The sequence below is a fragment of the Ciconia boyciana genome, chromosome 1, assembly GCF_034638445.1.
Source record: "Ciconia boyciana chromosome 1, ASM3463844v1, whole genome shotgun sequence".
NCBI classification, from domain to species: Eukaryota; Metazoa; Chordata; class Aves; order Ciconiiformes; family Ciconiidae; genus Ciconia; species Ciconia boyciana.
In genome coordinates, this window is record NC_132934.1 from 175072627 (window position 1) to 175134711 (window position 62085).

Consider the following 62085-nt stretch of genomic DNA (forward strand, 5'->3'; position numbering starts at 1 on the left):
CTACACCGTACAAAGATAAGTGGTAGGGGAAATGTTCTATTTGTATTCGATTAGTACATAAATATTACAGTTTCCATGGTGTTGATATTTGTCAAACTACTTTCTAAGGAGAAGTTCAAATACTGAATAGTTAAATGACTAAGAATGTCATTTGAATGTTAGTTACTTCAAAAACTTAGTATGTAACAATATCCACCCAAAGCATTTACAAATTCCAAACCACCACAATTATTTTTGAAATTACAAACCCTCCCATGAAATATGTATAAACAGAACTCTCCCTAGTGAGTCCTTGAAAATCTGGCCCTTTGGCCCCAGTCTTTGGTTCCTTGGTTAGTTAATTAATAGGCTTTTCCCAGAAAATAAATTTCATACAAATCCGAACAATGGACAAATTCATGGAAAACGTGAACAGTTCATAGGCAAATCATGAACAGAAGAAACAGTTGGAGTTCTTCAAACAACTTGATAGATCACAAGACCTCTTATTTTGCTTAGTACCAGAAACAGTGAGGTCCTAGTACATCTGAGAAGCAGTGTGGTAATAAACCTGTAGATCGTTAATGTAATTCTAGAGAGGAAATGACAGTCAAGTATTGCAATCATTTACTCTCTCTCTATTCCTGGCATTCCTGTTAAATTTAACCTGTTTTTCCTAATTTCCCATATTACAGAAACTGCAGTTTCTTGAAATACATTACTGTACAAGTGGTCTCCGCAATGGCTATTCTCTAATTACCACATGGAGGACTAAAGAAATCATTCTAGAGGGAGTGAGGAACATGTTTAAGCATCTTTAAAGATCCCATTGCACCACATCTATATTTTTAGACACCTAAGTACTTATGGAAAGCTGGCTCTTTGCAGATGCATAATTTCAAGCCCACTGATAGCTCGTCGCAGTCAGAGGATACCATTCACACACTTGAAGTTACGCATGTTCCTGAGTGCTTTGCAGACTAAGGGTCTACTTTATCTGTCAAATGGAAGTACAAACAGCTGGAAACTCTTTATTAAGCAGCCGGAAGGGAGGGAAATAAAATGAGAATTTAATAAATCATAAAAATGTTCCAATGACTGGTTTTGCATGAAAAATTCAGGCAAACTCCAAACATTTTTGGATGGAGGTCTCAAAGGCTCATCAATGTATTCTGAGTAATAAAAACCCACCCTTGCGCTCACATATTTCATTTACCCACTTGCTGGCTTCATCCTGCACTTTTGAATAAGACAAACTCTCATTAAAACTAATGGCAGTTTTGCCTGAACATGCACCTGCAGGATAGGGCTTCAATTGCTGAAACTCACATTTACTCCCTGAAACTACCAGCAGATCAGCATGTTGATAAGCACTGAATACATTACCGCAGGAGAACATACAAAGCTGCGTTTGAACAGGTGACATTTCCTTTTCAAGGCAGACCTGTTCAAAAGTTTAGCATTAATCATTTCCAAGCAGGCATAACAGAATTATCTACGATATCTGTCAACTTTCTGCTTCTTATAAAGGTAAACTTCTTCAACCTGTAGAAAGCAATGTTAAAAACAATAAAATAGGGCCACTGATTAACTAGGCAGTGCAATTTAACAGCAGCATCAGAGCTTGCTCCATCAACAGTTGCTACCTGTCAGCAATATATATGTGTATATATGTATACATATTTATATACTGCTTGAAGTAAGAGACAATATTTGGTTTGGTTACCTGAGGCTCAGTTCTGCAGAGCACTACGGTCACAACTGACTTTTCACAGATGAGTGAACACACTGAACACACCGGACTGGACTAGCCATCGATATCCATGTATGCTACGAGAGGGTGCAATGGATGCACCTGCATCCTATTTTGAAGGGCCTCCACGGGCTTTGTTTCAAGTGTTTGAACCTCTACAACCCACTGTTTGCAACAAACGAAAGGGAAAAGCACTTGCACGCTTCTAACAGTACCTGTAGCACTCCAGAAGCATCTGCTAGCACCCACAGGGTTGCACATGCGGCTGGGAAAGAGGATTGTCCCTGACCGCCCCAGTTCCTGTTTGCCGGTGGGCTATGTGGTACATAGCTGGATTATGAACTGGGAGGGAGTCCCTTGGACTCTGCAAAGTGGATTTCAGCCACAGCTGGGGCTGCGCTTGCAGATTTTATCATTTGTGCAGCCCAGCTGCGCTTACACTAATGAATGACACTTGCATGGGACCATTCTCCAGCATCAAAACTGGCCAACTCACAGTGTACCATGCCATTAATATTAAACTGTCTTACTCCCCAAAACAGAGTGGGTGGCCACACTCACATGGTCACTTGGGAACAGTCCCTGGCCTCTGCTGAGTCCCTAGTTCTGCCAGGGAATTGTTTTGGGGAGTGCTTGATGGCCCAGGCCAAAAAGCATGTCAGCGACCGCTCTGACAACTTAAGTTCCAGTGCCCCGGCACCATTTAATTTACTAGTGGAGAGGCGGACTCAGTGCATGTGGTCTTGGGAGCAGCCTCAGGGAGCATCTCAGAATTAATGTAGAAATATCACCTGAGGCTACTGATGGGACAAGTAACTCCTTGATCTGAGCAAGATTATCAACATCTCGCCTCTAATTAACACCACTGTCCAAGCTAGCAATACACTGATACAGTAATATTTAGCATTGTTGTAGCTTGCTCCATTTGGATTAATAAGTGTGTATTTAACTAGACAGTATACATTAACTATTATTAACAGCACATTAATTGTTAACTACACATTTCCTAGACACTCTATTGGATAATTGCTTCTCTGTTAATACATTAATCAATACGCCTACAGATGAAACTATTTGAAAAAAACCTCATCTGTATATCAGAAATACATTTATTAAATTACTACTCTGTAAAGATACTGATTAAAGAATTCTGAGCATTTAAATTCCTTTCCTACTGGGATATTTTTACTAATCTGGCTGTGAAAATAGCACTCTACTTGTATGATCACCAAACAGCTACCACATTCCTATAACCTCAGATCTTATCATCATCTCTACAACCTTTGCAGCACCAATTATCAAAGTTTACTCATCAAGAAGCTTCCATTCCACAATAGAAATTAATTTCAGTGCCAGAGTAATACCTAAATAAGGCTTCCTGATAACCCCGAATCTGGGAGTTTTTATTTGGAATTAGACTCTTAGGTTTCTAACTCTATTCTTCTTCAACAGGAGGTTAAGCAAAACTGAGTGTGTATCCAGATGCTACTGCCATAGGCACTAGCTTGAAAGCCCGAGCTAGACCATGGATGGAGAAAGTCTTGTGCTTGTTGGTGCAGTGCTGAACGTGCTGAACTCTCTGCGATGATGAGTAACTTGGGCCAGGACTGGGAGAAGCCTGCAACGTGGGGCTTAACCAGCATGTGAGCACCTACATCCAAGCCTGCTTTCCTGAAACTTCCCAGTACCACCGCAGGCACCTCACTTCCACTAATTCTTGCCTTTTTGACTCAGGAAGTTACACACACACCTAGAGTCGTGCCCCAGGCATATTTCCACCGTGACAGAGCTGAGAAGCTTGGCCCCCGCTCAAGCCTCAGCCTCACTAGGATCCACAACCTGAGGAACTTTTGTCCATTGGTCTTTCCTAAGGCATCCTACACACTATCTGGATCCGCCTGCCTTCATACAACAGGGTGGCTCATACCACTTTTTGCAAAACATAGCCAAAGGAAGAGCTGCCAGCAACCGCTTTGTATACAACAATTTAGCGGCTAGGGCATTCGTGAAGGATGGGTGATATGGAGCCTATGGTAGTTCCCATCTGGAGAGGTTCAGCTACCCATCTTCCAAGTCCCCAGGGAGTGCTACAGTCACCGCTGTGTTGAAGTTGCCAGGCTGCGGAAAAAACAAACACAGGGACCTAGAGAGAAAGAAAGCAAGAAAGGGTATGACTCTGCATCCATCGCCAAGGGGAAGAGTCCTAGGTGTTGGTCCTTGTTCCAAGAGTTGTTTGTGTATTTTATCTAATGATTATTTCATGTAAACAGTCCTTGCATGAGGGACGGGAATCTCTGGGGCTGATCCAAAGCCCATTGAAGTCAATGGAAATCAAAGCCAACTGAAGTCAATAGAAAGTTTTCCACAGATTTCAGTAGGCTTTGGATCACTTCGGGAATACTTCTTGGGTGGTAAAGGCTCCATGCCAATGCACTGAAGGCATGCACCGATTGCATACTAACACACACGTTGTTGTGGCTTATTGCTATATTGGAACCAGCCTTTGAAAACTATCATAATATCCTGAGGCAAACTAGAGAGTCAATTATTCAAAATGTTGGTCTTGAATGTTTAAAGGCCCGGTCATGGGCTCCTTAGGCTAAGTTCCCACTGCCTGCAATGAGAATTCTCTCTGAGGAGGACAGGCAGACTCAAGCTCTGAAACTCACATTTGCAGGGTATTTTGATATCCTTGGCACAGCCACGACTGCAGTTTGATGCAGAGCTAGCCAACCTGACTTGAAACTATGTAATGTGGGTAGCGAACACAATTTAGCTGTATTAGCATAGCACTTCATATGGGTTAATTAGCCCTGCCAAGAGGCAGAGTTCATTAGCCTGAGGAGAAAGCTGCACGAAGATGGACTACTTCCGACTCATTTAGAGGTAGCTTTGCAAAGCAGTGCTTTGTGCCATGTAGACATGCTAACTATCCTATTCCAAACATTACACAACTTCTGATTCTGCAGCAGCTATGGCAGTAATTATGGCAGTAATTGTGCAGTAACTGTGGACCCATCTGCTCTCTCCATGGAAGGGTCTGTCATGCAGTTTGGTATTTCAGTTACCAGAGTGCACGCACTGAGGCTTTACTCTGATCAGGCAAATCAGTACCAGGTTAAAGTTTGACATGCAAAATTTTAGCAAAGAGGCTTTCATTGCTTTCTTCTTCCAGAAAAAAAAAAAAAAATCACAGTCGGTTCTTTAAGTGATTTCAGCAGTCCAAGGCTTAGATTCCTGGAAACAATTTCCAGCGCAAACCAGCACAATCTCATCACCATACCTTGACCATTCCTCATTCCTGCCTGCAGTGACCATTTCTCTAAGGTTTGATGGGTAGCCTGTTCACACCCAAGGATTCCAGTTCAGATTTCTTTTTCTAAAGACACACCTTCCATTAAAACTGTTTTCCTGGCAACTCTGCAAGTCTAATTTGCCCAATGCAATTTTAAGCTTTGTATATTAATTTGCCTGGTGTTCTAGTTAACATACAAGCCACTTCAGTATCTTGACTGCAATAACACCTAAAACTTTACTTCAGGAATAAATTCAGATACAATGAATGATTCTGCCATCCACTTTATGCTCTATTTATACTTTGGTGTCTTCATGAATATTGTGCTGGATCTGTCCATGTCCTTGGCTTAGGATCTCCTCATGGCAAGTGTCATGGTCTCAGTCCTAGAAGACGTGCAATCTGTGAGAGACCTAAATGAGAACTGAAGTTGCTCAACTGATCCCACAGGATTTTACCCAGAACTGGAGATAAGATCTTTGCCCACAGAGCTGAAGAGATAAATTAAACACAAGCAGACAGGTAGACCAGACACCTGCTGTGTTTCTCAAGTGAGTCGCCACATTGTGGGTATTCATATTACCAGCTGGTGAGGTGCAAGAAAAAGGAGGAGCAGGGTTTGATTTGGTGTGATCCATCTTGGTTCTAGGAGCATCTTTATGGCAATCAATTTCATACTAATTGCCTGTCCTAGGCACGTGACACCACACATCTGTACCCAGTAGGCAATGCAAAGTGTATTGCTGTACAGTTGCCCCAGACTGCTTTGAGGTTGCTGGCAGAATCATGGGCTTGTGCAGAATGCAAACTGCTGGAGGACGTAGGGAAGGTGTGCTTTCCCACTTTTGGAGGTACCCTGCACCCCCACTGCCAGTGGGGTACTCTCACATGTGTGCTGCATGACTCCAATTATAGACACAAGGCAGATTTGAACCTCAACAATAACTTCTCCAGAGCACTAAGTAGCTAAAGTAGATAGACCCACAGAGTGCAGCAAGTGCCTCCTCACGAAGACCACCAGAAGCTACCAAGGAGGCAACTGCAAGGAGTCACTAAGACTCTTGCAGGTTCTGGCTGTAAATGTAATTTCATGTCACGGTAACAAAAGAGTCATCCAGTGCTACAGTGAGATCCTAATGTAAAGTCAGTTCTTGACTACTCCTGCTGAAAGTTATGTTTCAAAATCCACTCAGCCAGTTGCGCTTAGAAAAATAACCTCTCAAAACAACAGTGATGTTCAGACTTAGAGAGGTAGTAAAGAATGTAGCTGTCCCCATAATGTAGATGTAGCTCTGTACTCAGGAGGGAACTATGCATTAGTTTTTGTGGAAAATGGGGATATTTAGAACTGTGAAAGCAAACAAGGGCTTCAACTAGCATTTACAGCGCTTGGAATTTTTCTCATTTAAAACTTTACATGAGTCCTCAATGGGCGAACATACTGTGTGCTTGTTGTACATTCATATGCCCAATAGGCTGAATAGCTTCAAAGAAATTTACTCTGCTGCTTGCTAAAAAGCCTTTTTAACATTATACGCCTTCAGAAATGTTATGGTACCTGCTGCCAAGAGTCTGTATTTTTAAAATTCCCTACTTCGGCCTGAGTTCTGAACCCATTAAACTCAGTAAGAGTTTTGACATTGACTTAAAAGAGTGAAAGATCAAACAATTATCTGACAGACTGTAACAAGACTCAGAAATAATTAGGGAGTTTTGAAGCCTATCCATACAGGGGATTTTTCTTTGCTTTAAAATAAGAAATGTATTCACAAATGTATTTTGGAAATATTAGTTTAAATTTAGAAATGGGAAGATTTATCATTAAGGCAGATGTTTGACTCAAGTTTTTGGTCTTGTTTCATATATTTTGCATATTTTCGACATCTCTTCTTATCTAAATAAGACTAGGGGAAGCCAGGATGACAGTTAGGTTGGAACTAATGTAATGTTTTATGTTTTCGTTAGTCAGGGATGACATCCCACAGAAGTACACTTTAATTATCCTTTTCAAATACTTTCTTCTTGCCCCCAAAAAATCATCCTGATTCACAGAAGACATCATGAGAACATCGTTTCACTGAACTGTGGGCTGCAGTAAGACTTTTGGTATCTCTGCAGTTACAGCTTGAGAGCTCTTCAGTGAACCAGCAATTGCAAATTGTTTCCAAAATTGAATTTATCAAATGAAAAATAGGTGGATGCATACAGGGGTCCCAAGTCACTGATTTTTGCTGAGACATATTGTCAAAACACAGTGTTTATTAATAGTGCAACCTGCAGCTGTATACAATAAAGCAACCATTTTTGCTGTTCTCAGGCCATCAGAAAATTTGTGGAAAAGAGCAGCCACAACTGGGCCGAAACCGTTATTCTAGAAAAGGCCAATCTGTTATTAGATTCCACTGCTGATATGCCTCCCATACTCTCATCAGTCTCCCAGAGCTCAGCAGTTGCTGGTCCCAGTTGTGGATATGTCCATGTCACAGCCTCCTGAGCAACCAGATGCCTAGGCACAGTCCTTCCCAGATCACACAGATGTGGGAGACTGGGTGTCTCTGTCCCTCAGGAACAGTATCACCAGGAAGTACGGAAACACGTGTTAGCGAGAGAACCTTGTGTCTGTGCAGGTATACACACATGCGCACTTTACTCTTAAATGAGAGGATGTTAGCATCTCTTTAAAAAAAGCAAGAAACTCCTGGGCACTCCTTGAGCATCTCCTTTATTCCTCAAGTGGGCTAAAACTCTTTAAAGTGTCAGTAGCTCTCCCAATGACACAGAATGCCTGAGCTTTTCTAAAATGTGCTGTTATTCTTGTCAAATCTACACATAAGTCCTATATTTATTGTGTTTAATTTTAGTACCTAGATGAAAGCACAAGCCCCTTTCCTACCACTATGTGCAGCCACGAAACCTAGAATAAATAATAAGATAGTAGGAAAATGTTGGATTGTGTTTCATGGTTTGTAAAAGACAAACTGACATGTCTTATTATTGTAACAGGACAGCGAAATTTATATTTTGTAGAGATTTTCGGGGGCCCACCACCATAGTACCACATTGCTGTATAAGATATCTACTCATAGTGCTTAAAAGTGAAATTAAAACATGGAATTGGTCGAGGTGTCACATTTCACATATTTATTTCTGGAAAAGGTTCAGACACATCTGCATCAAGCACATAGTTATAAAAGACTACACATGTCAGTTTTCCAATGTTTGAAGTCATAGGAAAACTTGGTGTTCAACAGGCCCCCAAAATTTGTGCCCTGTGTATGTACTGCTTAGCAGAATAATTTAAATAAACTGCATTTATCTTTTGATGAATTCACTGATCAGTTTTTTCTTTCAGTTTTGACTGGGAATCATAGTCGGATGGCTAACCTTGATGACACCTCTGCCATGACTGCCCAAAGGCATCTGATAGAAGGACCCAAGCAAACCTGACCCTATGCAAACCTTGAACAGGAAGCAATTTGGAAATCCAGATGACAGAGAAACAACCCAAGTATTCATGGATAAGCCCACAAGAAATGAATTTTTGTCATGACTGAGTTGGCAAAGTAAGAAGAAAACCAGGAAGTCTAAATAAAGTAATAATATCGGAGTTTTTTAATTTGATTCCAGCTGGGTTTCACGTTCATAGAAATTGCTCCAAGTCAGATGAATTCATTACCTGATAACCCTAATTATTTCCCTTCATGTAAGGAAAGGGGACAGTAAGAAGATGCAACTTTGGGTCCCATAGAGAATTCGGACAATGTAGCAGGGAAGCAGAAGATGAGGACTTTGAGAATTCTTTCCCTCCCCAGTAAATCAGTGCTACTGTTTAGGAGTGAGAACTTGAGCTGCGTGCACCGGTGAGTCAGGTGGAGGGAAACAAGGGGATGAGACTCAATCTGCTGTGCAGGCCTTTGGGGAGTGAGAACCATTGCAAGCTGAATGGGTCCCTACTATAAGTAACTAGGTTTTAGTGAAACCAATAAATGGAAAGACTTTCTTCAGGTGCCGTCCACATTCCACAAAACCATCAAATTAATGGTTCAGTTTCAGCTCGTTAAAAAAAAAAAAAAAGCCTCGGGTTTAGCTCAGTTCCCTGCATAGATAGTTGTAGATAATTCCTGGCTTTTTTTTTTTTCAATATTCAGTGTAATCCCAGGCAGTTCATTCAAAACTTTGTATATCCACTCATCTATAACAAATGGAATATACAGAAAGCTATTCAGCTCATAGCAAGGATGATCTGTCTACCATGTAGGAAGAACTACCACATAGCTCTCTGGACCCCACTAACTGTGTTGACTAAAACTCCACTGACCATGCTGGTTGCTCAGACACTTGGTTTCCATGTTGTGCCTGCAGTGACACCTAAGTTTAGGTGTCTACAACCTGGAGCTGAATCCCACCCCTTCAAACTTTCATTTAGGGCTCAGTTCAGTTGCCTGGACTCCAGTCTCCAGGGATTGCCAGGGTGCTGTGAAATATCTCACATGGTCTCCAAAACATCCCAGCACTCCTGTGCCCTATCAGCCAGCCCCATGTGATTGCCCTGGCTGCTCTGAGGTGTCCAAGGGCACCACACATCTAGGGCTCATCGAACGATCCTAGACACCTACGCTCAGGCACCTGACTCAAGCCCTTAGTTTGCATAGGCACAGCCTACATCAACAAGGCCCTCATCTTAGCTGGAGGAGATATCTGAAGGGCGGAGTATCCAGCCAGATTGCATAGTCTCATTTGTTAACTGTATTGTCTCAGCTTTGTGGCCCTTGCTCAGACAATTATTTCAAGACCACTCATTTTTTTCCATCAAAATCCCTCAAAAAATGTCAGTTAAATTGTAGTTTGACTTCTTAAATTGTCTGAGGAGGGGGTCATCTCACTTTTTCAACTAGTGGTGCAGAAGAAGTTTGCCATGCACCTGCCTTTTGCGTCCCCAGCGGTGTGGGTCTGGGCTCCACGGCGTCCCTCCGCAGGCTCCCACGCTTGGGTCTCCGATGGGGAACTCATCAATCTGGGTGGAAACAGTAGGAAGGGGATTTCTCTCTTCTTCTTGCTCCGTGACTTCTTAGATTGAATTGCAACCTTGTGAAGGCAATGGGATGAGAGGGAGGAATGAACAAAAGCAGCAGATGATATCCAACACATGGTTCAGACACTGAAGCATCCTGTCTTAAGTCGCAGGCATTTATTTCCCCTGAGTTGCCAGTGGCCCTTTAAGTAACCCAATCTGTTCCCACTGCTGTTGAGATGGCTACTTTAAAACAAAAGGCTTTGTCTGATATAATCCTTCCAGTTTAAAATAGAGACAAGTTCAACGAGTTCTATAATTTGCTTCTTTAATCCATTTCCTTACAACCAGCATTTATGGGAAAGCTTTAAACTTTTAAACTTGCAACTCACACGTTTTCAAACACCACGGATGCTTGGCTGCTGCACTGCAATAAGAACTGTTACTCTGCAGCCATTGCTGGCACCGCAAACAACCCCTTACTGCAAACCCAAAACCAAATAAAAACATTTTTATTAAGTCACAATAATGCAATATTTCACATTATGCCATTCAAAATCTTACAAGTAGTCAAGGACCTGAAGTTTATTTACTTGAGGGGAAGACATTTTTTAGAATTCTATTACTGGGGACCTGTGTGGCTTTATATGAATACTGATAAGTTTACACAGCATGTTTTCCAAAGGTCTCATTATTTAAAGCCAATAGTTTATATTTATGTGTGTCCTCAGTGGCATATTTGTAATTTCCCACTTAATTACTTACAAGTCTTATGAAGTTTATGAAACAAAAAACAAGTGTAGAGTGACAGACTTGGGTTTAAATCAAACATACATATACACACTCCCACAAATGAGATCTAAGCAATAACTTGGAAAATTCATCTAAAAATCTGTTTTGATCCCTTTGAATGAACACATTTGCACTAACCGCTGTGTTCACACACAATAGACACACCTTTTTTTTTTTTTTCCAGCTATCAGAGTAATAAGCAAGTGGAACAATCTACTAAGGGATCAAGAGGATTCTCCACCTGAGACCCCTAAACAAAAACCGGATGGCTCTTTGAAAAGACACGTCCCAGCTAAACTGCCTGCAATGCTGGAGATTTTTTCATCTCTTTGTTATATTCTGTTTTCTTTAATCAACTCCTGAGGAAGCTACTGTTGCTGTATTCCTATGTTGTGTTCAAATTAAAAGAGATGAGTCAAAATAGATCAAAGTGACTGATAGATAAGTAGTCACAGCATCTCATTTAGCACATCTCTTTTCCTTAAACAAAATCGATTCAGATCTAGTGTGGTAAATAAAGTGAGTTCCACACAGTCTGCTGTTCTGGAAAGGGGTTTTTTTTCAAGATGACGCCATGGTATTTGAAGTCCTGCCTGTTCCTCCTAGACATCAGTGAATCTCATCCTTTCCGTGGTCTTTAAGCAAATTTTCCTCTAGAATGCTCCTTTGTAGTTCCTTCTCTCCTGACTGGTTTTTCCTTTTGAATACTGAAATACACCAAATAGCCAACACCCTTGCTGTGTTTAACAGAGGGATGGCTGCTGGGAGGTTTGACAGAGGGATAGCTGCTTAGACATACAGAAGTTGTGAGCGCTCATTGCTTTGCAGAATCAGGCCAAACTTTGTATGCTACTTTGTGATGAACTGGGCACTCTCCTCTTCAGGAGAAAAGGCTGACATGAATTAACCATGTAAGATCCCAGAGAGTTGTCAAGTGCTGTCTGTCACTCCTTTCGTGATTGAATGAACAAGGTCAGAAGAAGTAACCAACCAAGAGAGCAAACGTGCTGTGGTTTCTTGCCAACACAGGGATTTCCATCAGCAATTTAATTCCAGTTGGAGCATTGGTACTGTGAGGAGAGGATGCGGAAGCAGGGCTTGTTCAGCCTGGAGAAGAGACGGCTGCTGAGTCACCCAACAGCAGACCCTGGTACCTACAGGGAGGCCAGCAAGGAGATGGAGCCAGGTCCTTCACAGTGGTGTGTGGCAGGAAGACAAGAGGTGGTGGCCTTAAGTTGAAAAAATGGGAAGTTCAGAGTGGCTATAAGGAAAAAAAAAATCACTGTGAAGATAACCACCCCTTGGAAGTTTTCAAGTCTCGACCAGATAAAGCCCTAACAACTTGGTCTGAGTTTGTGTCTCACCCTGCCTTGGGCAGGAGGTAGGATGAGAGACCTCCCAAGGTCTCTTCCCGCCTAAGTGATTCTGTGATTCTGTATCTTTTAAGAGCACATGTTTCCAGGTTGTATGAGCATATGAGTACAGTATATAAGCTACAGACATATTTACCTTTGTCTGAAATCACTGCATTGATTATCACAGTGCATAGAGGAAGACCTTGTATTTTTGTACAGGCAACGTGAGGACAGAAGAAAGCTATATTCACATCATCTACTTTTACTATTTTAGACGTGTAGCACAGGTGCAATTTAAAATACCTAAAGTGAGGGGCTTGTGATCTTTATATAATCTTGGCAAAGATAGGTGCCTCCAGAAGGTGATCAGAGCATCTATTTTGGATTCATAAAGCTAGGGTCGATGTCTCCTCAGTCTTCAGATTGTGGATGTCATTGATTTGGATGTATATATGGATATAGATACAGTTCTCTTACTCCTTTCACACAACTAGTAGCTATATATGAACACTGTTATTTTGATCAGCAACTGGTGCTGAGATGTAATATGTTCCTGTTGGCTGTTATATTTTCAGCTGTATCGGAGAGATGTGAGTAATATGTTTATTTTGTATGTCAGTAATTTGTAGTTTGCATTCCACAGTACTTTCTGAACATTATTAGATTTCCTTTTTTATCCTGGATGCTTTGTAGAGTGGCCTATTGAGAATTTAACTTCAGGATGAAGATACTTTTTAAAATAAAAAAAAAAGCTTTACATGCACAGATAGCCTTAGAAAGTAACTGGTATGTGCATACGTTTGTTTAACCCCCTAATGTAAATACATACATTCTGAAATGTATTTTAGTCCTCTAAGAAGCTAAGAGCAGCTCTCAAGATCACATGACAAGCAAAACATTTGTTAATCAGAAAAATTACAGCCTATTCATACTTACTGTTTGATTATTTCCACTCTGACCTCAAAGATCCCATTGTTGATTGAACTAGTTATAGTAACTTCTATTTATTTTTACAACTAGCTATTATGAGTGCAAACTATCCTTATCTCCAAGTGATTGATAGGCACATTAAGAAGCTGTTCAACAGGTTGCTAGGTTTGAAGAAATGCTTAAATCATGATTAGTTATTCCTTATCAGTCAAGAGTGGGAGCTAAGCTCAGATAAATACATGGTGACGAAAATTAAATTTTCAGCATCAAGTGCTCTCTCACTGTTTTCTGTTTGCTATCGTTAAGCAGAGGTGCTACAGCTTCCTTTCAGTTTTATTTAAGGAGTATTTGGGCTTTCTTAGCAAACTCACTTGTCATGTTAGTGTGCTTAGGAGAGCTAAAAATCATGTTCAATGATAACTTTCATCAGGGCCTCTATGTAGCTTTAGTGAATGGAGAACTGTGAGTTACACAAATACATATTCATACTTTCTTCAGTTAAAAATTTGAAACAAATAACTTTCATGGGTGAACATTTTTAAGTGTGGAGATGTTAGACTCATTAAAATTTTTCACATGGGGATTTATAGCTTTATTTGTGCTATTCAGAATAGCATTTTTACCAGCTCAGGCCAGCTGTGCAACCTGAGGACAAAAAACCAGAAAGGAAGCTATAGGAGGTATAGCTCCCTGTGGTTTTACCAATATAATGAAGCCTGCTATATTAATAGTCTGCAGATAACTCACACATTTTGGGTACATTTCTACCTTTATTCTCCAACCCTGGTTACTCTGGGTAACATACAGTGTGATTTGATACAATTTGTGAAGTCAGTATATGGGAAGAAGCACAACTTAAATGACCAGAAAATAAAAAGGAACTCAGCTCATAAGTTCTTGTTTTTGGAAAAGGGAGCTGGAAAATTCAAAGTCAGCTGTCTCAAAGGAGGGCTGTTTTAACATATTTGTCAAAATGCACTCTACTCAGTTTCTGCTCCTTGAACTATATTTGTAAATAAAGTCACAAAGCATGAACAGACAACCATGTTGCAGGAGATTTTCTGCATGCAACGTTTGCCAAAGAAGAATATTTCCTTCTCCAGTTTTAAGCCACAAACCTTTGACACAATTAAAGGGCAGATGAGAGCAGGGACAGAGAACTAAAGTGAAGATATCAATCTAAAAGCTAAAAATGTTTCTGTTTTTTCTATCAACATCCTACAAAGGCTGAAAGGGCTGAGCTTTCACTCCAGTTTACACTCAGAGTACGTGAAAGGGGGAAGGGAAAGATAGTTTTCAGATGGCTCTGAAGCTATGAGATGATCGATCAAGCCCTCAAATGCTTTCTATTTAAAAAAACAAAACAAAACAAAAAACCAAGAGACACAAAACCTGAAGGTAACATGTTTGCATCCAAGGTGATGAGGGCCTTGGGTAGGACTCTGTGAAGCAGCTCAGCAGCGAAACCTTCACGGGACACACGCACACTGGCCATGCCTCTCTGCTTTACCTGCAGGGCTCAGGGCACACAGAGCAGGTAATACAATGAACACCAAGCCTGGCTGAGAAAGGACACAGTAGCAAATTCTTCTGTACTCAGTACCTTGCAGTTACAGCACTTGCTCAAGGTTTGAGAGATTGCTTCCATCCCCTTGTGTGCCCAGGGATGCCCAAGGTATGCAGATGGGCTGTCTGAACGTTCCCTCAGAAATGGTCCCATGTTGAACAGAATAAATAAATATTCATTAAGCCAGGGAGAGAACGATAAACAGAAACCAAAGAAAACATGGTGCTACTGCAAGCCAGGGCTGCCAGGCAGGAGAAAGAGAGGTGAATTCCCCAAAAGGTCCTGCATCAGCAAATCTGTCATAAAAAAGCAGTGACAAACTCGTTAGAGGTTATGATCACCTCCAGTTATCACAGAACCACAGTTTCCAAGGTTCCCAGATTTCCCCATGAAGACATTTAGCAACGGTACGTAGGAACCCTTGCTGTGAGTCAAGCACTGTTCACTAAGTCACCAGAGACATGCTGCACTGCAAAACTAGCATCTACACTGAGGTCAGAGATGTCTCTGTGCGTGGCTGGCCTGTGAGGCTCATGTGATGCCAGCAGTTTGGTAGGCAGCCCCCCATCGCCGACTTTCCAGCCCAAATGGCTGGGTGTCCATATACAGGTGGCTGACTGTTACCCGCAGTCTGCACCCAGGCTGGCACTCACATCTCCAGCTCCTCAGCAAGATGCTTCAACCATTCTGCCATTTAACCAGAAAAAAACAAATTATGTTAACAGACTTCCAGATTATCATCTTCTTAGTGTTGTGTGTTTATCTTATGCTTCTTGTTTACAAATGTCAAGCACATGTGGGATTGCAGGATCAAGGCAACGCTGGATTCTCCCACTGTGACCTCAGTTTGCAATTGCTTCCAGCGGTAGCACAGGGTGAATTAAAGCTCTCTGTCACACGATCTGTGCACTTTCCATCCCTCCATGTGGCAGAAGAAAAATATTCTGACCCCCAGCTCATAAAAACTTTTTCTATGCTGTCAGTCTGCCCACCTTAGAGATGTACTACCTTAAAGGAAGGAAGCTTCATAGGGAAATCACGGATGTAAAATCTGCCTTAAGGAAATAAGTGGGTGGCAGCATGTAATTAATAGAAGAAACCCTCCAGAAAATACTTGCTACAGACAGAACCAGTCTTTGCAGGAGACAGCCGTGACAAAATCCAAACCGTAATCTAATTTTTGTGGTATGCACATCTGAAAATAAATAAACAAAAGCAGTCTTAAGAATACCTCTCCCATTCAAGTCAGACTAGAACCTGATACAGCCATGGAACAAAGAGACTGAATTGCTTGGTTTTGATATGACAGATCTAGCTGAAAGTCCCAGCTCTTCTTGGCCATACTAGCCAAAGGAGTATGAAGGATTTGGGGTTGTTAGGTTTAGGCTGACTTGGATGTGGTATGTGACCTGGGCTGTCTCATAGTGTTTTGTGTCAGTCAGCTGGTAGACTTCAATAGCTCCGTCAACTTTCGTACACATATCAAAGGAGCCAAGGAACCACCAAGAGAATATGAAGTGTAAGAAGCCTGAATGCAAGGAGCTAGGGGAGAGATGCACGAGGAAAAGGGAAAATACAGAACTGGGAACGACAGCAGTTCACAAAGCGAATGAGGCAGCAGTTGACCCTCAGCAAACATCAGCCGTTTGGCAGGTCCCTGAGAAGGGTGTACGTACGGAGCCCCTCTGAGCTCCTGGGTCTGGGTGCACGCTCGAGCCACATCCCGACTCCAGAAAGAGGTAAACACGGGTGCCCCCAGTTCTCGGCTGCTCAGGCAGCCCCAGCGGCACCCCAGCAGAGCTCCATGTGAGTAACCACAGCCCAGGACTGTAACTGCCCAGCAGGCAGAGTTCAAGGGCTGAGGATCGGACACCGGTGACCTTACTGAACGCACAGCTAGTGATCCTGAGGGCTCTGCCCTTGAGCCGTCCCTTAAAGGCCATGACCAGGTGAGATCAACATTTAAAGAACTCTTTTAAATATGTCCTAGAGATATGGGAAGCTGAGTGCTTCTCAGGAGCACCCCGGCGCACAGAGTGATCCTATGCTGAGAGGACACCTTTGTGTCCTAGGTTCATGAAAATACACAGCACCAGACAGTCATGTCTTTGAGTGGAGCCTGAACATGGCTAGTAATAATATAGGCAGTGGTGGTTCTTGGATTAATAGCAGCCGTGGTGCAGCCACAGATCCAGTGGGCAGCTCAGAAATAAGCCTGTCTGGAACAGAGCCTGGTGGTGAGAACACAAGGGCTGCCTTCTCCAGCTTCTTCCAGGAGGACACAGTGTAAGGCCGGTGGCCGAAGACGGCTGGTGCTCGGGTCTCTCCCTGCAACAGCAGAAGATCAGAGCGCAGAACGGTACAAGTCCCACAGAGCACTGCCCTTTTGAAATCTCTGGGCACTGCTTTATCCACCCTGTTCTTTGCCTTCTGTCTTCTTCTCTCACCCATTTAGAGCCCTTGAGAGCACAGATGTAGGCATTTCCTGGCTGAGGTAGGATTGCTTATAATCTAACAAAATGTAACAATATGGCCTGAAATTTTACAGGTGGCTATCTATCTCCTGCCAGGTTTTCTTTTTATTCCCCTGCTATTTCTGAAATTATTTTTGGCCATTTTGGCATGTAAAGCAATTCTTGATCTTTCCTGTTGGACAGCCCTGGATTCCTATGTTTTCTAGCCAGTCCTCAGAAGTCCAGCAATAATGGCCAACATAGTTCTGTGCCTTTCCCTGCCCTTATGAAAATCTACCCAAATTCAGGAAATTGAAATATTTGAAAATTTGAGGTCTGCACCTGCTCAGAGATTTGTCTGAGCAGGTGTTTTAGCCTGCTCAGGCTAAAATCCTGCAGAGTCACTGAACATGCTTACATTTCTCACAAGTTCCTACATGTGACCTGTGCTGCACAAACATGGTCCTAGGCACAGCATGCAAGTCTGGGCAGCTATCTGCTTCTAGATCACCTGTGCAGGTCTCTGGTCTCACTCCATATGTAAAACCAAGTTCTTTGCTCACACTCTGGTCTACACTATGTCCTATGTACTACTATGTACACTATGTACACTATGTCTACATCAGACCTTTAATGACCAGGCTATAGGATCCTTTTCAGACCAGAGGTGGAAGCATGACCCCTGTAGACCCAAGCACTGAGTGTGCCCACAAAGCAACTGAGCTAAAGGAAAGCAGAGTTTCTTTGTGAGTTAGTGGCTGGTAGCAATGGTTAGGAGTGGAAAGGGATCACGTACAAGAACCAAGAGCAAGAAACTTGTCTCTCTGGCATCCTCTGGGAGATCGTTGCTGGAACCAAGGCAGCGGGAAGAGGAATCAGAGAAGTGGTTTGAAGGGTGAGATGATAAAAGTCAGATCAGAGGGTCAGAATGGGATCCACTGGGAGAAGTTTTGTGAGATGGTCCCAAGGCAGGGAACAGAAACCTGGGCTGGCTGGGTGTGGAGTCGGGAAGTGATGCCTGAGTATGGAAAATTGGACTGGGACTAGCTGAGAAACAGTGGCTGCATCTGTAATTACTTGCTCTGCAGCATATCTTAGGGCCTTCATTTCCTGGTCATCTGAATTGTTGGGCCTGTTGGGACACGCTGCAGCTCCCATCCAGCACACATGTCCAGGTTTCCATCCCAGCATGGAGTCGGGGCATGACTAAGAACACATTCAGACATGGGAACTGGGAAGCACTCTTGGGTCCAATGGTGTAAACACAGACAGCAATTCTAGATAAGGAGCTTGAGAAAGAGGAAGACAGCAACTACATGACCATGGTTTGCTAATGGATACGAGCAGTTTGGGGGTGAGGGAAGACTGGGCAGGATATGAAAGACAATGAGATTAAGTGTTGGAGCTGGAGGACTCTTGAAGCAAAACCTTGGGAATGGGAAGCAGGCCTGGGGGGAGCGTGGGGGCAGAGTGGACATGGTGCCGCAGCACAGAAAGACTATGGGCTGGGCATTGGGGCAGACCGCCTGACAAGGCCAAGAGTTTGGAGTTGTGTGACCAGGCTGGGTCATAGCAAGTCCTGGCAGAGGGCTGGGACCAGCTATGCAGGGAATCAGACATCAGGCGAGAGGATGGATGCAACTGGTGCCTACTTCTGACGTTATCCACTGCCTGTTTAATCCTGTTGTTTAATTTTTGCCCAACTTCTGACACACAATTGGACATTATGATGCACCCTGTCCAGTAAAAAGATACTTGACATGTGTGATGACCTGCCTGGTTGTGGTACTTGCAAGTAGAACTTTCTTGCTAAATTAATGTATGCTTTTGCATCCATCTTAATTATGATTATTTGGGCCAGGGAGCCTGTTTTATTGCTAGTCCTAACTTGAAATACTGAATACGGATTCTCTCACTTCTTTGTTACATATCAAAAACACAGGTCAAGTCTTTACAGATTTCTCTGTTTGTCTGAAGGCAGTCCCTTGCACCTTTCTTAGATTGCTTTCCTGCTGCTCACACTATACTTTATAACACTTATCTTTATTATAACACTTTAAGGTTCATTCTCCTGACCACTTAAACCAAAATTCTACTAGTCGTAAGAGCTTCTTTTAACACTGATAATAGAAACTGGAAATAGACTTTTCCAGAAACATTATGTTGAAAGCCTCAGCTCCTATTTGTGGGATCACATCCTTACCTATGGCAGTCACACTGCACATTTTGTCTCAGACAGGATTTTCAATAAAATTGCAATGTAAACAACCTACCTCTGGACTTTATTCCACTGCATTTTTTCCCAGGTGCTCTAGAAAGCCTATCTATCTGCTTCACAAGTCTCACTCAGGCTAGCATCCAGTTTGCAATTCTTACATTCGTAATTGAAAAAAAAAATAAAATTGTTTCCCAGCAAGATGCTTGCCAGGCCCCTTTTAGCAGTGGCAATAAGTAGTTTATGATCAGTTTCAACTAGCAAAGATTCCAATAAAATGTTTTTACACCTCATGGCCTGAGACCAAGTCTTCCTTCTCTATTTGAGTGCTGTGACATTTCATTTCTATAAGTACCCATGACACCTGATCCACTGTATTGCTACTTGGCTGGTCTCCAACCAGCCAGGCCAGTTTTGCTGTGGCTTGTTAGCTGCTGGTGGAACAATTTAATCCTGGGTTTTCCTTATGTGAGGGTATTGGGATACCAGTGTGGTAGGAGAGAGCAGAGGGAATGCAATGGGCCTGATGTGGCCAGGAAGAAGAGGCTGAGTCTCTCTCTTGCTGTCTTGGAAGAGGAAATGACTTTCCTGGTAGCAGGGTGGTGAGATGACCTCAGTTAGGGTGGGCATCCCACCATGCCACCAGCCAGACTGTGCCTAGGGCTGCTGTGACCACAGCTCCAAATGGGAGGAGAAAGGAAGGAGGAAAGGCAGGCCATGAATGATCGGGATAATCTGGTGCTAAGACTGGGAGATAACTGGGGAGGGTGAGGGAAAGAGTGTGATTCAGAGCAAGGGAGATGAGGTGATGAGTTTTTAGGTCCCTGCGGAGATGAAGACAGATCCATCAAGACTAGACAGAGACATCTTGGTTGAAGGCCCAGGAGACCTGCAGTTCTTGGTCACTTCACCACTGAAGGGTGGATGGCTCTGAGACAGTCTAGATTTCAGCTAGTGTTGTGGTTTAACCCCAGTTGGCAACTAAGCCCCACACAGCCACTCGCTCACTCTCCCCCAGTGGGATGGGGGAGAGAATCAGAACAGTAAAAGTGAGAAAACTCGTGGGTTGAGATAAAGACAGTTTAAAAGGTAAAGCAAAAGCCAGGCACACAAGCAAAGCAAAACAAGGAATTCATTCACTACTTCCCATGGGCAGGCAGGTGTTCAGCCATCTCCAGGAAAGCAGGGCTCCATCACGCATAACGGTTACTTGGGAAGACAAACGCCATCACTCCGAACATCCCCCTCTTCCTTCTTCTTCCCCAGCTTTATATACTGAGCATGACGTCATATGGTATGGGATATCCCTTTGGTCAGTTGGGGTCAGCTGTCCCAGCTGTGCCCCCTCCCAACTTCTTGTGCACCCCCAGCCTACTCGCTGGTGGGGTGGTGTGAGAAGCAGAAAAGGCCTTGACTCTGTGTAAGCACTACTTAGCAACAAGGAAAACACCTCTATATTATCAACACTGTTCCCAGCACAAATCCAAAACATAGCCCCATACTAGCTACTAAAATGCCCATAAATGTCCACAAATGTCCATTGAGTTCATTTAGTCCATGACTTTGGGCTCCATCTGTTATGGTGGTCACTCAGGACAAGAGAGGTGGTGTGTTGCGTGCAGTTACTGGGCACCAAAGCCAGCTCAGGTTGGGTCGCTGCTGCACTTGCACTGCTTCTTGTAAGGCTTGTCCTCCATTGGTTCAGGTGGTTCCTGCTATAGGCATTCCTACAACATGCAAATCAAACCATGGGTTACAAGAATTTAAAGGTATTTCCATTACAATCTCCACCCCTGGTCCCTTTGGACCAGACCATAGAGCTTAACATTGCAATGAACTCCTCCCCTTGCTCCTAGCCTGGCTAGCAACAAGGGGTTCCTGCTATAGTAACTCCCATAACATGCAACTTAAATCCTGGCTTACAACAATTTAAAGGTATTTCCATTACAATCTCCACCCCTGGTCCCTTTGGACCAGACCATCAGGTTTAACGTTGCAATGAACTCCTCCCCTTGTCCCTGCTCTGGCTTGGACTTACCCACAGACTACAGTCCCTTAGGGGTGTACCTGCTCCAAGTGGAGCCTTATCTGTGAGCCACAGTCTCTCCAGGAGTATACCTGCTGTAGCATAGACTTATCCACAGCTGCAGTCGCTTTGAGGTGCACCTGTTCCAGCGTGGCCTTCTCCATGGGCCACAATGTCTTTAGAGATGTACCTGCTCCAGCATGGCCTTACCCATAGCCACAGTCCCTTCAGAAGTAAACTTGCTCCAACATGGCTGCAGTCCCTCCAGGGGCGTACCTGCTCTGTCCTGGGCTTATCCATGGCCACACGCTTTGAGGTGCTCCAGCATGACCTCATGCACAGCCACTGATGCTTCAAGGTGTACCTGCTGCAGCATGGACTTATCCACAGCCACAGATGCTTCGAGGTGCACCTTCTCCAGTGTGGACATATCCTTGGGCCACAATCCCTTCAGAGGTATACCTGCTGCAGCACAGACATAACCACGGCCACAGACGTTTTGAGATGTACCTGCTCTGGCATGGGCTTATCCACGGGCACAGGTGCTTCGGGGTGTCCTGCTCCCTCATGGACTCACCCACAGGGCACAGTCCCTTCGACTCGAGTTCACACCAGAGTTCCAGCCTGTCTGGTACAGCAGCACAGAAACAGCAGCGATGCCCTGGCCATCTGCCAGCCCAGGCACATGGCCATTGCTGTTATCAGAATGTTCCCAGGCACAGCAGAGTCAGATGATCAGCGGTACAGCAGCACAGCAAGCAGCAACAGCAAAAAGCAGCCACTAACGAGCACTGGACTCTCATATACAGTAAGGCAAGCAAGCCCCATGGCAAGCACAGAAGCCTGCCAATCAACAGCTAAACAGCAATAACAGCTATAAATTAGATCTAGCACATTCCAATCAAATCTGTCGTTATCTCAAACCCTTCGAGTCCCATGTTTGGCGCCAAAAAGGACTGTTGTGGTTTAACCACAGCCGGCAACTAAGCCCCACACAGCCACTCGCTCACTCTCCCCAGTGGGATGGGGGAGAGAATCAGAAGGGTAGAAGTGAGAAAACTCATGGGTTGAGATAAAGACAGTTTAATAGGGAAAGCAAAAGCCATGCACACAAGCAAAGCAAAATAAGGAATGCATTCACTCCTTCCCATGGGCAGGCAGGTGTTCAGCCATCTCCAGGAAAGCAGGGCTCCATCACGCGTAATGGTTACTTGGGAAGACAAACGCCATCACTCCGAACGTCCCCCCCTTCCCTCTTCTTCCCCAGCTTTATATACTGAGCATGACGTCATACGGTATGGAATATCCCTTTGGTCAGTTGGGGTCAGCTGTCCCAGCTGTGCCCCCTCCCAACTTCTTGCGCACCCCCAGCCTACTCGCTGGTGGGGTGGGGTGAGAAGCAGAAAAGGCCTTGACTCTGTGTAAGCACTACTTAGCAACAAGGAAAACATCTCTGTGTTATCAACACTGTTTTCAGCACAAATCCAAAACATAGCCCCATACTAGCTACTATGGAGAAAATTAACTCTACCCCAGCCAAAACCAGCACAGATAGGGAAACAGGCTTGTACCTGTAGATTGCTAATTTGTTTTTTGGTTTGGGTTGTTTTTGTTTTTTGGGTTTTGGTTTTTTTTTCTTATTTCAAAGATAGCAACTTTATCTGCAAGTTTAACCACACTGTTGGAAGAGGTCTGAGCCAGTCCTGTCACAGAGATGTCTGCAGACAACTTAATTTTGCATTTAAAATCATCACATCTAGCTTTTGGATGTCTACTTTACTTCTATACACTGTAACAGTCATTGGCTTCTGAATTAGTTAGCTGACACAAATCCAGTTTTCCCTTCACACAGTCTTCCTTTCCAAGGAGTCCTTGTACCCTTTCTTGTCTACCTGGGGAAGACTACTAGGGATGCCATGCTGGTGGCAACCTCAACAGTGGAATAATGTAAAATGTCTTGTAGACCTGAGTCCTTGAGAAATTAGTCCCCTCACTTTTATGCCTTTTATGCAAAAGTTGGCTACCACCATCATTATTCCTAATAAGCGAAAGGACCACTGATTTTGGGCTGATTGTAGAGGTACCTTTAGAAGTAGGGCAGTAAAAGGAAGCTGCCCCTGTTGACCATTGTGCATGATTAGGCACCTAAGGTACCTTGAAATCCCAATTTTAAGTCTTAATCTGGCTCTAGGAAATTATTTACAGATAATTACAAGGGTTAGTATTTGCCTCAGAATCCAGACCTGCAGGTTCTGCTCTCAACTGGGCCACAGCCATACCATGTCTTTCAGTCAAGGTACCTCTTAATGCTTTTATTTCCTCAGCTAGGATATTGCAGAAGTTACTTCACTAACTTTGGAACGTGCAGATTAACAGTTTTACAGAGGATCCCACTTGAGGACCGTTAAAATGCTGTTGCTGTGTTCTCTTAAAACAATAGGCATCTCAGTCTAATGCAAATATTAGTAAAATGATGCTGATCATTTACAAGTACAGCTGCAGGCGAGCATATTCACACAGATGCCTGCTAAGATGCGGTGCAAGCAGCCTGGGATGCCAAAGGTCTGTGTGGCAATTGCTCATTTAAAAGGGCCGTTACAAGCACTCCTTGGGGGCAGGCAGACAGGCAGAAGAATAGCAGAAAACACTAGAAGGGAAGGCGGGAAGCCACAGGCAGACCTGTCTTTCGGGGAAGAATTTCAGAGGAGGGAAAGGAGAAGGTTAAAAATGAGAGGGCACCAAGGCAGTAGAAGGGGTGACCGATTTGGCAGCCCCATCAAGAACAAAGCGGAGGGGCTGCCTGTGCCCTGAGATGACGAGGTGTTGAACCGCTCTGGCTCAAGCAGAGACAACCAGCAGATTTAGGAAGAAGGAGAAAGGTTGGGAAAAAACATGGATATTGCTGGGAAAAGATGGCTTTATTGCAGTGTCTTTCTCTACCATTTTGACTACTGAGTCTGCCCCTCCTTTGGGGTTTTCTTATTTCAAGGTTTGCCAGCAAATGGGCAATGGCACTGCTTGATGGGGCTCCTAAAGGACTACAATCCTCAGCATCCTCTGAGGGATGTGTCCTGTCAAAGTCAGCCTGGTTGGGTGCTAGTCAATGGAAAGGTACCACTATGGCCACCCTCAGGTATTAGAAATATGCTCTCATTCCTAAAGGAGCCAGGCTGGGTTTTTTCAGTTCTCACCTGTCCAATGTTTTATGGATTCCCAAGGTCAGGAGCAATAAAATATTAACATCTAATCTGTCATACCACCAATGAAAACTATAATCTGGCCCACGACCTCACGTGAGTACCAGGTTGTTAACTAAAGAAAGGAATCAAATCTTCCTATAATAAATACTCCAGACTGTGACAGGTAAAATTCAGGTCATACGTCTCCTTTGAAGTTTTAATGGCCACTCCAATTTTATGATAAAGCCACTCACCTTATGTTTGTAGTAATTTTGCAAAGCCTGAAGCGGCTCTAGTCATCTTTGGTGCACAGTTCCCAAGGACAAAGCTCTCATAAAACTACAAGCTTCAAAGGGATTAGACCTCTTCTTTTCTCTCCTTCTCTCTCTCTTTTTTTTTTTTTTAAAAGGAACATTTCTGAACATTTCCTCCCCTGTTTTCTACATAGCTCTCTGAGGAGCCTCCCAGTTGAGCCCCCCCACTAGACTTCTTCCTCAAGCTCTGTCACTCACTAAAATAAAATAAAATAAAATAAAATGAAAGAAAAGAAAAGAAAAGAAAATGCCTTTTGCCTTTTCTTAATAATAAGGCAATTTTCTGGGTCATTTCTGCTTTTTGTCTTTATTCTATTGTCAATGCGGAGTAATTCAAAGCAAATCAATAGAGCCTGTGTATTTGCATATTTCTCAGGCTCTAAGAAGGACCACATGCAGCAGAACTGCTCCCCTGAATGCCATTTTTTTTATTTGTTTGTTTCCCTCCTTTTAAAGTCAGGGGGAAACCGAGCTGAATCTGTCAAAGCTTGAACTCCAAAGCTTACGTCCATCTTGGTAAATGAAACAGTGCCGGGGAACATTCCCAGGCACTGGAAGGCAATTGTCTGTGCTGTTTAATTGTTAGCACAGTGCCTGGCACAGCGGAGCTGGGCCAACTTTCCCAAACAATTCCCAAGCGCGGGCCAACAGCTGGCATGGGCCAGGGCCACGCTCAACAGGCGGTTTGTGTGCAGGGCACGGAGGGGAGGAGAGGCCAGTAGTATGGATGCGGCCATTTCCACCTCCGTCAGCCTCAGCGGCAGGGAATGGTCCCGACCACGCTTAAGTTACTAGTGCAGACACAGCCGTGGTTCCTCAAACTGAATGCTTGTACGACCACACCGTTGTGAGGGGAAAGCTGCTTATCCAACTTCCTGGCATAATATATTTGCTTGTAGACTGATTTTATGCATTGCCTTGGCTGTAAGATTGGTTTGTTTCCATTCGTTGCTTAAGGGTGTTTTTTTCAGATGTTTATGCTTAAATGCCAAGGATGAGACACTTTGGGGGAAAAAAAATTGTCCATTTTGCTAATTCCCCAGTGGCACGAAGAAGTAAAAGTCTGAGAGGGAGCAGGTGGGAACTTTCTGCACTTACTCTGAGCGCCGGAAAATGATTCAAATCAGGTGTCTGTCCAGGCGTGGGCCAAACCATCCCAAACCACAGTTGTGCAAATAGTGTACAGTTCAGTCTTACTCAGTTTTATCGGCAAATGTGCCAGCCCCAGATGTTTCTCCAGCATGGTAAGGTGCACTGACCCATGCAGCTTATGGCAGTGGTGGCTGGTGGTATTTGCATGAAAACAATACTTGCTTGGAAAGAAGTTGAAGCCTGGTCAGATGGTCATCCTCCTTTCAGCCACCAGACCTCAGCTAACACCCTGTTCCCCACTGCAGGGACAAAGTGAGTAACACTGAGAAGAAACAGCGGGAGGTGCCTCTAAGGGACCATCACAAAACAGCAGTGCCAGCCACAAGCAAATGAAGGAACATCTACCAGCCACTATATGCAAGCTAAATAATGTAAATACACAAAATAATCTCACAAAGACGATAAAAGAGGAATATGTGGGTCCCCTGAGCCTAATTTTTCTGCAGATGGTACATGTCAGAAATAGCCGGTATTCAGAACTGTCTTTTCAGGGTATGCTTCTTTAAGGTTACTGAAAAGTTCCTTTATTCAAGAAATTAGCTTAAATGTCCTAAGGCACAGTATGTACTCTGAAAATACTCACATTTCATTTGATTGCTGTTGCTAATGTTTCAGAAATGAAGTAAGTTTTCCCCTGGGGACATTTAGCCTGGCTTACCCATTTGTCTGAGCTTCTTCAAAGGGAGAATGATTCTTAGTTCTAGCCTGATAACAGCACAGGAGAAAAACCAAATGCAGTGTTAGGAAAACAGCGATTTATTAATTTTTGGGGTGGAGGGGAAGCCACAGGTAAATTTAGTAATAGAAAAAAATATTTGTATAAGAAAACTGATGCTATTTCATGATTTAGCTGGGAACACTGAGAACAAAAATACAAGCCAAACCAGTTTCAACTTCAAGCGTATCTGAACACTTTACTATTGCTTTTTCTTACCAGCACTTTGTGAATCTGAATGTTCATTTAAGGGATTCATCAGAGATGGGCTGAGGGGAAAGGTTTGGACCATGTAAGGTTCTTACTGATAATAAGCTACAGAGCAAACGGTGTCAATTTCGCAAGAATTCTGCCATCTTCCGCAGTAGAAATCTCACAAATTTTGCTTTTGGAACATCACTGTATTTGAACAAAACTGGAAAATAAACCTCTTCTTAAGGATCAAATCTGGACCTGGCCCCAGGAGAGACTGCAGATTGAAAGACTGGAATCCAGAAATGTGTTGTGAAAACTCCCTGAAAGCAATACACTCAGACTTTAAGTCTTCTTTTGCATCATACTTAAATACAGCAGTTTTTCAAATTAAATCCTATTTCACTATATCATTTCAGTTGGCCATGGAGGTTCCTGGTCCAGCCTGAAGCATACAAGGTGCCCAGAGGCACCTACAAGATGGTGGCGGTGCTCACCTGGTGCCAGCTCTGCACCATCGCTACCAAGGGAGAAGGTTGCTCCTACAGACCCAGACCTCAAGTGCGGCTCTGGTGCCAACGCAGCCTGCAGGAACAGATTTCTCAAGCCTTCCCCAGTGATGTGAGTTACTGAAGCTGCACGCTGCTGCTTCTCACTGAAGAAAAACATCCCCCTAAAAGTGATTTAGCACCTAAGATGGGGTGTAATGCAGGCACGTAATCCAGAAAACCTTCGTTCTGCTAATGTTTAACCCTAAAGGTTAAACTCTTGCGTGCCGATAAATTTATGAGTTTAAAATTCCTTATGGACTTAGAGCTGTGCTTGTGCAGATATGCAGCAGAGCCTCAGGCTTCATGATGTTAGGGACTCAGGTCATGCTCATCCCTGGTCGGGATCCAGAAATGAGGTATTGCTCTGCCTAAATCCTCTGGGGGCTCTTAATGTCAAAGGCACTCTTCTGGTTCACTTTCTGCATGTGTACAGGACGAGGCTTTTCACAAGCTGCTGCTGCTTTTCTTTGCAAAGCCACTGCCTCGAAGGAATTTGGTGATGGTGTCCCTCTTTGATAGACTAACCTATGAAGCAGGACAATCCTCCAGTGGCTGGGAGATGTGCTACCTGCTCGTCCTGGGCCTGAGAAAGCCAAAAGCCAATGTCTTTGACTTCCCAGGAGACCCACCAGGCCATGGGCTATTCAGAGGCACAGAGAGGGCTCAGCCTGGTTGCTTTCGTCCTCCTGGAGGGCAGGCCAGCGAGCAGCAGAGAGTGCTGGATTCGTGGGACTGGAAAAAGAGGCTAATGAGTCCGCAACCTCACAGCGCGGGTACTGACCTGGGAGACTGGGACTCTGGTCCCTCTGAGGGTGCCTACGTCCTTTTTTTGGTCTAGTGATCCACCCCAATGGGTTGGAAATAACGACAAACCACAATAACAATAGCCAGCTAAACAAAACAAGTATAAACAGAAACAACAACTGAGGATGGGAAGACAAATGGCCTTTGGGGATATTATTTAGAAGAGATTTCAGACTTTGATTTCCCAGGCAGAGAAAATGGCAAATCAGCTAATGTGACTCCTTGGTTCTTGAGAAAGAGGCAAACCACATTTTCCTAAACCTTCTTGTAGCCGAAGCTGTTGAACTGACTCTACTACAGTAAGAAAAGAGTAAGGCAGGAAAATGGAGGCCAGCACAAAAAGCAAGGCTGGAAAACCCGTGACTCCACGCTGAACAGCTGAACGTTTCTGAGTTGCTGCCTCAGAAGTACAAGAATCCCCCTCGGCATCACATGCCTTTGCTCGGTCCCATGGGAAGGAGAAGGCTCTAATCAGCTTCCTGAGCCCCGCGCGGAAAAAAGATCACACTGGGTGCAAAAGTCGTTATGCACGTAGTAATAGCATGTCCTGTATATTGACACAAGCACTGTACATAAAGAAAAAAAAGGACGTTTGCCCCGGTTATACAATACAACACAGAGACTGGCAGAAAGTAAACAAGCTGCGCTGTTGTTCTTTATGCCACGAATTAACGCCTGAGCTAGGGGAGATGCGTGCCCCGGCTGGGAGCAGTGCAGCAGCGGGGCAGGGGCAGGCAGAAGCAGGGGCAGGGGCAGCGCTGGCCTGAGCCCCGCACCAGCAGCCGGCTGGTGGGGTGGGAAGGGGCCACAGCGGTAGCTGGAGCTGTGGGAGCAATGGGGAATATGAATTAAGCCTCAGACTGATGGGCAGCAGAAATGGGGCCGGGCAGAGAGTGGGAAGGAAAAGCAGAGCTGAGGGAGGAGGAAGTCTGCTTTGTCAGGCTACACCTGAGACCTCATTTCAGGATGCTGTCTGCTGCCACCTGCACAGGTTCCCCTGCAGAAATAGCTCACATTTTCAGCTTCCCTAGCTGAAGATTTACTCTCTTTTTCAGTGTGAATTCGCTTTGTTTCTGCACTACAACTGCTCTTCCCTCTCTCCACAGCTCGCTCTCTTTCTCTCTCAAATTTAGAAGACTTCAAAATAAAGAAATAACCTACTGCTTGGAAACAGAAATCCATTGTTGCATTTCATCCTCAGTACAGTACACCTAGCACGGAAAACGGACTTTTAAATTTCCCCAATAGTTTGGAAATCGGGTGCGGAAACACTGGAGCACCCATTTCCTCCTCCGCCATCCGCTCCTCAGCTAACCTGCGGAGCTCGCTGCCGTCACATGCCGTCAAAAGCAAGTATTTGCCAGGATTCGGAATTGAACTGAATATGCAAATGAACACACGCACACACACACACGCGCCAATATATATTTGCATACATATTTATATATAAACAGTAACTATTTTTAAAAAGCACAATAACAACATCAAAGAAATCTCAGGAATCATGGCACTCTTCGTTTGCTGTAGACGGGCCTTTGTTCGCCATAGACAGACTGGACTCTGCCTGGTCTGCCATAGGCTTCTCCAGTGGCCTGTGTCAGCATAAATCCCAAATCCCAAACAAGCAGCGTTGGTGAGGGTGCTAAAAACACAGCAGGTGACAACAACAACCTAATGGTTAGTGGTGGAGGAGAAGAGGAATAAGTAAACAGAAGCAAAATATGCGAGTCGCTTTATTAAAAGCATACCCATTGAGCTGCTTCCGCTACCTACAGTGGCCCATAAATTCCCTCTGTCCTAATACACTCAAAGCGCCAGGATGCATTATTCAGCACATGCGTAATTCACCACATTCTTTTGGATAATAGTCAGTTGTTGAGCCGGACTCTCTTTCATGAAGGTCAACAGCAACGCCACTGTTGTGGCTGTAGAGCATGGCAGAGCCTCATGGCACGTACCGACCAGATTAAAACAAGGATCCATGCAAGGATCCCATGTAATGAAGGCCACAAGGTTCCCATGTGGGCGTAGAGGCACTTCTGTGGAGGATCAGGCCCTAAACTCACATTGAAAACCACAGGAAGGAACTCAGCACCCAGTCAAGAGGAGGACTAGGTGTTCATGTGGCCACCAGAAAAGCCAGTTGGCCAACTGGAGTTTCCCTCTTCGTGTGGAATGATAATTCGGGTGCTGAAGGATAATTGGAGAGTTGAATTTGAGGGTGGCCTCAGTACCCTGGGGGACTCTGCGCCAACTGCTTTAAACGAACTGTGTGGGGGCTACGGTGACACTACTTTTTCTTGCAGGTTTTGAGATCAGCCGTGCCGTTGAACTACTATATTAATACCGTGAGTTGCGGATGTCGCGCTTGCCAGTGAAGAAAGCTCCTCTGCCTTTGGTTTTGTAATGTATTCTGGTGCACGCGTCTGCTGTGCCTGTCTCTGTTTGTATTAGGTTAAACGCTGCTGAAGTAGATGGGCCTAATTATGGCCTGTCAGTCAAGATTAATATGAAGCCATTAAGCTGGTTTATGCAACCAGGTAGCTGAGCAATAGGAACATCTAAAACAAGTATGAGGCAATGTTGGAGGCTGAAACCATGCAATCAGCAGGCTTTTGTTGTGAAAAGGCATGGGAAACACAGAAGCGAGCGCTGCCTTCATCTACGGACTTGAGACAAAGCACAAGATGAGAGAGGATTCGCTGTGGAAGACTAGAAAGAGCTACCAAACCCATCACTGGTCCAACCCCAAGTTGGCCGTGAGTTAGATGGGCTGAGCGAAACAGGGAGGCTTGAAGCTCCAAACACCCCAGGACGCCGCTGTTATTCGCTTCACCCTGTGCTCAGGAAAATAAGCTCTGGTAGCTCTCTTTCGCAGTGACGACACAGGAATGATTACCCAATTCATTACCAGCTTCCCCTCCGAGCAGAAACGCTCCAGAGAAACTCGGCTGTTTTTCTAATGGCTGGATCGGAAAAGGGTAACTCGGCAGCAACGCTTCTGGGAGTTACCTCTCTGTGTTCTCCAAAACATCGCTCTTATGTTTGTGGTTGTGCAGAGTTAGGTGAGATGCAGGTAGATTTTCTTGGTAATTAACCAGGTCTTCATTGACTTTGTTAATGCTATCCTAGGTATTTTTTAAAAGGAGAGATTAGTGTGGGAGAGGCTAATTAAGAGAGAAAAATCAATTAAAGAAAAACCCAAGTTAGCTTGTAAGGAAAGAACAGGGAAATTTGAGACAGGATTTAGGAGCCAGAGTTTACAAGACAACAGCTGAATTTTGAATAAATTGATAGTTGATTTAATTGGATGATTATAAACTGGAATAGTAAATTCAAACTGAATCTTTTATTGGTTTTGAGATAAATTTCTTTAAAGAAGCTCAGTGTGTCCGTTTTCTTTACGCTTGGAGGAATGGACAAGAAGACAGCCGTAACCCCAGACCTAAACGTACACATCCACTTGAATTTTTCAATTGGACCATACTTCCACCTCCCAAGGGAAAAATACTGAAAAGGAGGCATGGCTTGGGGGGCCACTGCATAGTGCTGCTATGGGACCTTCCTGTCTTTCTAGGGCATGAAAGGACCTTCTGGGGGAGAAACTTCTTTTGGGCAACGCTGCAGATGAGTGTGAATAGGTTTTACCCATTTTGAAAGTGGGAGAGAATTTGTATACTTCTTCTATGCACCCAACGGGTACCTTTAATTTACAATCACGCTACTGTGGATGGACAATTGCAACCATTTTCAGGCTACTGTACACTTCCTTTAAAGTTCTGATGGCAGAAAAGCACCATAAAGTACTACTTATCCCTTCACATTTATTATTTTCATCGGGGCAGGATGCAGAAGTGCCAGGTACTTTCCAAAGAAGCAATCCCTGCTATGAAGAACAGACACTCTTAGCTTAATATTGCTATGATCTCCAGCTCCCAGTGCAAAAACACAGAACTTGCACTGTCAGGAGCTACAGAGAGCACACGCACGCACACACACACATTAGGCACTTTGTTTTATTTTGCAAAAAAAAAAAAAAAAAAAAGAGTCTTTATATATAAACCATTTCATTCTCTCTCAAAACATTCTACAACTATACAGCTGTTTGCTCCGTCATTTGCATAGGAAATACCACAATACAAAAATAAGGTGGGGGGAGGCAAAAGAAGCAAAACAGCAACCAATTTATGCATGTTTCCACGTATAAACATTTGAAGCCTTACAAAATTATTTACATCGTTTGTCAACTATTTACATTAAGAGCAACATTTCTAACTATAACAAACAAAACTATAATTTATCAAGTATATGTAAAATTGTCTTAAAAAAAAAGAGTCTATCATATACCACAAATAAATAAAGACAAACAACAGTTTTAACAAAGCTAGGTTTTCCTGCAAGACCCTTTTTTGGTATTTTGATTGTCTATTCTAGCCTTTGGTTGACAGCTTAATATTACAGCTTGTGAAGTCCAGACACTTAATAGGTTTGTTTGGTTTTCTCCTGTTGTCTGGCCAAATCCTACACGGTCTAACCTCATCTTTGGCCCTTCATCTACTATTTCAAGGCTGAACACTGTGGATCAAAGTCATTGTTAGCATAAAAGGGCACCACTTCATTGACTTCAGTGGAGTTTCAGCTACTTTTGTCAGCAGTAAATTTCCCCTGCGTGTGTCAATCTGAACAGTGGATTAACTAAACTGCACTGTAATTTTAAACAAAATTACTGTATCCTTTACCTTCTAGTAAATTACATGCAATATCCACATGAAACTAGATCATACTGGTGCTGAACCAGCTTAACATGTCTGTATATGAAAATTGCATCCTAAATCCTTCTTTTAAAGTGATACTAAGTTTAGCTTATAGTAAGAGGTTTAACATTCTGTGTTCATTGTAACTATTCCCGTTATTTAAGCTTCCAACATTGACTTTGCAGTTCATTCTAAATGTTTCGCCCTTTTAAGCAACTTGAAAACAAAATCCTGCTTTGAATATTCAGTGCACACCGTTTTGAGTTAACAGGTACAAAACATCTGAATGCTTAGCTCATTTCTCTTAAGAAAAATGAAGTTAAGTTGGTGTGTTTTGAGAGGTATTTCAATAACTTTTTTTGTAAATGTGCCGTATCAAATGTAAAACAACTGCTTTTTTCAGATGATTCTTAGAAAACTTTTGTATTAAACCTAAAAAGCTGATTTGCATATTTACAAAATCTTTGTCATAGCAAACATGCAACATACAGAACAAAATGTTTTGTTCTATGGCTGTTTACGAATTTTTCTATGTATTTTATCTCCACAGAACGACTTAACATTTAAAAAAACCCCGTAAGTAGTAAATATGTCCAGTAAAAACCTGATAGATTACAATTCATGGCTTTTCCACTGCATTCATTCATCTGCAGCCTCTCATTAATTCGTTTACTAAACATTGTCACAATAATGACAGTGCTTTGGTCAAAACACCGCAAGAGAAAAAAAATAATGTATAAAGCTGCAATGTGTCAAGACATAATACTTGTCAAGAGATGAAACCTGCTGACTAAAGCCATATACATCATGAGAGCAAACAAACGGCAGAACACTCTGGTATTGTGATACAGTGTCTTCCCTTTTTTCTGCATAAATATACAAAATATACATTTCCAGTTTCTTTTGAGATTTCTTTTAAATGGATAACCCATATTCAAAAATTAAACTAATTTTAGTTGTATGTCGAGAGTCAATAGGAAATTGCATAGATACAAAACAGCCTCAACGACAAGTCCAGTTTTTAGTTCTGATGCCTCTTCATGTGGAGAGCCAGGTGATCGGAGCGGGAGAAGCTGCGATTGCAGACAGCGCACTGGAAGGGCTTTGCCCCTGTGTGCTTCCTGTAGTGGCGCGTTAACTCATCTGAGCGAGCGAATCTCCAGTCGCAGCCTTCCCACGTGCACTTGTACGGTTTCTCACCTGAAACAGAGCACAGAGAAATGAGACTGTCAGCTGGCACTCCCCGGGAGAAAACTGATGTCATATCACGTTGAATGGCACTGCTGTTCAATTTAAAGAAGAAATAAATGACAAAACAGGAGCTGATGTTTCCTAATTATTCACAGCTCTATTCAATAGGCTCTGAACTAACAGCCCCTTTGTTTTTTCAGTGAATTTTGCTCTTGAATCTGTGATTTAATACCTCAGTAAAATGTAAGAAACTTTCAAACATACAAATTGGAGACAGCTACGGTACAGAAATGCACAGAGGTAAAAAAACTGCACGAGACGACTGAAATACGCTCCTTGACACTCATCTCAATATGAGAGGGAGTAGGGAAAAAGAGCTGTCTCACGTGACAATCCGGCCTAGTTTGTAACTTATGCTTGCACCTTTTAAAAATGGGTAAATTAAGTTATACAGAGCTTTTTTTAAGAGGTCTGAAATGGGAAGGAAGACTTCTATAAAGATTCTTTGTAGTGTGCAGATCTGTTGAAGAGCTTCTGATGTGTGAAGAAAGGGGCACAGTGTCTTGCAAACACAGGGGGGATAGTATTTTCTAAAACATCAGGGGCAATAAAAACTTGCAGTATCCTGGTTTGGGCTACCTATATATAGGAGAAAGCACCTAAAAGATCAAAGCACCTGTTTTCAGAATTGAATGTCTACAATCAGGTGCTTAAATAGCCATATTTTAGAGGTGGTAAGTGCTTGCTGTCTCCATCAGTCTATACTGACGTAGGGAGAGCATGGCGTCTCTGAAAACTTGCTGTGTTACAGCAGCTCTGAACAAAACTTCAAAGTATCCAGTTAGTCTTGAATACAGCGGGGCAAGCACCCAAAACATTTGCATTCATCCATTTTAGAACTATAAATGGGGTATTTTAAGCATGCCTATAATTTATAGATTTGTTTGTTGAAACAGGAGAAACATGAAGCCACAAAACCAAGAAGACTTCTGCATGAAACCAGAACTTTAAGCATGTACATACACCTGGTCGGGAGCCGGTATGGACACGATGTCACCATACAAGCAAGCTTCATATAAATAAAGAGGGGCTAAGATTACTTATTTATAGGCTATTGCTTGATGTTGGTTGACAAAAACACCTTTCAGTTAAGAGAGTCGATTGCTATCTATATCCTTTATATTAACTTGACCCATTTGGCAAAAAGAGAAAGAAAACTGAGTTTATCAAAGCACTCAGCAGTAGCTTCATCTGGAGCAGAATCAGCCCAAGGCTGAGCTTTCCAAAAAGTCCTTTCCAACAAATCTTACAGATCTTCTCCCTCTCCATTGGTCTCAGACCTTTACCCTCACAGTCTCAATCCTACAGCACTTGGAGTGACTCCTACTTTTCCCTGTTTTACCATCACACGAGCACGCGGAAGAAGGATTGCAGTAACCTGCAATCAGACTGTTTGTTCTGCACCAGTTATGCAGAGAACACCATTTGAGAAACTCAAAAACATTACTTCAGAGACGCTAATTTATCATTCAGATGAAATTATGAAACTGGTTTTGTCTGCAAGTTTCTACTGCTTCTTCTGATCAACTAACTAGTAACCCTCCATCTACTACTAAGAGCAGAATCAGCCCTTTGCTCACAATGGGGACATGACTTCATCTTGGCAGCACAGTCACGCCCAGAACCAGGCCTTTACAAGGAAAACTAATGACCCAGCCAAATAACCACCTCTTTGCATACATGGTGACTGAGATTTATTGAAATCACAGTGGAAACATATCATCCCTTAAGAAAAACAAACTTAGAGCCTGGCATCACCTCTCACAGAGTTCAAAACTATTTGGCAGATGGCAAATCGGAACACAAATTATTACAAATTTCTATCATAGTTGAATTTACTCTGCCTGATGCTGACTGAAGACTGGAATAATCTACTATATAGGACTCTTTTTTGCTTCATGCAACGTATACTATAGGTCAAAATACAGATTTCATTCAAACCCAGCGTGTAAAGCTTTCTAACATCCGAGAAGCCAGTTGAGATAGATAACACATTTGGTTTTCACAGCAGAGTGACAGGAAAGGACTCTATTCAGCAAGGGCTCTTTTGCAGTACATACATCATCTTTAATGTATTTAAACTGGGTTATTATTGCAGTCTGTAAAAGACTGCATTGCTGATCCATAGGCAGAGCACCAGGGAGATCTTCCATGAATGTAACTTTACGTTAAGGTGCTTCAAATGCTGGAGTAATGCTTTTGCGCAACCTCCGTGTGTGCACGTGTGTTAAAACGTGCACACTCATGTGCACACACGGAGGAGGTTGCACAAAAGCATTACTCCGGCATTTGAAACACCTTAACGTAAAGCCAGTGTATTTCTTTCTTTTTCTCCTTTCTTTCCCCTCTTCCCCCATATTAGCTTCAAAGCCTTCTTTAAAAACCTTCACTTAAAACTGTCATATTATACTTGATGCTAAACTCCCAGTCTTGTGATCCTCCCACTCTAACTGCCCAGAGAGAGCATATATATGGTCAGGCCTCTGTATACTCCAAACACTTGCTTATCCATTTTGCAGAATTACACAAGGAATGAGAGAAATGGTAAAGAGGTCAGGGAAATGGCACTTGTTGAACAAAAGCCTAGCAGTATCCAGACTGAACCAGACCGGAATGGGGACCAGGAGATTAAAATCTCAGTTTCCAAACTTGGTGTCGAGGAGGTATTGAAGTATGTGAAACATCACTGTGTGTCACACTACACTGTACTGGAAAAGCTGTCTCAAAGTTGTCCCAGGTAGGTGGTACCTGACCCCATCTGAGTCCAAACAAAACTGCTGCCCCCCGTTAAAACTTTTTCTAACCTGCGAGCAGCATCAGCACGTGATATGAAGGCTCCTGGCATACAAACCTCCAGCAGTTGGAGCAGCAGTGAACCCCGTGCCTTGCTGGGTGCCACAGCTTCCACGTCAATGCTGAATCCAATGGCCAGACCCCCATCAAACTCCAGGGGACACAGCTTCCCAGAGACACTATCTAGAAACTTACCCCATTGTCACGGTCACTTCACTGCCTGCCACAGCCTCAAAACCTCCCAGGCAATGGCATTGCTCAGGGGAAAAGCGAGGCAGTGCCGTGTAGAACAGCACTGCTCCTCCTTACCCACCGACTTCTGCAGACCTGAGCTAAACCGAGCAGCGCTCAGGGGATGCGCGGAGGGAAATGAGCTGGTGCCTTACAGAGATTGTTTTAACAGTGTTACTTTTATGTACTGGAAATTAAAGCCAGAACGCTGCTTTTAACCCCTGCTTTGGCCAACAGTGAGAACTGGAAAATGTATTTTTAGCGCCAGTGTAGAGGCCCGGATTATTTTGAATAAATCCTAGGGGTAAAATACTGAATATCTATGTTTGTAATGCTAGTTTCCGTTGGAAAGTTCTATTTAAGAACTGAATCAATTTCAAATGTTTTCCTTTTGGGCAAGGAGGAAGGGGGGCAAGAAAAAGAAGGTGGAGATTATTTTCACTCCTTTAAAGAAAGCAGAAGAACAACTAGCTGGTAGTATTTTCTCTCTCTCAACCTATACACATGCTTTTTGTCATTTAGCAGAAGTAAGAATTTGGTTTAAGTTCCTGTGGCAAGGGAAAAAGAGCCTCACGTTACATATTTTCTGAAGTGACCCTACTTCTTTGCTATGCTGACTTTAAAGCGCTGAGAAATCTGGGGTTGAAGATTTATTTTTTAAAAAAGCAGGTATACACAACAAGGGACACTGAACCCTTTATCCACTGTTTTCATTGGCTACACAGTAATGTAAGATTTGTTTACTTTAATGATTGTGAGAAATACAGTAGCTGTAAAGTTTCAGAAATATTTGGTTTTCCTCCAGCAATTTAGGGCTTCTATAGGGTGTTAAACCAAGAACGCCACTGGTCATCAAATACGAAGGCAGTACGGTTCAGTTACGGGAACACGATCGTGGTATCAAACAGATATTTCACTGTAAAAGCAAGAAAACAGCTAACTCCTCCACTTCAGGGGAGCTTCCACGGGATTTGTTAGAATGTCAACACTGTTCAACTAAAACACCATGGAGGAAGCTGGTACCGATTTCCAGCCAAATAGCACACTCCAATCCTTTCTTCCCAAGCCAGAAATATTATACACAGCACTTCTGGGAAACAGAACTGCTTTCCTTTAAATTATACTTCAACAGGATAGGGATTTCATAAGTTTAATTGGATTTCTGCATAACCTCCTTCCAGTATCACTGATTTTAAATATTTTGCTAGGCTTATACATCACAAAATATATTTTTGAGTTCTTCAGCTGTTAATATGTATCCATTCTCCAGTTTAAAAAAATACATTTGCGGACCATGAGAAACAGACTTGTACTTGAGCACAGAAATTTTAAGCCCTAATGTTTAGTTTGGAAGCTCTTTTACAGAAAGCACCTAGCAAGAGATAAGGGACTTTAACCTGAAAGGAGACTATTTTGCTTGCAAGGTGTCTGTCTGTTAAAAAAAATTATTTATAATGCTGTGAGATTGCAAGGATGTCAAAAAGATGTCTGGATATCCACATATAACATGCTAACCTAACCAGCCACTTCAACAGATAAACTACCCCAATGCAGATCCCAAGGTTCGGGATCCTTGCCGATACCTCAAGAGAATGGTCTGGACCAGTGAGGCACACCACGTTGGCTCTTCTCCCTTTAATTTATCTTCTTGGATTTAGTTGTTTCAAAATACACTGACTGCTTTCCTAACATTAATTATAGCCACTGGCAGTGACCGTCGTGGCCATGCTCATTTGGGTAAGGTACAGTGACATTAGTGTGGGGGGGTTGACGCTCATTTTGAAGACACCCTCTATCTTCAACACATAGGCTCTGTTCAAGAAAATGTTTCTGTTTAAAATTCTGTTTGGAAAAAATGAAAAACTGAAAACCTCCATTAGTGATGAATTTCCCCATTAACAAGAAAATAAGCTTCCTTACTTCACCAAAGAGTTGTGTGAGTTTATTTCTGCAATTCACTGCTAGGATGGCTTTCTTTAAATATAAAGCTGCAAACAGCAAGGGCCAGATTTTCAAACCTAAAGTTAGGTAACTCTATTGGTATGCAGAAATCCAAATACAGGTATTACACCAGCCAACGCCTGCAACTTCTCTTATTTCCTATCAGAAATTTCTGTCAGAGTGGTGAGTTTGCAGCTCCCTTGAGAAGAAAAAGCAGCATGCTTTTCAAAGACTCCACCAAGACAACACCTGATTACAGCTCGTAAGGGTATAAAAGTATAAAGACACCCCCCTGCCATTCTTTCCATCATTTTAATATCACTTGTATTTATTACGGAATTATTTCTAGTGGCAAGTGTTCGGCCTTAAAAAATATTCAACTAGGTGTGATAAAAAGGTAGTAGGCAAAGCAGAAATTTCTGCACCATAATTGCACCAGTTATGCACATAACCTATATTATGCCCAGTTTTAAAACAGGTTATTATAAAGACTTATGTTGTCTCAAAGTTTTCTGGTGCATTTGTTTTCAAATTTTTCACATCTTAACATCAGTTGTCTTAGTTCCCTGACATGTTATAGCCTCAAATTTTTAGAAAAAATAAGAACAAATGAAATGTTTTTAATCTGTTTTAGTTTGCCTGAAACAGCTTTCCTCTAATTCACAGCACCACAGTTTTAAACTCTGGTCTCTTCCAGGCTGACTGGAACCAAAAGGAGTTGCTTGGGTGCATGTCTGCACTCTTCAAAAGAAGTTTTCAGCTCCCAAAAGTTACCTAAAATTAGAGCTTCCTTCTGCCATTAACTAAGTGCTGTAGCCATTGTCAAAAGCAGCTTGTTGGTTGGGTTTTTGCCCTTTTTTAGGACAGGAGGGGTTTTTTTTTTTGTAAAAGAGAAAGAGCAGAAAGTTGAAATGTCAAAATAAAAAAATCTCTCAGGTGTTTAAAAGCTCTTTAGCACACTGAAATTCTCAGTTGTCCAAGATGGAGATGGATCAGAGGACTGACAGCATGCAAGGTACGTCCAGCTTATTTTGTGAGTGACAAAATAAATTTAGCCCTTGAAATATCCAGGCCACCAGTGTTGTGAATGCATAACATATGCTGCACATTTTCAAATGTGATAAAGCCTCTGCCTAGTATAGTAATGGCTAGAGGGCGACCATTAAGTACTACTTCACAATGAAACAGCATTTTAAGGAATCCTGTAACAGAGAGCTGTTGCGCTTCGTAAGTCCAATCACTGATAAATCAAGCAGTATTTGATCTCTAACAAAAGCACGGACAGGAAAAAAGGTAACTGACTGGTAAGCAAAGAGGTGGTCAAAAGAGTTGTGCATCATTCACTTTCTGACTACAGAGGCGCAGAAGGCATTATCTTCTAAGAGCTCCCACCACTGCTTGAAGCACTCTTATTTTGCTAAGTGTTATCTTACGCAGTTCAAGGATTACTGGGGAATCTTGACTGGCCTGTGCAATGGTTTATTTTCTTTCTGGCATAACATTCTGTCTTAACAGAGGTGGTCTCTCTTCAAGGAGATATGCAAACAAAGAGGAAAGGAATTTTTTTTTAAGTAGGTTTATAAGAAATCCATGCCATCTGGGGTGCATGGCTGTGTCTACAAGCCCTGTGCTGAAGAACACATTTCCTCATCTATGCCTGTGGTACAAGAACAGCTCTTTAGCTCTCACACCAATAACACTGGCTCTTGTACAGTCAGATAAGAGGTGCTCTTAAAATGGAATTTATTAAATGCGTACTGTAGACTTCCAGATTTCCATCTACTGTATGCACACAAACATTAAAAAAAAATTGAAAGCAATACATTAAAGCTATTTTAACTCAAAGCGAAGCACTGTACACTTGCCAAAATCAAAGGTTTTAATATGTCCTTAATCAGAGTTGTTAGAGATCACTGAATATAAATAATGCAGCCTGACAGGACAGGAATGCTGCTACCAAGATACTCAGACTAAACTAGGACATTACTTAAATGTTTCTAATCTTTCACCAATGGGAGGTGCAGGTCATCTAACAAACAACAAACAACACACTACCCTGGAACCAGGAGTCAATCGTCCCAGTCAAGCTCAGAAATTAATGACAATAAGGAATATCTAATCAAATAATGGAAAGTTTTAATCACTGGCAATTGCTGTGAATCTTGGGACTATATTAGCTTATGTAGGGCGGTCTCAAAATGAACTATATTTAAAGCCGGTCTCTTAGGTCAATAGTTTCCTTATCAGGAATCAAATATCCTGGAACTGAAGTTTAATCCTCTCAGGGAGCAATTGACAGAAGCAAGTTTTTTTAAGCTTTCATGCTTAGAGGGACTTTCTAGGCTTTTAATCAAAAAGAAAATATTAGGCTTTTCTTTCCAGTATCTAAAATCTAACAGGAGTACCCCTCACCTGACACCTTGGAATTTAATTCCTGCTTCATAAATATTGTGTGCTGGATGCTGATGTGAATGACCAGTAATATTTAATTAAAATTTACGTTTATGTTGCTAAGATTTCACCCTCTTTTGAGCAACACATTCAAACATGTCTCATTTCGGTTATGACTACAAAGAACCGGATCAATTAATCCCAAGGTCTGCAGTCATTCACAAAGTGTTTGGAAAAAAATGCATTATTTTCCCTTAAACTGTGGTTTGCACAGGAAAATAATGTACTTCCATTTCTCACACAGGCAACTAATGGATTTAGCAGAATTCATAAATAAAAGATACCAGCATATTCTCCAGCAGTGTTTAGCAACACTGCACTTAAATGCACTTTGTCAACACTTTTATTTAACTCTTCTCCATTTTTCCTTATTGTCTCTACCAATGATGGCATTTACTGACATCTCTTTAAAGTATAATCTGTGCAACCGACTCATCTAACAGGTTAAAGAAGCAGAATCTGCACAGAAATATTACTTGATAGCTATTTTCACGATGCAAAGATTTTTCCAGGATAAGGTTTGCTACGTACACAGAACGCTGCAACCATGAGCAAGGCAGAGTCTTTTGGGGCCTCTGTTCCCAACTTGTACACCATGAGTGAAATCCCTCACCTAACACTCAGGGTGATTTGAGTCTATACATGTTTTCGCAAGGTGCTTTTTTTCCAGCAGGAGTCCAGCTACCACTCATCTTCCGTTCTGAACAATGGGCAGCCTGAATTCCCAGGCAATTCTATACGGTATCACCTTTAACAAGCATCCGTATACAGCTACGGTAAACTTGGAGCACCAAGTCCTATAGACTGCTAAAGTCTATTGCACGCAACTGGTTCTAATTCTGATGTACCATCAGAGCCTAATTCTGGATCTATTGAAGCAGAGATCTAAATTAAAATAAAACGTTTAACACCTTGAGGAACCACACAAGTCAGCAGCTGTCCCATGCCTATATAAACATTTGAAATAACTAGGGACGGTGGAAGTATTTTGAGTGCATCTCATTTAGAGAAATGCCATTTCTCTTGAGTTATCTCGGCTTCCACTTCCCATCACCAAATACAAGCTCTATCTATAGATAGAGATGAAATAGTTCTGCAGTTAATGCTAGAAACTATTAATGGCAAGCCCACCATGTGACCAGAGAACATGCCTGTACAAAGACTCTGTATACGGAAAACCAACATGCAGCTGGAAAATGTCCTCAATGTGCGTGCCTTGATGTGTTCAAAACAATGACAGATTTTCCTCTTAAAACTGTACACAATTCTGAAGTGTGCAGCTGTTCACAGAAAGAATAAAAAAAACCCACCCTGGAGCCAGCAGCTCTTCTGCAGCGTTACAGGTAGGGTACAGGTAGGGTATTCCAGGTGCCTGCATATCAAAGGTTCAACTTCCACAGTCCAAATTTTTAACATATAAATAAATCTAAGAGAGTAAGTTATAGGACCACTGTTTCTAAAGAATCACTTGAGATATATGTATATACTCAGATGCCAGAAAAGGAACCAAAGGAGGTTTATCTACAACACAAAAGTAACTGCTTTTCACTGACATTTGGCACGTTTTTCAAGTTGGACACAGCTGTTATGCCCGAGCCTTAAGGTGGTTTTACTGCTGGACAGCCCACAATAAATGCATAACCCCCTCTCCCATTATATACCGTAGCTGCACAATGCCAGTTATGAAACAAAACTTGTTCCATGCCTAACAGGTAAAATTATTTTAAAAGACAATCCCTGCTTCAAAAGGTCAAAATATCCAATCTGTTTTGAGAGATGTTCCAACAGGTACTTTAGCATACTGAATACCATTTTATCTGTTGCAGGAATAACTAATATCAAGTTATGATACCACACTGAGGTGTTTTAAGGCATTAAAATGTACCAGACATCTGCTCCAGAAGTGCATGGAGATGGATACAAAATGTCCTGCATCTTTGCAGCATTTGAATCTTTGTTCATGTTCAATTTTGGGGTTACCAGTTTACCAACAACTAAAATTTACGTCATAATTTACAAACACTGAAGCGTTACCTAGAGAATGAAAAACAGGTGCCCACTTCAGCAACTGGTAAAAATACATTAACCTTGCTTATTTCTTTACGTGAATACTGGATTCCTAATCAACAGCAAAAGTCCAGTGTAATTACATTAAATCAGAATAACTATACCAGCTTATACCAGCTGACTTGGTGCAAGGAAAACACCTTGGGAACACCTAAGAAGAAAAATGTAAGAGATTTTCCTCTTGACCATTTCCTATAGTTTTATTTAAATGTAATTTATAGTCTGCTAGTGTGTTCATATCTGAATTGGAAAAAAGACTACAGCCTACATTCCACCTATCAAAAAACAACATTTCCCTTAGGTTTGTTCTCAAAAACGGTCTACTAAACCCAGTGAAAACCTTTCAGAAGAGAAAGGCTGCTAAATAAATACTGTGAAAAGGCTGAGATTTTCCAATACAAAAGGAAAACCATAAGGTCTCTCTTGACTTTTAATGGCAGACAAACTTTGCTGCAGGCTCTTTTATTTTAAGATGACAGATTGCTGAGAAGGGCGGGGACCGGTTGGGATGAGAGAGAGACTGCAGCCAATTTTAAAAGGTATTGTTAAGAAACTAAGAATAAGGACAAAACAACTTCAGTGGTCCATGATTACTAAAGAACGGGTTTAGCCAGATAAACAGGTCTGCTATCCCTGAAGGGATTTGAAAGAATATCACACACAACTTTATTAAAATGGATTACGTGACACTTGCTTTAGACTTGAAGGTAAAAACTTCACAAGAGTCCTTTTTATAAAATAAAATTTTAAAAATATCGAAGTTCAATAGCGCTATACGAATTCATAGTTCTGGGGGATGCAGTGCACAGAGGCACACACCCAAATTTAGCCCGCGGCATCGAGCCCTTCTCTTTGGAGATCAATAGCAAGATTCCTCTGCACTCCTGGAGGAGCTGTGCAACTTCACAGGTTTCCTCGAGTTTGCGCCCATTTACTTTAACATTCAGTAAATCGATTTACAGTACTGGGTAATACACATTTCAACCGTATGTTAAGGCAGAGATCAGAATCGGTGCTGGAAATCTTAAAGTATTAAGTGAATACTGAAGAGAGTTAAACTAATCCAAACTCTGAAATAATGCAGGTAACAGGATACAGACTCACATTCTTGCATGTAATGCACACTTTAGACAGTTTATCCCTTCATTCACCTCCCTAGAAGACCCTTTGTGTTACAGACCTGCTTAAGTTCACTAGATTTTTATCTAAAACAACATTCTTGTTTCCATGAATACATCAGCTCCTCTGACCTTTGCACATTTATCCACATTTCTAAGGTCAAATATCTATAGGTAAAAAAGTGAAGGCAACAATAAACATTAGTGACCCTAAGCAATATATATTAGCGATGTGGTATGTATTTCTATGCACACAAGTATTAACTTTATAAACCCTAAAGTCATTACTACTCAAGGTACAAAAAAGATGTAAACTGATTTAAGAAAGGAAAAGTGTATGTTTCAGATTATGACTATGTAATGTTCATTTTTAGACTAAAGCTTTGCTTTTATCTCTCTTCCTAGTTATTGTATAATAGCAAGCGAGATATTTAAAACTGGTCTTTAGTTGCTGGCTAAAGTGCGTAAGTGGAAATTGCACACTCTTAAATTTACAGATTATTTATTAAAGAGCAATGGGATTATACTCTCTGACATGACTCAGGTTTATAGCCTCATGACAATATTCCTTTCTTACTAAGCTTGCTGGTAATGAGTGATTATATATATCAAAAATATTTTTAACAGTGTTCTTGTTTAGTCTATTACTAATGCAAAGCAATAACCTTTGTACAGTTGCTTTTAATTTTTTACTGCGACTGCAACACAGGTAACTCATTTATCAAAACAAAATTTCCATAGTAACATTTAGCCTGGAGATACTCAATTTCTTTATGATAATCCAACAATCCATTCAAAATAGCTGCTGAATAAAAGGCCTTGTTTCCATAGAGATAGGGAAACATTTTGTTAGATCATAGTTCATGCTAAGTTTTGTTTTGACTTTTGGTTTAAACTTAGGTGAAACCCCATTACTCGAACGGCAGAGCCGTAGCGCTGACAGCCTGCTTCAATAGGCAAGTCGCTTGAACAGTGACTCGTGTTTTGCTCTGAATCGAGATCCACGCATAGAAGAGCTGAGGTTCATACTCGGTTTTAAAAACAGGAGTCGCAGCCCTCTCATTTGAGTTCTTTACAAAATCAGTCATGCGCTTTTCACTGATTTAGCACGACCAGTTCTCTGCTAAGATCCCAGCAAAGAACTATCCTAAATAGTTTCAGGTGTGCTGTTGGGGAGCTATGTTTTTCTCCCCCATCTCCCTCTCTCCTCCTTCCCCCTGCCTCAAGAGGTGAATGCTTAGAGCACCTAGGGCGATTCCACCTTCCAACTGCTGTCCTCTGCAAGCATGGCTCCCGCGCCCACGCACAAGCAACGCTCTGTCCCCAGCTCCGCTCCACGCGGGCCCATGAACGGGGACTGCACCTGTAGCTGCAGGCGGAATTTGATCGAGGTACAAAAACCAAGTGTGACACACCGACACTTTTCACTTCCTCCATTTTAATGTCTTTCACTGACAAAAAATTGAAATTATGTCTTTTTTAAAAAAATAAATATATAGAACCACTTGTCTTAAAAAAAGGCACACTTAATGTTAAGGACGAAGCAAATGGAAGTATCTTGGGAGTTTTCATGCCATTTCTGAAAAATTCTAAGATTAAATAATTCTAACAGGTGAAAGAGAAAGTCCAAACCAGAAAATTCTATCTGTTCAGATAATCTTGAAAACTATAACATGTTTACTATGCTTAATACATTATTCAAGGGAAAAAAAACCTTTTTTTCTTTTAAACACTTTATGGCATTTTAGATTGAAAAGGAAAGTTTCCATCTGTTTTATTCTTAGCTATTTTGAGTTCTGTATTATAAAAGGTTTAACAAAACTGCATTAAGAATAAAAGCAGTTTTTCCTCTCATCGACTAAACCTTAAATTTTTCTTAACTGAACTGCCAGTCTGAACCCACACCACTCTACAGAAAACAGGGAGAAGATGGCAGATGAAACACGCTTGCTTTCTCAGAAAATGTGTAAGCCATGAACGAACAAGAGACAGTGAGAGAGTGAGTACATACCCGTGTGAGTTCTCAGGTGCGCTTTTAAGTGAGAAGACTTTGTATAAACTTTCGTGCAGCCTAAAACAAAACAAACCAAAAAAGCAGAGAGGCATTTCAGTAGGGAGAACAGGAACGCTCCGTGTTATGTTTAAGCTTCCTCACTCAGTGCTGGGGTACTATCTGGAAGCATTTAAGTCTACTACCTTCTGGCACCATCATCTTTTAGAAGTAAAATTTGATATAGAAAGCTGCTAGGGAGCTGTTGCTTTACACAGAAAAGAGAAAACCGTGTATGTTTCTGTTAGACTTAAATGTAGTATAGACCAATAGCTGCTACAATCTACATACAGTAACACCTGCTACATAAATTAACAACTCAGAGGGGAACTTCATTTTTTAAAAATTTCCTAGAGAATTTGCTCAAGCCAGACTCGGTGTCATCATTACCCAGGGCTCAACATAACTTTTCCACTGAGCATTTATCATACTGCACATCATATGGGTGATACACCACTGAGAGTTATGTTGGTAAAGGGGGAGATCAACCATGAGCAGCAATTTCTTTCTGTGCTCGGATGGGTGTGAGCGTCTTGTATCTGGGATCACGTACTACGTGGAGGCACGGTTTATAGTCAGGTTCCTTTTCCCCTTCAGCATGGAAGAAGGAGAGGCTGGAAGGGAATCCATCTGTAGACAGTTTTCAAAGGTAGCTTTAATGGATTTATGCAGGCAGCTGAATCCCGTTCATAACAGGGAAGATACGTCTGTGGCCTCGGCTACCGGGAGCTGAAATGATTCTTTCAGCACCAGCTGATTCAAAGTGAGCCGTACTGCGTTGGACAAACTGAGCCTCTGCTGCACCGTGGGTATTGGAAAAGTGGAGCAGGAGCTGCACGGTCACACTGACTTAAATTACAGAAAGCCATCACTTTTTTTTATTTTCTATGGGGTACAAGTTTTGTAACACGGTAAAATAAGCTCAGGCATTTACGAGAGTAACAAATGACATGAAGAAAAGGGTATAAGTTATTTAAAGAATGTGAAAGTCTGCCACACAAAATAAGACAATAAAGAAGAGAAATTCTTGACCAACAAATTATTTGATTCTCCCTAGGTGTAGACTACAGCTAAAGAAAACCACTTATACCTCATCCACGATTATTCACGCTTTTTTTTAATTGCAAGAGCTGGGATTTTATGGCACGGCTTGCTTACCGGGATAGTCACAGTAGTGGATACGTCTTTTCTCCAAATCTGGGTTACTTCTCCTGTTGTATCTGACTGGTTGGATGTTCTGGGGGGTTATGGGCAGAGTCGCTGGTAAATTCGGATTGTGAATTGCCAGCTTGGAAGCTATAGTTGCGGCGTACGATGGAGGAGGGGTTAAATTCTGTAGCATCTCTGCTTGTCTATCTGGACTTCCGGGCTCTGAGCTTGGGGGCGAAGGAGGGAAGTAAGTGGCCTGCTGCTGCAGAAACTGGTTTGGCATGGTGTAGGTGCAAGGGGGGATGCCCTGGAACTGTTTCATCGCAGTCTGTGGAACAGCCGAGGAGAGCGTGTTAAGGCCCGCCATGGCTGATGGCATGGAGACATTGTTAAGGGAGTCCATCACGGCTGCCTGAGTAGTAGTGTTGGGCATATCTAAATCCGGTGAGCTCAAGAGCTGATATAACTGGCCTTGCTGGGGCGTGACGGAAAGATGAACATCTGGAGTAGGAAGCTCCTGCTTGATGAAAATGTTGTTCACATCGGGAGTTTGGTGGGAGCTGAAGATGCTGGTAAATTCGGGGAGGGCCTGAGTGGGGGCAGGGGCAGGGGCAGTAGTTTCACTCTGGTGACTGAAGATGGTGACCGGCTCTGTCTTGATGTGGGTTACACAGGGTCGCTGAGATTTGTACAGGCCAGTTCTCAGGTGGCTAATGTCAGGGAGGAAGACATTCATGTTGATGCTGTAAGGCAACCCTTCGCTGTCAGTGAAAAACTGGTCTACAACCGAGGCACTGTCTCTTCTGTATTTCTTATGTTCGGGGATGACAGGAACAGGCGGGAGCTGAGGTGCCAGGTATTTCTCCATTTCACATCTTGTCTACAAAAACAAAACATACCATAATACACATGATTTGTTACCAACTAGGAAAGATGATGGCATGCAAGTCATGTGAGGCTTTGCAAATAAAAGGCAATACTGTTCAGCCAGCTGCAAGCTACCTATGGAGGAAGTTATAAACATTCATGCTAATGAAAACCTGTCTTTTATAATTGGCGCGCTAATCAACATCATCAAGGACAAGGAGATAAAGTCATGGCACAGGTCGTTCACACAGAGCAAGCATTAAGATCGATCTGATGTTTCAGCATACGACAAACTTTTCATCTTTTATGCCTGCAAGACAGTGCAAGGCACAGAAATGACAGGCGCTGTGCCTAATCTGCAGATCTCCTGCTCTGGAATTCACCGCTTGAGCAGGGTGACTGCCTATCTGTTTCACCCGCTTCTCTTTGAAATGCTAACTCTAAAAGCCACATCCTCAGCTGGCTATTTGAATGCTAATACTTCAAATAATGTTTATATATATATATATATATATTCTATACTTCCAGGATTTTTCATCCTTAAAAGAAAGGTATTTGATTAGAAATACAACACCAAAGTGTAAAGTTATAAATAATATCGAATAAAAAGAAGACGGGTTGACTGCATCAGAGTAGCCTTTGTGTAAAGTGTCTCCAGGACCACACTTAAAAAAAAAAAAATCTGTGCAGTGTATCATTGGCTTATAGCGTGATAAACATGTCCCTATCCATGCCTCGGTCCTAGGAGAGCTCTTTAATTACTGGGAAATCATTCTCTTAGCGTAGTGGTGCGAGGGAATCCGTGGGTGGCTGGAGCCCGATACATTACTGGTACAGTCATCGGCAAAACATTTATCACGCACTCTCCAGTGGGCAAATGCTACATTCCCCCCTGCCCTGTCAAGACTGCGCTCATACCAGACCCGTTTAGCACCCCGCAAGAGAAAGCAGCTGACAAACAGCAACTCTGCCCGAAAGTGGATTTTAGGACCTTTCTTCAAAGACCCCCGGTAAACACCACAAACAAACAGAGCCGCCTTCCCGTCCCTTTGATCTGGATCTGCCCCGACATGCCAGGCTACTTTTTCCAGCTCTTGTTTACGAGCCGAGGGCAGCTCGCTTTGAAGACGGGAGTTATTTATTCGTTGGGGAAGACACCACTGAAACGCAGCGCCCGACAGCACCGGTCCCCCGGGACCCCCCGTCCCACCACCGACCCCGGGCCGCAGGCAGCCCCCGCGCAGGGGGAGGCCGGTGCCTCACAGGGGCTCCCACCGCGGCCCACCGGTCAAGCGGACACCGTCCGCGGGCCGAAGCCCGGCTGCGGTCGGCGCCTCCCGCTTTTAGCTCCTCCAGCTGTTTGCGTGTGGATCCGCTCCCAAACAGCCTCCTGGGACGGGCAGAAAGTCCCGGGAAGTCCCCCCTCGCCCGGTGTGTCGTGTCGTCCCCCCCCCCCCGAACATGACTCCCTGCGTGGGCGAGGAGGACAGGCGGCCGCTCTAATTCTGCCGCCAGGCAAGTGCAAAGGCAGCAGCTGTAGCTTTCAACACACCCGCGGGGGCAGCCCTGCTCCCCCCCGCCCCGGGACGGCCCGTCAGCCGCCGCCGGAGCCCGCGTCCCGCCTCAGCCCCCGCCGCCTCAGCCGCACCCCGGGCCGCCTCACCGCGCTCCGCCGGCGGGAAGGCGGGAGCCGCGGCGCCCGCCCCGCTCCGCAGCGCTCCGCACAGGCGGGCCGGGCGGCGGGGTGGGGCGGGGGCCTCTCCCCCTCACACACACCCCACCGCCACCTCAGCCCCGCACCTCGGGGTCCGCAGCCCGGCCCCACCCAGTCCCGCCCGCAAGCTCCTCAGCGGCCGCTCCGCGCCCGGGCGGCCCCGCCGCGGGAAGAGGGGCGATGGCCGCTGGGCTGCGAGGGGGGTGGCCGCCGCCTACCTGTACCATCTCCTCCGCCGGCAGGGTCGCGCCGCCGCCCCCGCCGCCGCCCCCCGGGTGCTGTTGCTGCTGCTGAGGCGGCGGCGGCGGCTGCTGCTGCTTCAGGTCCTCCCCGGGGAAGATCGCTGCCTCCCTGGCCCCCAGCACGGGCTTGAGCTGCGCGAACACCGGCTCCTCGGGCTGCTGCACGGGGCCCAGGCGGGCGCTCATGGTCAGCACCCTGGTGGCCATGAGGCAGGCTGGCGGCGGCGGCAGCGGGTGCGGCGCGGACGGGCTGCCCGCCCCGGCGCAGGGGGACTGGCCCGCGGGCGGCTCCGGGCGGGCGGCGGCTACTCGTGCGCTCACTCCCCAGGAGCCCCAGCCCGAGAGCGCATCCACTCCGGTGTCGTCAGTGCCTCGCCTGTACCTGGCCACGGGTATCTACCCGGTGACACACGCCCGCCTCTATTTCACCCTACTCCACCCCCGGCCCCCCCTACACCCCACCCAGCCCGGGGAAGGGGGCCGGCCCTGCGGGTTGCCCTGCCTACGGGGAGCGCGGACGGCTCCTCCCCGCGGCGCGCCTGTCCTGCCCTGCCCCGCCGCGGCGTGCCCAGCCGCGGGGAGCGCAGCGGCGGCGTGGGGCGGCCCGGCCCCGGCCCCGGCCCCGGCCCCGGCCCCGGCCCCGGCCCCGGCCCCGGCCCCGGCCCCGGCCCCGGCCCCGGCCCCGGCGGGGCGGTAACGCGCGGCCAGCAGCCGCGCTGCCCCCGGCGTTGCGCTGCCCGCCCAGCACCCCGGGGAGAGGTGGCCGGCGGAGGGGCTGGTGGCTGCCGGCGTGCCTCCCTGTGCAGGCAGGGGCTGTGTGCAGGCAGGGGCTGTGTGCAGGCAGGGGCTCTGTACAGGCAGGGGCTGTGTGCAGGCAGGGGCTGTGTGCAGGCAGTGGTGCTCGCAGCGAGGTGGAAGAGGGTTTTCAACAAGTGCGGCGGTCTGCCGAGGCCCCTCTCGTCCTTTAGTGTTCTTTATAGTCTTTTAAAGAGGCGCTGCTAATGTAGGCCTTTTAAAATAACCGTCTCTGCTACCTTTCATCTTCAAAAGGGTTTTAAAGGCAGTCATTCAAATTTATTATTTTTTGTCCCGAAGGCAACTCGTACTCAAAAGCTGCTGCTAATAAATTTCAGCGCTGCAATATACATCTCCACCATACGCTGTGAAAATGCTGTTACAGAAATTGCTCAGAGGAGAAGGAAGAAGGGGAGAGGAAAAGAGATAGCGACAATTGTATCTTGTCCCGTCCCCCGTTCCCCCCCCCCCCCGGATGAGGCAAGTTTCTATTTACTTGTTTTGAGGTGTGGTTTCGACGCAAAGCATATTTCCCCGTAGACACAGGACGGTGAGCTAAGCTCCTGCATGTTTCACTGAAGGAAGAGAAAAAGAAGGGACGCTGTCCTGTGCAACACTAAAGGGCTCACGTTGCACGGGAAAAGTACAGCATGTAGTGGAGTCTTGGAAAAAACCCAAACTTTCCACCTTTCCCCTGGCCCTGCCAGCCCTGTGCTCCTGGTTTGCAGGGAGAGAAGCTGTAAATGCACGGAAATGTTGGCAACCTCCCTCTCCCCGCATTTATCCCCTATCATTTACAGACAGGGCTCTTTTTTTAAACGTAAAAAAGCATTTTTCTGGTCAACCTGGCGCTCCTCCCCTTTGCCTTCCAGTTCACAGCAAGTAGGATGTCTCAAGAGCCTGCATGCAGAAAGCTAATTACAGAACCAGGAAAGAGTTCAGCATAACATTTCTTTACACAAACTGTCTGTTTAGCAATATGTAGCCGCTTGATGCTTGTTATTACTAACATAGATCCGGCTACTCCTGTCAGTGTAGCATTTAAAGTCATGCAGGCTAATTTCCATCCAACACTAACACGTATTCAGATTCATATGTGACTTCAGTGTCCTTTTCCGAAGACTCATTGCTGGCATTTCTTTCCCCATTCTAGCCTAGAAACAGATGTTTTAACAGATTTTAAAATAATGTTTTGTTTTTGTGTGAATGCCCTGCACATAACCCTAGTTTAGGGTTATGCTTCAAACTATGTCTTTTGAATGCCCTTCATGTACCCTATTTCAACCCAGTTGGGCTTTGAACTACGTTTTTGACCCTCTGAAAGGACAAGTTTGGTATAAACTGCTGTGTAACAGCTTTAAAAATGCAAAACTAGTAATCCTGCACTATACTGTCCGGAACTTAATTCGGCTGTAATTCTCCTAGACCAGGCACAATACAGGGCTGGGCAGCATCTGATGTAGCACATATACTAGTAACTTTGAGACATTTATGTAAATTGTATGGCTGTAGTAACTGAAATGTTTCTGAGACTTGTATACTTTAATTATATGTTTTACCTCCATCTGATTAAATGAATGATAAACAGATAATTTCAAAATTGTTTTTTTGTTTTGCTTTGTTTTATATATGTACATTTATAAAGGGCCTGCTCTGGCAAACGCTTTGGCAGGTTAATTAGAATGGTATCGCTGAGTAAAGCTCTGTGTATACTTAAACATTTTCAGAAGCAGCTCTGAATGTGTTTTAATTTTTTTAAAAAGGATGTAATTAGGTCTGAACTGCAGCTAAACAAATCCAATCCCATCACCATGTTTTTGTGCTAACGATGGGCCCAGTCCTACAGTCTTTTGTCAAGCAACAGTCAACGGAAGATTACTAAAGAGTATGTAATTTTTAAAGGGTAATTTTTTTTATTTTTAGCATTTCTACTGTCACTAACAATTAAACAGGCAAGTCAGATCGAACCTTGTTCCTGCCCAGGTTCGCTGTTTATCTGACCTACACAGCGCTGCACTGTTTAGCTTCTAGATAGTCTAAATGAATGCTTAGATTCAGAAAAAAAAAATATTGCTAACCTGTTTTAAGAATTGCCATTGTTATTAGATTTTATACTTCTTTGAACAAATAATTTTTATTTACCAATTTAAAGTCAGTAATAAGCTGCCAACTAACATAATCTCCTAAATTAAATTGAAACGAGAGTTTGCTCAGAATTAATGGTCAGAAAAAAAATACAAGTTTACAGTTAGAATCATTTTGGAATGTTTCTGATTCTTCACTGATTTTGCAGGCAGAGTTAGAAGTGAATTTACACCGTAACAGACAAATTTGCAGCAGAAAACCAAGTAAGCTCTTTTAAACCCAGCACAGTTCCGTTTGTGTAAGAAAGACGTTCAGCAGAAGTGTTCGGGAGTTACGGTAAGTGATCATTCCTCTGCAACACTGTTCCCTGAGCATCTTATAAAAATGACAACTCAAGGTCTTAAGTTACTGTCCCACAGAGCAAAAAGGAGAAATAAAATGTTGAGTGGTAAGCACCTAGAGCTGGATATGTGAAGGACACCTTCCAGCGTCTTTGGTCACTGATGAGAGAAGTGCAACGCTCTGCGCTCAAAAGAGCATTACCAGGATCAGTGAAAAGGGGTTAAACTTTCTGAAACTATGTAAATGCTGCAGGTTCTAAACGGGCAAGGATCCAGGCTTTCTGAATGAATGTAGACTCAATTACTTTGAACTCTCTTGTTCTGTGCATTCCTCTTCGCTTAGTAGTGCTATACCCATTAGGGGAGACAGGAGAAAACAAGAACAAATGTCAAATCCCAGGCGGTCGGGAGCTTGGCAGAGCACAGCACTGCCTTGTGGGAGAGAGCTTGGGAGCAAAGGAGTTCAGGATGGGTGGGAGGGGGGACGGGATGGATGGAGACGGGCTCCCTGCTTTCCTAACCCATCGGCTCCGCCAGACGTACCTCTTCGGGAAGGTACTTGTGTTCCACTGTCCTGGTGGGGAGGAGAAGGGCCAGAATTGATGGGGACCTGCACGTGCATTGTTTGGAGGGGTAGGGAAGGAGTGGAAAGATGTGGACAAGTTGTTTCATAATGATGAGATGAGGGAAACCTGAGGACCACTGCTGAACTGAGCCAGACTTGAAGCCATAGGAAGATGTCTGATAATAATTTCAGGAGCTTTTAGCACATTCAGAGGCCTGTTCTGAGTCAGCAAATACCCACCTCATTTTTTCATGTAAACTTACTAGAGAAGTAGAAATAAATTTTCTTCTTGCAAAATCAGTAGCCAACTGTACTTTTGGCCACCCATTAGACTCCATCTCCCCAAGGGAAGAAACGTTTTCTCTTCTTACTTTTGACTTTCAAAAGAGAGTCAGTATGATCCTTTTACCTCAAGAAAGTAATTATTTTTCTCATTCTAACTTTCCACTGAAAACAGGATTGCACTAGCCATGAGGTACCATCTTAACTCATGACAGGCTTTGCAAATGCCACTCGCGCTATATAATACAGCACCACCACAACGAGGAATGTAGCAGGGTGACTTTCTGTTAAAGTGAATGTGGAAAATCATGAAACGATAGTCTATTGCTGTGTACTTTTATCTGTTGCCATTTCAGGATTAGCTTACAGAGGTGTTCCCTTTGCTTACACAAAGGCAAGCCCGGTTGCCATTTTTCATTTCACTTTACTAAAAATCCTGTGATAGATCCTATGGAGAAAAGATACTCTTCCTGAAATAACAAATGGCACTCCCTAATTAATTCAGCCTGGCGTTTGAGTAAAAATACACTTTATCTCGACTTCTTTCCCCTCTTAATATTTCAATAGTCATCCGGTTCCACCTTTTAGCTCTGGTGTGCAAAGTCATACAGTCAGGAAAATACCTCTAGTTCCCCTTGGACAAGGCTTTGTTGTGAAGCATGTACAGAAAGTGAGTTTTTGTTTTGCCAACCTGCCTGTATACCCTAGGACAGTTGTGTAAAAACTCATTCCCAGTGGAGTTCCTCAGAATTTCTTTGCTGCACTGCCAGGAGTGAAGAGCATACCTTCCTGAACCAGCTTGGCATTTCATGTCACTGGAATTGAATTGGCACATCATGTCAGGTAGAAGCTTCCTCAACAGAGTGGCTCCAGCATCAGAGAGAACCGGATTTGACAGTTTTTTAGAAAATAAAGATATAAAAATAGCGAAACAACCAATTCCTCTATTCCGCAGGCCAAGGGAGAGTCACCATTGCAAAGCTTGGTACAGACTTTATATTTATAAAATGAGTGGTGTACGCAAGCTTCTCTTTTGCACAGTTAAAAATGAGGCAAAACTTTTAAACTCATGTTTGAAGTTTGCTAAGATTACTAAAAGCACCCAGATGCAGTTGTACTTGTGGTTTGTTTTTATCCTTTAGCTAAACATATTTTTCTTCTACTGTAAGATGAGTAAGTTAGAATAGCAGTGAAGGTTTGTGACAACTAAATGAAGGTATGTAAACTTACCCACAAATAACCTTTGAAAAAATTTTTTGCAGCAACAGGTAAAGATCCTACCATGTCTGCATTTTCTGTGTTTTGACCTGAGTCAGACTGCACTGTATAAAGCCTAATTACAGATTAATTATATAAATCTGCCTGTGCAGAGATCTGTTCAAGTATTTTCCCTCAAGTTTAACTTGAGCATGTGTGTATACACTTGCATGCATCAGTCTGATTTGCTATTTATCAAGGCCAGTGCTGACTTGGCGGAACAGATGCTTCAAGATGGAAACTTCAACTGCTCATTACTTGAATTCTTGGATTAAGAATCATCAACCTGTCTGGAGGAAAGAAGACATCTTACTCAGTAGCTGAACCCAATCTTTACTCGGATTTTAAGGAGTCTTAATAACTTCAGGTAACAGCCTTGTATTTCTCGGTTCCAGGTACATTTCAAATATTTTCAGCCCACCTGAGAAGAGGAAGTACAGAAAAATCTTTTATTGTTTCCAGTCCCATTTTTTGACCTCTATAGGTTTAACACATATCTGAACTGGAGGCTGTTTATTACAACAGGCCTTTTTGAGAACAACAGGTCACTGACTCGGCTTTAAGAGATGAGTGTTTCCTGTCTTTTCATCCGTTGTCATACAGCTGCTCAGCTCTGACTTGTTGCATGGTAGGGCCAGAAACTCCAACAGCATGCTCCGTAAGCATGTCATTTAATTATTTATGTACTATTAGCACAGATGGAAATCTGTACATGGGGTAATGACGCAAGATTAATTAAAATGCGTACTTAGAAAACTACATTCACGATTTTTGTAAAGGTGGTTTGCCTGTCACTTGGAAGTTTGGTGGGAGCCACCACCACTCTTTTCTTCCACCTCCCCCATGCAACGTGGAGGCTGCCCGCTTTATAAAAGCAAATGCTGTTGGCAGCATTTGTTAGCAATGGGCGGTTCTATGCTGATGTTTAACTGCTTGAATATATGAGGCAAACCCACATTCTTTACTACTAAAGAAAGCATTTTTGGCTCCAGTGTTTATGCTGAAAATTTGTTAACAAACACTAACTGTAAAACTGCCATCCTTGCATGTTTTGGCTGAAATCTCCTGATTAGAGAAATAAAGTAGGGTGGTTTGGGTTTTGTGAAATACTGGTCTGTCAGCTGGAGATGGAGCCTTTACAGGCTCAGACGTGGGAGAAGGGATGGTCTGGCTGGACAAGCTAGGAGGGCATTAAAGCAATGACACGCTACTTGTTTAACAATCTCTAGGAGCATAATGAGGTAGGGCAGCGAATACTCATTTGGAACGAAATCCTGATGTTGAGAGGAAAAATAATTAAGGGATGTGGTCAGAAAAAATTCCTTCACCTCTTATGCTGTGTTCTTTCAAGGGGAAGAAAGAATAAGGTCCTTAATCAACTGCCTATAACGTGCAGAAAGAAGAACATGGGGACTTCAGAGCATAATATCTGCAGGGTACAGTGTGCTGCTTACTGCGATAGTGGGAGCACTGCAGAGACCCCAAAAGACCACTTTGGCTATCCAGAGAGGCTAATGACCTTGTGTAGCTATGTTCCGTGTGGTACTTGAACTGCCTTATTCAGAGAAAGGAACCTAAATTCCAGTGTGTCAGGTAGCTATACCCTTACTGGTGAAGCAGGAGAGCTCATGCTATTGGCGCTAATGTCGTCACAATTTCTAAAATTAAGCAGTAGTCTCTGCACTCAAACAATCTTGCATCTGGCATAGGAGAATTCTGCACTAGACAAGTTTGTAATCATCAGATCTGATAACTGGTCAAAAAAAAGGGAAACTTTTGGTGGACATCCCAAAATGATTATTTAATCATACTGTCGGTAATCAGCAGAAAGGACTGAAACAAAAAGGTATCGACTTGGTGATTTAAAAGGGCTAATTTGACAAAGCTGAAATAAATAGTAGGCTTAAGTAGCAACCAGTGAATAATTAGGCAGAGTCTGAGTGAGGTGAGTACAGTCCTCAAAGTCTACAATCCCCCAGAAGCTAGTCAAAACAGAACACCCCTTCCTCAAAAGAGTGACCTCTTTCCTTCTGGCTCTTTAGAGGGCATTTTGTAAAGCAGTTATAATTATAGATACTCAACAGCTGGGAAAAGAACTAGTAACAGCAAATATAACTGTGATGGCAGTGATTATGGAAAAAAAATATGGAGGAAGAAAGATGCCTAAGAAGTCAATGACCCGCATTGAAAAGAACATCTAAAAAAAGTCCACAAAATGTATTAAGAACTCTAACAATTGTCTGTTTTTAGATAAAAGAGGTAGAACTGTTGATAAGCAAGGAGAAAAAACATGCTAAATATTCCTGTGCTGTATTTGGGAAAAGAGTAGGTAATGTATTTGTATCATATGATAATGACAAAATATTTTCCATTTCAAAAGTAATTCAAGAGCCTATTAAAACAGCTACTATTAATGGTCTTAGATGAGTATGTCTGGATAACTTCACACCAAGAATTTTAAAAGAGCCTGTCAGTGAGCTTTCAGGATTAATATTCAGTAATTGTTAGAATATTAGACATGTTCCAGAAGACTGTTAAGAAAGCTAGAGTTATAACCAATACTTGAAAGAAAATGTAAATTAAATGATGCAGGTAATTATAAATTTGCATTGTGACATTAATTCGAGCAGCTTAATGTTAATAGTCAATGTGGGGATTTATTAAAATAGAAAGATAATAGAATTTATGCCACTCAGTATATGCTTATGAAAAACAAGACCTTGTTGAACTACCTTTGAATAAAGTTGGTCACAAAAGATAACAGAATTTATGCAAAAGACATTTTTGTAAAGTAAATCACTTGATTCAGCTCAATATTTTTGACTAAAATTCTTAATTGACAAGTCTCAACTTTTTTCAGATGGCATATTGCCGGGTTGCTGTATAAGGTCTTATGGGGGCTGGTTTTTAACAACAAGCTATTTACCTTTTTTAAAGAAAATGTAATAATTGATCAATTTTACTGAGGAGATTAAGTGTGGGGGAGAAATAAATAAATAATAAAGGCAGGAAATCTGCCTACTAAAACAACAAACAAAGCCATAGATTCCTCGGTGTGTTGAATGCTTCTGAACTATACATCTTCCAGTATAGATATATATGAAGACATGAAGAGGTTCTGGGCTTAATAATGGCTAGTTAGCTCAAGACGATTCCTCAGGTGGCCAAGAAGGAAGTAAATCTTAGATGCCTGAACAGGTGAACCTCATGTAGAGCTGTTATACTATAACTGGCACCAGTGAAGGTGTTTTACTGAAATGCTCAATCTTTTTCAGCAGTTCAAGAGGGGGTGAAATCGACTCTCTCACACCTAGCTGTTCAGCCTGCACCCACTTGTAGTGTCTACTGAAGTAGCCTGTGTATAGCTAACGGAGGCAGATGCTACTTCCCTCTGAAGGCCTTAATTCTGTATTGACCATGCAGTAAACTGGTCATTTTAAGAATGCAGTTTCAGTCTTCCCTACTTATGGCCCCCCCCCTTTTTTTTTTCATTAAAAATAAAAAAGCTTTGATAATGAATTTAAACTTATTGCCAATAAGCTTGCTTTTCTTAGTTCCCTCTTGAGGAGTCCTAGTAGTTCATGAGCACAAGCTCACAGACTGATAGCTGTTTCGAAGGACCTTTTCTGTACACACTTAAAATTTATGTGCAATATAGCTGCCTAAACAGAGGAAAATCTGTGAGAATGGATTCTTGGAGCTATCAGATAAAGATCTACCAAGGTTGGAGGTTGAATGGCTGGAGTTAAACCTAGACAATTTCAATCTTGATCAGTCTCCCAAAGTGAGGTTGCTTGAGTATCATTGTTTATGTTCCGATGGATCTTTTTCGTTAGTATTTGAGAATCACTCTGAAGCAGCTTATAGAGCACTAATGGCATGTGCACCATAGCTCAGGAATTCCTGATTTAAGTAAACTGGTAATGTGGTTTTGTTGCTTCATTTTTGCTGTTGCACAACCCAATTCCATGATCTGTTCAGAGGAGCCACCACAACTCAAAGGAGCACAAAGAATTAGGTAGTATCTCCTGTCTAAACAGTATGCCCCTGGGGAGAAAAAAAAACATCAGTAGGAAGGAACCAGCCCTTCTGCTATCAGAAATGGCTGCAGCAGCAGTGAAAGGAGGATTTTCACTCAGTCAGTCAGTCAGAGGATATTAAAATTACGACAGGGTTCTCTCTTGCTTAATGATAAGGGTAATAACTCAGATGACCATTACATTTTTCAACATATCCTGGTAGCTTGACTGACATTTTTGAAAAGAAAAAAAAAAAAAAAAGAGGAAGTTTAGGAACGAGCAAGTAATTTAAAAAAACTTCAATAACAAGTACTGATTTTCCATGCATCTGCCTCAAGACTAAGTGAGGTTTGACCTCCACTGAAGACACATTTAAACATCTTTCAATAGTGAGCTGAATAACTGGATGTCATTTGTCAGGAAGGATAACAGCAAAGTAGAGATTACAAAAACCTACCTCAGGCTACCGTAGAAGGGTGAGTCAGGAGTCTGAAAGGTGCTTCCCATGAAAACTTCTGAAGATGTACTTAATTTTTCATCCCAATCACACCTTAGAAGAGGAATGTCATTTTGCAATGAGAATGTTTAAAATCCTGATCTTAGTGAAAACTCCACAAGTCAGAGAATGTGTTTGGACTCACCAGTGAAGCTAAAAACTCACCAGAACATCTGCTGCAGTTAGGGGCCATCACAAGGTCTTAGTTGACCAATAAGAAAGATGAATGAACCAAGCGCTACCAACCTCAGAGACCAGTCCCCCACTACGAGAAACCTGATCGGCCTTGATAAAATGTGGCTGCACACGAGTCCTTTCTCCTGTTCGCTTGGGGACTTACAGAGTTGGTGAAAATATTCATCTTGCTGGATGGGGAAATTTCTGTATTTCTAATTGTGTACTGTAATGAAAAGGCACAGCTGCATCCCCCTTCATGGTTTCTATTTGCCTCATAGTGAACTCCTCCCATCAAGGAAGCAACTGCCTCCACACAGTTTGTCTAGTTTCATTTACTTAGGTAAAGCATAGTCAGAAAATGACCAATTTGCCAACACAGGAACAATCTAGAAATAAGATGATAGGGGAAAAATGACAGTGGTTATCGGTGATGACTCAAATGTCTATTCACAATAGGGCTTTAGAACGGACATATATCTATCCCAATGCACGCGCACAGAAACGTCCCTCTTCTCAAATAAGTAACGTGAGATGTCCATTAAAAACAAAAAAAGTCAAATGTTACAGGAAAGTGAATGTCTAATGACATAGGACAGTATTACAGATCTCACCTTAGTTTAGCTAACTATATTATTCCCATGAGCTGAAGATGCATTCAATTTTGAAGTCTTTTAGAATGTTTTAATGTTGGTTCTCAGACATATTTAGTCGATTATGTTAAATAATACACAACATAGTTAAACAGTTAATTAACACAATGTTGCTTTTTTTCCTCGTTATTTCCTGCCTTTCTCAAAATATTTAGAGCCTGATCAACAGAAGTAAATAGTTTTTCATTGAGAAAAACATGAAACACTTTGTTAACATACTGGCACTTGCAGTTTCAAGTGTTACTCACATTATTTTCTACAAATCATGCCGGAAAAGAATAGCAACACAGTATTTAGCAAAATATTAAATCCGGCTTTTTCTACACTTATTTTAAGGATATTCATTTATTCAGGTAATTTTCCAAAAAGAGAGATTTAAATTGCAATCATCTGTTAAAACCAGCTTAGCTGGTTTCCACATGTAATATACTCATAATTTTTTTAAAAGTTCACGTTTTCATAATTTCTTTTTGAAAATTTTTTTTAAATACTAAAAAGGAAAATAAA

At 42.9% G+C, this 62085-nt stretch overlaps 1 protein-coding gene across 1 annotated transcript; it reads right to left on the reverse strand.

Annotated features, from left to right (window-relative positions):
- Positions 1-32291: 32291 nt before the first annotated feature.
- KLF5 (KLF transcription factor 5) lies at positions 32292-51328 on the reverse strand. The gene is made up of 4 exons (XM_072850085.1): positions 50888-51328; positions 48098-48968; positions 46901-46960; positions 32292-34237 (listed from the first exon to the last, which is right to left on the reverse strand). The coding sequence occupies exons 1-4, from the start codon at positions 51116-51118 to the stop codon at positions 34059-34061; spliced, it is 1341 nt and encodes a 446-aa protein (XP_072706186.1). The 5' UTR covers positions 51119-51328; the 3' UTR covers positions 32292-34058.
- Positions 51329-62085: the final 10757 nt, after the last annotated feature.

Coding starts and splice junctions, on each gene's coding strand:
- KLF5 (XM_072850085.1), bottom strand. CDS start 51,118: ATGGCCACCAGGGTGCTGACCATGAGCGCCCGCCTGGGCCCCGTGCAG. Junction 48,969..50,887: donor CGGCGGAGGAGATGGTACAG/GTAGGCGGCGGC, acceptor TTGTTTTTGTAG/ACAAGATGTGAAATGGAGAA. Junction 46,961..48,097: donor CCACTACTGTGACTATCCCG/GTAAGCAAGCCG, acceptor GTTTTGTTTTAG/GCTGCACGAAAGTTTATACA.